The following is a 62,672-nucleotide window of genomic DNA, read 5'->3' as shown; positions in this document are numbered from 1 at the left end:
GTGCCTCCTATCAGGGCCGGCCCAAGGCATACGCAAACTAAGCAGCCACTTAGGGCCCCAGGGCCAACAAGAGGCCCCCTCAGTAGAGCTGATTTTTATTTTATTTTTTAAATTAATTAATTCTTTTAGTAACGATTTCTATGTCATTATAATAACAAAAAACACACAATTCCACCATGAAGTGATTTGTTTTTACAATAATATTTGATGATGTGTGTAGAAATAATTTATGGACAAAAAAAAAAAAAAAGCCCTTAGGTAGGTATCGCACGCTTTGCCAGTAATTTGAGCAACGTGCAATGTGCAGTGAACATCCGGACATCCAAAACTCCGGTAGAAGATAAGTTAGCAAAACAATGTCTCAAAAACGACTTATCCTTCAGGGAGGAAAGAAAAGAGGAAGAATAGAAAAAAGCCAAGATAAAGGTAAGTTTTAATATGTCTTTGTAATGTAATGTTTATAAAAACAATTTGTGAAGCTGCTAATAGAAAATTAGCTTGATAGCGACCCTGAATGGTTCAGTTCCACAGTCAAACATTTCTGCTAGCGTCTTTGTGTGAAGCTGAGTTTTAACTTGAAATTAGTTGATTCTCCTGCTGGGCTTTATATTTCTGAGGTTTTTTTTGGCTTCAAAATGGCGTTTGATAACATTTGATAACAGTAATTAAAACTTCTCAATGTTTGACATTGTCTAGCAAAATGTTTTACAACAGGCTAAATAGCAACTGCATCAATGTATCAATGAGCTGCTCTAAGCTGTAGTTGGTGATATGTTGTTTGCTGCTGATCATTTATGTGGCTAAAACAGACAATATTTTTTACATCAACTTCTAAGTTATGTGAAACTTCAGTTAAAATCATTTGAAGGCTCAGAATCAACCCTCCTATTAATTCGTGATAAATAGAAAAGACGACTACTTACCAGAATTTGTGCAGAAAAAGGAAATTTGACTTGCTCTATGTATATCAGTTCATCGACTTTGCTCTCTTTAGAGATATTTAAATATAAATATATGAAAAAGATAAAATAATCTCCCCCTCTCCTTTCCTCTCTGCGTCTCTCCCTCCCTCCCTCCAGTTACTCTATTTATCAATTAGGGCACCCTGTTAACCAGAATTTATTTATGGGTTTCAGGATGAAGGGGATACTTATGCACAGCATGAACCTGGCGTGACCTATATGTAAAAATAATATGTGGTTGACCAAAATGACCAGATTGATTTAATTTTATAGTTTTAGGTAAACCTTAAATTCTAATATTGCATAGTAGAAAGAGAATATTAAATTCGTCTTGCACATCCGATGTGGCGGAACATAACAGTTTTATTAAACCTGCTCCGCCACAGATGCTAATTTCACAGATTATTTCCCCTCTGTGGATAATGAGGCGCTAATTACAGAGTTCAAATCAGATGCTACAATGTTTGCTTTGGAGGAAAAGGAGGCATGTGTTTATCCTTTATTTTATCCTCTTCACATTAATGAGAACACTAGAAGCTTTTTAAGCATGTTCACGCACACACACACACGCACACACATTGAAATTTAAATGCCCCACTGATTACCAATTTGTACCAATTACAGATGTGCCGATTACCCACTGTCAAGGCGCACAGTGATGATTTATTATCAGCTTCAGCAGCTAATATTGATGCCGTGCCCCCATAATTTGACTTTAATTGTCTATAATTTTTCTCTTTGTTTCTATTTCCCACCACCACTCCCTCGTTCAGCTCACTTTTCTTGGATCTTTCCATCATAAATATCCTTCAATGGTCTGATGGATAGAAAGGACCAAAAAATGAATACTTGTCATCTCCTTCATTTGCATATCAATAATCCTTCATTCCTAATTAGCATCCCCAAATTTATTTCTCCATACCTTTCTTCTGTCTTAGTTAACTATACTGTACTTTGCAATATATATATATATATATATATATTTCAGATAATCTTTGAATCATCAGATGTTGACAAAAACTGCAAGCAGAACTTGAACTTAAAATCTTAAGGAAGAAGAATATTTCATTTTGCCACACTGTATAAATTTAGATACTAATAAAATACTGGGTGTAATAAAATGGAAATGTGAACTGAATGGACAGTAATGGAGTATTTTCTATATCGACCACCAGGGAGCAGTAAGAACTAGGACTAAAGAGCTCGTTTTGTATTGGCTGACTTCAGAGTAAGATACAAAAACAGAGAGATATCTGGATCTGGCAGAAACATCAACAGAGTAGTTTCTGGTTAAAGGAAGAAAAGAAGGAAAGAAGTCTCCTAAAGATAGTAAAATAACTATACAACCCCAGAAAAAGTAAAAGGATTTAATTTCCATCCATCTTCTTCCGCTTATCCGGGGTCGGGTCGCGGGGGTAGCATCTTCAGAAGGGAGGTCCAGCTCTTCCGGGGGAATCCCGAGGCGTTCCCAGGCCAGCCGAGAGACATAGTCCCTCCAGCGTGTCCTGGGTCTTCCCCGGGGCCTCCTCCCGGTGGGACGTGCCCGGAACACCTCACCAGGGAGGCGTCCAGGAGGCATCCTGACCAGATGCCCGAGCCACCTGAACTGGCTCCTCTCGATGTGAAGGAGCAGCGGCTCTACTCTGAGTCCCTCCCGGATGACTGAGCTTCTCACCCTATCTCTAAGGGAGAGCCCAGCCACGCTACGGAGAAAACCCATTTCGGCCGCTTGTATCCGCGATCTCGTTCTTTCGGTCATGACCCAAAGCTCATGACCATAGATGAGGGTGGGAATGTAGATCGACCGGTAAATCGAGAGCTTCGCTTTTTGGCTCAGCTCTCTCTTCACCACGACGGACCGGTACAGCACCCGCTTGACAGCAGACGCTGCGCCAATCCGCCTGTCGATCTCCCGCTCCCTTCTTCCCCCATTCGTGAACAAGATCCCGAGATACTTGAACTCCTCCACTTGGGGCAGGACACCCCCCCTGACCCGGAGAAGGCACTCTACCCTTTTCCGGCTCAAGACCATGGCCTCGGATTTGGAGGCACTGATCCTCATCCCGGCCGCTTCACACAGGATTTAATTTATAAAACCTTTTTTGCAGAATGTGCTTGGATGCTTTGATATATGCTCTTGAACAGAAAAAAGTGTTAGTTCCCACACCGAGCCTTCACCTGAGGGCTGTCAACATTTATCTGTGAATATTTACTGGATGGACGGACAGATGGACGGATGGATGGATGGATGGATGGATGGATGGATGTTGTAATCAGTCACAAAGAAAGAGGGTTGGATTTTATTCTGGTTTATTCTTTCTACACTGCAAAAACACAAAATCTTCCCAAGTAATTTTGGTTTGGTTTCTAGTGCAGATATCTTACTACACTTGAAATAAGACAAAACTAACTTATAAGTAACTTTTCAGTAAAATATAGGAGCTTGTTTTAAAGCAATAATTCCTTAATATTGATGAAAAAGTTGGCAGATTATTTCACTTATAACAAGACATTTTCCCATGCTTCCTATGTCTTTTTCGGCTTCTTTGGTGTAATTGTGACTGTCCACAGAGTGTGTTTACAACTCATCCAGTTGAGGAACACCATGTATTTGACGTCAACATATGCAGTTTGTGGTATTCTTGCAGGGTTTTGATTTGGTGTCACTTGTTGCTCCAGTAATCTGTGAGTTAGGGAGATGAAAGCAAAAAACAAAAAAAACAAAAAACAGAAACTAAAGGTTAGAACCCCACCCAGTGTCCCCAACGACATTATTGAAAAAAAAGTCTTATATGATAAGTAATTCAGAGCTACAAAGGGATAGTTTAGATTACATTTATTTGTTAGAATGGTCTGATAAACATAAAGATGTTTATGCAAGACTTGGGAAAAAAAGACTGAAAGCTATTTTGCAAAGAAAAACTGTCAGTCACAAAGAAACAAGCCTGTAGATGTGCAAAGCTGGTAGACATGCAGCTGTATTTCCAGTGGTAGGTGGTTCTGTAAAAGTATTGACTCTGTGGGACTGAATACAAATATAGGCCATACTTTTCATATTTACTTTGGAAAACCATGTATCATTTTACTTCCACATGTTTGTTTTGCCACACAAACTCCCATTTAAAAGAGTTTTGTTGTTAAATAGTGAAAAGGTTCAAGGTAAAAGGTCCATATTTTTGAACATAATTCATGTGTGAATGTCCAAACCTTTGCAACTGATTGATGAAAATCTATATAACTTGTTAGAGGGAGTTGACAATGGTTTTGTGGTGGGAATCTTTTAAGTGACAGCTCACTGACCTTCCAGTTGTCCTCCTTCTTAGGCGAGCTGCTTGCTTTACTGTAACATGATGCATGCACTTGCTGATTATGGACCAGCTTTAAATTCTGCTGTCTGATGAAAAATGTTGGGAATAAATGAATGTGTGGTTTCTAAAAATATAAAACAGCAGTGGTCTCCTCTGTCAACTGGATTGTGTTTTCTGTCCACCCACCTATTCATTCTAAAATGGTGCCCACACTTTCTGCTTCCCCTCGTTCCCTCGCCACCTTTAAACTCCCCACTCCTTCCTTTGAATCCTGAACACATCACATAAATGGATGATGGATTAAATCTGAAGTCTTTCCACCCTGCTGGTATTCAGGAAATTGTCCTCCCCGCGGGAAGTGGATGCAGATGGAGGGATGAATTGATGTAAATGGAGGGATAAAAATGGGAGCCAGAGAAGGTTGGTCTGAGAGATGGGAGGTGTTTAGAAGATGGATGGATTGCTGGTGAACATGAGAGAGACAGAGAAGGGAAGAGATGGAAAACAGGACGGAGCGCGAGAGGAGATGAGTGAGCTGTCGGTTTGGAGATAAATCAGGGAGGCAACGCGCTGAGGGGGGTACATGTCCACGAACGCACGTACAAACAGATGTGTGTTTTGCGATCACGCTTGAACTCACACAAGTGCAAACACAAACACGCACACTTACTCACTCGAGCACACTCTGCCCCACGGCAAAGTGGTAAAAGGCCACGGCTGATTGGGCGCTGCAGGCCAATTTCGCCCCGAGTGGCAGAGCGGTGCATGTTGGGATGTTGGGATACAAATGCAGTTATCCATGAAGGCATGAGGTAGGTCACCTCTTTTCGCTCCGTCTCTCTCATCCCTCACGTCCTTCTCAACCTTTTCTTCCGTACATCCTCTTCCCTTCTTATTTGTCTTATTTTATTTTATGCCTGCAGGGCTTTTTACCTCTATACCTCCAGAGCTCCCTTTACCTCCATTCCTATCAATCCATCTTTCATATAGAGAGCATATTCTTCGCAGATGAAAACAGCAGCTCTTAGTTCCCCTCTGTTTCTGGCTCAGTTCATTTCCATCTGTCATCCATTCCTCTAAAATCTTTCTTTTCCAGCTTTATTCGCCCTGAGTCTTTTCCCCGGCAAGCCCTCTCTTATGCTAACACACACAAATGCCCAACGCAACAACACAGACGCACACACTTTGGATCCCTGCAGTGTAGTGTGCTAACAGAATAATTAGTCCCGCTTGATGTCTCTGACAGCTCTAATCCTTCTAAATGGCCACCACATGCCTTCCCCCATCAGCCCATGGCTAGACACACAAACTGTACACGTTCAAACTTGACTGTGCACAACATACTTACAACTCTGGTGAAAAAATATGGTGGATACGTGTCTTTACAATAGTTTTGGACAATTGCATTAAGTGGTGCTTAATAAATAAATTGATTTGAGTCGCTTAATCGCCATGTAGGATACGACATAAAAACAGCATAGGATTCCCATGGCATGATAACCTTGAATTAAGATGCAGAGTCATGTAACAAAATTAGGACACCTCATTCAGTTGGTAAGTTTGGAAAATTTTCTAAACTGGAATTTATAAAAACAAAATAATAATACAGTGATTCACTTTTTAAAGGAATTTACCACTTTTATTGTTCTGCTTAGTGACATGAAATGAGAGTCTGTGGCAAATTACCGTCCATCCATCCTCCATAATTTTTTAACCATTTTCCTAGCAAAAAGTTTGAGTCAAGTACCAAGACAGGTGTACTGTGTCCTGAAAAAGTACATTTTATGTCATGCTCACATGTAACAGTTCATTAAACAGATCTTAATATGAATCAAAGATAGCCAGAGTAAATATAAAAAAAACTGTTTTCCAAAAAACAGTTGGATTCATCAATTGAAAAGACCAATTGAGTAAAAAAAAAAAAAGCCCAATAAACCTTTAAAATACATATTTGTATTTTTGGCAGCAACATCAAGTTGCTTTTTGAAATCCTTTAGATCCATTTTTGTATTGTAAAACACGCACCATTTAAATGATTTCATGGCCTGGCAGTAACTAGGCTTGAAAGTGGCTTGTAAAATTAATGCACTTTCTTCATGATTTAACAAGGAGGTAATTACTTTTTCATACAGGGCTATGTTGATTTAGATAGCTTTTTTTATACCGTACCATACCTTACTGTACCATTATTTTATTTCAAAAGCACTCTCACAACAACTTAGCTGCTGACTAAGTAAGGCTACATAAGTAGTCCTTCAGGCTTACTTATATAGCCTGAAGGGCTATATAAGTCAGGGCAATTGTCCAGAGTGGTAATAGAAAGAGGGGTGCAGAAGGACCAGACAAAACTATACCTGTCAGTTATTCCCTGAAGACTATTCTATGCTATGACACATGTGCTGTCAGTGGGGGAGTTGGCAGCTCATGTGCTTCTGTTAGGAATGGGGAGATGTTCTTTGTGTGGACCTTAACCCCATTTTAGCCTGGCCCAGAATCTCAGATTATTTCCTGCACTCTTATTGGTGGGGTGGGATGTGGAAGTAAGGGCTCACTGCGGACACCTCTCATGTGAGAACTATTCATAAAGGTTTGTGTATATAAATTGGTTTATCTGTGTACGCCTGAATTCAGTGTATGCCTGTATGAGTACACTTATTTGTCCCGGTGGGACATGACAGCATCATTACAGCCCTGAAAAGAATCACTTTCAAATGAATACAAATTGAGAGCTACGCCTGTTCTCTCTTTTTTTCTCTATTAAACACGTACACTAAAGTGTGTGTTGTAATAATACCACTGCATGCTTGCACAACTGTTTGGTGTGTCCTTTCATCATACAGTAAATCCTGGATGCGTGTGATAGGAAACGGAGACAGAGCCGTGGGAGGTGTGCAGCTTTGTGTTGTTCCTGTGGGAGATTTCCCTCGAGAAATGGCTATCAGCACAAGAGAAGCACCATGAGAACCAAGCAGGGGTGAAAGAGAGACTGGGACTGAGCAATGCCTCAGGAGATAGACAGGAAGGAAAAGAATGACTGCAACAAGGAGCACGGCAAGAAGCTCGTAAGAGAGAGAAAAAGACAGACGATGCATTAACTAAGGATAAGTGAAAAGAAAAAGTTGAAGTGCAGACAGCTCTGAGAGAAAGTTGGCAGACTGCACTGTTTGAGTCAAGCGTCTGTGTTTAACTCAAAATAACATTTCTCTGATTTAGTTTTTAGCTAGAAATGTTTTTTCATCTTCTTTACTGTACTTTGAACAAGTAATTTTGGAAGCATTGTTGAACTATTGTTAAATTTTAAACAAAATTTAAATAGGTAACTCCGTTAATGTTTGACAACCCAAATTGATTTATTTTTGTCAAAGCATATATGACTGATGTGAACCGAGACATAACTGCGGCATTAAGGTTTTAGGGACACTGGAGGAGTTTGCTACTAGATTTTATTTGAAAATGCTCTGTGTTTGAGTATTTAAAACAAGGTTTCCAGGGATTTTGGAAGATAGTTTGGGCCATAGAAAGCGCTATGATTCATGGAGAGCATCCAAAAGGTATCAAACATATATCTTTTTTGAGGGCAAAATAACTCTCAAGGCATTGGATGCATCATGGAACACAGCAAAGACAGTCTTCCTCAATTGGGGAAGATATGGTCCCTTCAAAACCATTGAAAAGACAAGAAAAAAACTGGTGAAGGACGCTGCCATTAGGACAGCAATAGTAGAGGAGTTGCAAGATTTTCTGGCAAATGCTGATTGTGACTAGACTATGGGGTACTGTGAAGAAATGAAAGCACAGCTGTGTTTGTAAAGCACTTTTCCAGTTCCCTAAATGCATTTGAGAAAAATGTGTAATGGTCTGTTGAATCAAGGTTGAATTTTCCGTCAATAACTCCCAAAAGGTAAATTTGGCACAAAACAAGATTGCACTACTCTAAAAAACCTAAAAGAACACTTTAGAGAATTTTTTTATAAAAGTACTACTGATTAAACATTATCTTTAATAACATAAAGCTACATAATTTTTAAAGTTTAATCAGTAGTACGTTTATAACAGATATATGTCAGATCATGATTTCTTGGTTAATGTCAAGTTGTCATAACGAAGACATTTTGAATAATGTCAACTTTGTATTAAAAGTACATGATTTACCGAATGACACTTTATGACAACAGTCATAAATATTAGTGAAGACTTACTCATGTTCATGACAGGTGTTATGTCATGTACATAACACCTGACGGTATCATGACAGTCTTATTCACAACCCGCCAAACAAAGTGTTACCAAAATACTATTGTTTGTGATAGAACATACATGTTGCCATGTTTTTGCTTTTCTTTGACTTAACCCTTTCGACTGTTTCAGTAAGTTAAAATGGATGAGATAAGTACAGCTTGACCATTTGGATATGCCACAGAGTTTTACTTTGACTCCATCTGTGTTTTTATTTCATCACCAATGCTGCAGGCGGACTGTTCTTAGACTGGTGCTTTTGCTTTTGCTTGAACATGCGTCTTCACTTTGCAGTGGCCCCTTGTTTTCCGCCCCCTCCTGTGCGTGGGTGACCGTTAACCCATCACATGTGGGAAGTGAATGTGTGACCACACACACCATGAGTCCGTCTGAGTCCCAGAGAGCTCACCGAGATCAAACGTTGGTGTCGTCATATGGTCCGAATTAGGTACAGGCTTCATGTTTCGTCATAAAACTTCAATAAGGAAAGACTCGTGCAACACACACAAACATTCACTTGATCGTAGACTCTCACCTCCTTGGGGTGTTTGGTTTATGGGAAAAAAGTTTATTATGATGTATGTCACACATTCATGATGTGTTTTTCTACCTCTTGTGTGTGTTTTTGTGTATGTGGTTTGTTGCGATTGTGTGGTAGTGTGTGTTGTGGTTTGCTTGAGTGTGTCTGTGTATGGATGTGATTTGGAACATTTTTTCTTTCCCAAACCACTGACCCATACGCTATGAAAGGTTGTAGGCTAATGCGCCCACCCACAATCAGGAAACAAACACACACACACTCACCCCTACCCCCCCCCCACACACACAGACAGACCTGCATTAACACACACATCTGAAAATACTTACACAAGTAGATATTGTTATTTTTATACCAGTGATTGGTTCTGAGTTTGAACATTTTTCATTTGCAGCTTCTTTGCAGGATACACATGGACTCCTTCACCACATGAAACTGATCTTTATTAGCTCTACCCAATAAAGAAAAAAAAACACCCATTTATGGTGTCTTGAAAATGTTTATAGGCTTCCTGAACTTTTCTAGGTTTGGTTGCAGTACGATCACAAACTTCAATGTATTTATAAAGATTTTATGTTGGTTAGCCAACACAAACTCTGAAGTGGAAGGAAAGTGTTCTGTGGTTTTAACCAGTAGAAATCTGAATAGTGTGGCGTGTAACTGTATTCATCACCATTTACTCTGATATCCCTAATCCAGGTTGTAATCCTTTATAAATACAGATTTTCTGTTATGTTGCCATATGTTTGTTGGAAAACACTGGTGAACCAAGAGTCCTATAAAGACCAATTAACCCAGCAGAAAGGTCGGGGATAAAGACTTGGAGAAATTAAAGCACCGTTCAATCCATCAAATGAAAAATGGAAATTGCTGTGTGGAGAAGAACTAAAAATGAACATCTGTCTGAACATACCATTTCCACTGTAAAATATGATGGGAGCAGCATATAATGCTTCAGGGAGTCAAAGCCAATGGCAAGACTTGAAACTTAAACGTCAAGTCTTACTAACTTTTACTAAGCCCTGTAAATGTCCAAAGCTAGTAGAAACATATCCTAAAGGTTTGTCAGCTTTAATTGCAGTGAAAGTTTAGAAACAGATTTTAGTTTTTTGTATTTTAGCTTGGAAAAAAAAAGAAAACCATGTGTCATTTTCTTTCTCACAGCAGGGTCATTATAACACATAATGTAGAGGTCTGATTTTTTTATTTATTTATTTTATTATTTAACTCAAAATAAAAGTCTTGAAGCTTTCTTTCCAATCTTGTGTGTAGGCGCTTTGTTCATATGAGTCCATGAAAGTGTGAAAAAATAAAAAACAAGGAGCCATTAGCACATTGTTAAGCTAGCCCAGAGCGTTGGACTGCAGCCCCTGCGGATTTTATTGGTTTCTTTAATGCATTAGCAAACTTTAATGCCAGTCTCCCTGCCACTGTTCTTCTTTGTTCCCAACATGTAAAATCTGCTTTTAACTAACCACATCAGCAATTTTTTTCATCCTTTTTGTTTCGCACATAAATTTACAATCACACAAGGACGTTGCAACAATCTACCGTTTTATTTGAGACTGCTTGAATCCCTTTCTCATCCTTATGAGAAATGCTTGTTTTATGTTTGCTCCACTTGGCACATTAAGGGATATTCTTCAAATTATTATATCATTGAACATTGCAGTAACTCATTCACTCTAAACAAGTTTGAGAGGAACTTTATAATACAAGTCACATTATTTCTTCTTTTCTGCTCTTTTAGTTACCATGAAATGGTGACATTGGGGCTATTTGTCACTACAGTTTCTGCATAAAGCTGCATTATGCACAGCACATGTGCAAAATGAAACCACATGGGCCTCTGATACATGTCTCACTTTCTTTACTCTATATGATAACAAGCAAAGTTGTAAATTGAATCTAGGGACAATACCTCAGAGAGCTCTGACATAACACTGAACAGCTGTTTGCCTCCGACTTCGTAGAATAATGATTGTGTTTATTGTAACTGAAAAGCTAGTATCTGATGCATTGGATGATTTCTATTCTTCTTTGACCATGGAAACTAAATCATAAACACTGAAGAGGCAAAAAAGAATAAATAGAACCATCAGCAACCTATCTGGATCAGCATATTGACCAAGATAGCTTTTGAAGGCTTGTGAGAGAAAACTCCTAATGAAAAAAAAATGCTGTTTTGATTGATATGAACTTTGAGCTTGTTTTTGATAAATATGAAGTGGCACAGCTCCTGAATCTTCTGGTCTTGAGATGAATTCCTGCACTCCTTAGCACATCTAATCTGACAAATTGCTGTATCCAGTAAAGTTTGGTCACACTCAATGACTCACGTTATTGTAAGCCTGAGCTGACTGCTTCAGCCAGCCACTATGAAGTGTGACAGTTTTACAAATTTGGCCTTGGTAACCTCATGCTTCATGGAGTTTTACAGTACATGAAAAATTAGGTTTAATGCATTTTCAGTACATGAAAAATTCAATTTAATGCATTTAAGAGAACAGTTTAAGTATTTCAGCGTTCAAATTTCAGCAAGTCTAAATCTCTCTGCTTATGCTGCATCCAATGCAGATGGTAAGCTGCAATTTGATTGAATATTAGCACACAAAAAATCTCTTCGTTGCTTTATGTCACACACTCAAAAATACTAATACAACTCAAGTAGAGTAGCAGTAAACAATCAGAATAAACACAAAAAAGCAGGTTTTAGGTGGACTTGTTGGCTTTTCTAAACACTGAACAAGTGACTCAGTGTAAAAGCATTTTCATAGAGTTTGGGTTGAATTCATCAGCAGATTCCACTCAAATAGATAAGAATACGACAGAAGGATCAGATTGAGGGGAAATTGCTGCTGGAAGGAGCATCGTATTATTTCTGTATTTGAGAAATAATATGATTTGGACAATCCTCAAGCCATAATTTATGGAATGAATAGTGAAGCAAAAGCAAACGGTGACAGAGATAATGATTGCTTCCATACACTGTCTCACTATTGTACATTTTATATTATCGGCTTTGTTTTCCAATAAAACAAAGCCAACAAACAAATTGCTTTGTGTTATTGGAAAACAAAACCATTTGACTCTACTACACAAGTTGATCACCAGATCACCATCCTTGAAAATATTTATTTGAACATATAAAAGATTCCCTCTTACATGCCATATATATGTCATACATATCTCAGTGATCACTTAGTAATATTGCTTAATCTCATGTTACACTATGCAGACGCCTCACTTAACATGACATGACAGATTCCTGTAACCTTTCTGATTAAAACCAATAATTATCTGACCACTCGAAGGCCTACGGTTTTACTGTCAGACAGTGAGTTGTTCCTTTAAGATGAAAAAACAAACAAATACTACATGTACATGTAGTACATGTAGTACTACATGTACATGTAGTGTATATGTACACTAGTGATGTCCTATGTCCTGATGCACAGATTTCCACACACTTTAACCCAGCGTCAATGCACTAGGAGCACAGAACCGGGGCACATTAGAAGCAACACATACGTCACTGCATGACATGACTTGAAGTCTGACTTATTCTCGCTGGTTTAAATGCCAATGACAGACCATTTTCAATTTATTTGAACCAGTTTTTTTCTAGTATGAATCCATTTATGAGGTTTTGCTTTTAATTAATTTCTTTACTCACTACTTGTAAATACTGTGATCTCTTGATACTGGTTCTGTTATTGTTAACATTAGCAGCAGTGATACAAGCAACATATCAATCCAAAATAACGTACATCAAGCAATCTATAAAGCTGATATAGAAAGTAGAGGAATTAATTTGTGACTTTTGCATCCGACAGGCTGCATTCATTATAAAGAACCATTCTCTTGTTGTACTTACTGCAGCTTAGATCATATTTATGTTCAAACTTGGTGGGGCTAACTGCTTCAACTGGGCCACGCTCAGTCAATATTAACCATTCTTGGTAGTTGTAGCACATAGTAATTTAGTTCTGCAGGGCCTGGCAGGATACACAGTTAATTTTTAAAAATCACAGTGGTCCACTTCAATTTTTAAAAATCACTTCACACACTGTTTCCATGTTTTTGTTGCCAGAATATTTTGAAACGTAGCTGGTGTTGCCGCATACAGTTCAGGGGTTTTGAAAATACCAGTCGTTCAATTTATTCATATTTGAAGCACACACAGAATAAAAACAATAAAATAATAATAAAAGAAATGAATAAAAACATTGTTATACTTATATAATAAATTGTTATACTTTACAGGAATCCAACTAATTTGAATATATATTTTTGTGCAGACATGTGATGCTATGTCAGGGTGTTAAAATGCTCTATTCGAACATTGCACATCCAAATGACCTTTGGCCTAAGCTTTCCCCTCAGTCATCAGTGTGACAACATGCTCACATTTGCCACCTGACAGGAATGTCATTAGTTTTGCATTTCATTTACTGCTGAACAAATCATCATTTTTACCTGATGATGGAACTGAAAAGGTTAGACTGCATGCCGAGAAAGCCACAAATGTTATTGCTGAATGTCACAGTCATTAAGCTAATATAATGGACCGTGTTTATGGTGGAAAAGCCCCATAGCATCAAATGAAGCCAAAACACTCCTATAGGACACTTCTCCATATCACTTAGTGAGAAGGAGTATTGGTTATTAGCTAATTACAGCAGATTTACAGAGCAAATAATAATAATTGTAACAGTACTGTCACTTTATATTTGCAATAGAGTCTCTCAAATATTGGAGTTTTTATTGTTTGGATTTTAATTGAGCCCCATGGTTAAACAAAATCTTGTCAGAAGTATCCAATAGTTTCAAATCTACCAGATAAATATGCTGAATATATCAAATTTTATTAATTGTTCTTTCTGGCATGGCACTTTAATGTTGTAAAACAGCACACCATAAACTGGCCAAAAACTTTAACCAACTTTAACTCAGTATGTTGTATTCAAAAACATATTCTAGAAGTATCCATGCCTATACTTACCCAAGCAAGAAGTGAAAGCAAAACTAACAGTAAATAAATTTGCTAATTCAGATCTCTGGATTGAAGGACTTTTGTCTCCCCAACACTCGTCTCTTTGATGGAGCAAAGCCACTTCCATGGTTTAGCTCCAGATTATCTAACAACTGTAATCTGAATAAGGGGATTAAAGAAATTATGATTTTTTTAAAATCCATAACTATTTAACAGTGCTTTCTCTAATAGTCACCTTTTGTCTGTTTCAGTATTACTATGGATATTCTTTAAGATTATATGTATTGTTGCAGATATATTAGCACTGCATAAAGCAGAGAATAATGCTAAGCAGCACAAGTCAATGATTAAATAACTTTGTATGAAAAAACAGCAAAATAGAAAAACTTAAGGCTCAGAACAACACCTTCGCTATAGGCTTACAAAACTACTCCAACAATGAAAATGGTAGGGGTAAATTCATTAGAAATTCAATTTCTGTCCCCCAAAACAGAAATGTGCTGTTAGTTAGCCAGTTAAAAAAATGTAGCCTGTTGTTTTCCATTTAAAACCACGAAGCAGCTGAAGTCTCCTCTTCTTTCCTAGCAATCCCCTCAGTTCTTCTCATCCCCTTCCATCTCCAAATCATCCACATTAAAGAGTGCTAATTCAAAAAAGATGTGATTTTTGCTTTTAAGTCCCACGGCTCAACATCTCAATATCCTGTTCCGGGATAACCAAAACGCACGAGTGTGTTTGGATGAGTGAGTGTCATCAGTCTGAAACGGAGTTTCAACACATATTTTATAAAAACATATTGAAAAAGCAGTTGACCTCTAACCTGCATGTGATGTTTACAGTCCAGTCGGATTCAGTCGTCTCACATTTGCTCTCGTTGATTTTGTAATACGAACTCCAAGACTTGACCTTATGGCTACTTTGGTTTTAATGACGGCTTTCATTTCTGGTCGTAGTTGGTCTATAGCCAATATTGGCATTCCCAGCAGCTTGTACTTACACCTGGGATCCCCCGCTGACACAGGGATAGCCATTACAAATTGCCGTAATGCTAATCTCCTCTAGTAGATTAAGCATTGATCTGTGAAGCTGTAAAGCGGTGAGAGAGGTTCACAAAAGGTCAAGCACATATTAGGGAATGAAGGATGCTTCTGGTAACATGCGTTTTCAGTAAAAATATTTGTTTTTTTCTACCAAACACATTTTTTTGTTCTTTCTTATTTTCAATTATTAGATGTGATGTTTTTTTTGTCTGTTTTTCTTCTATTTTTAAGTTAGTTTTTATGATAGTTAGGCTCAGTCAGTTCTCATCTGTTTATGTGTCACCTCTGCTCTTCAAAACAAAGTCACAGCGTGCTAATTCTAAAATACTGCATTTCTTTGGCAATGCTACTTCAAATGTGGTCATTTTGTTGTGCTTATTCACAGAAAATGCTGGTGCTGCGGTCACAACTGTGGTAGCCCACAATTGTTGAATCCTCACAAAATGGCAGTGTTGTGTTCAAGACCACCTAACCCGAGACCAAGACAAGACCAAGACCAGAGTGTATCGAGACCGAGACAAGACCAAGACTTTTAGGGTCCGATACCAAGTCAAGACCAAGACCGAGGGAAGTCAAGACCGAGTCAAGACCAAGACCAGCGCCAGTATGTGACAATAAAATGTGAAACATGATCAAAATCACTAAAATTGATCTAAAAGACCCACATTCACGTAAAAACACCTAGATATTTTACACAGAGAACTGGAATAAACATAAACATCTTTATTTAGTACTTCTATGTTGTAATCACAGAATTTCAAACAATCAAAGTCGATCAAAATAGTATTTTCTCTGCCTTTCATGAACAGTACATACATTTATGTTGTTTTTAAATGTGCTATTTCAAAACCATGTGCAAATATGTAAAACTGAAAAAATGCCAATCATTTCTCTCTCGTATACAGATTATAGCTACATTATATAACTTTTCTTAAATAAATCTATATCTATCACTAAGTTGTGACAATATGTTATGAGACAGATAATTTGTTGAAAAAAAGATTGATCTCCTTCACTTCCTCCCTGAGCGACTACTGCCATCTGCAGAAATACAAACCCCATTGAAATACGTGCACAAAAACATGACTGACTTTTATCAGTTCTAAGACCCTTTTGCTGGATCAGATGGTTTGTTTTTGACCAAGCAGTGTATTTCTCCAGTTAGCACTGGGAACATGGAGAAAAGGCAGAGGAGCTCAATATTTTCACAGCTTGTCGGTCTCATAACATACTGACACAACATAGTGACATAAATATATAAAAAAAACTATATAACTTTTACAAAGATATTTTTTTGTTTTAACAAAGTTACATACTGCATCTTTAACTCTGCTGTTGAATGGATGTAGCAACTTATACATAACATACATAATAAAGAAATCTGACATTTAGAGGCCCAACTGCATGCGTTTCAAAAATAAAATTATACAACTGGAAGCAGTTTCATAATACGCCAAAGCTTTAGAAAACGTCAATGGCAAAACTCGAGAACAAGGATAACCATGTAGTTGAACAGTGGTTGAAATAAAGTAGGTGATACATAAAATTAGTTTAAAGTAAGGTTTCATTGCACTTCAGAAAGATTAGAGACTGCAGCATTTTTGCACCTAAACGTGCACGATGGGGTCTCATTACAATGCCTCCTCGACTAAAAACCCTTTCCACTGGTGCAGAGGAGGCAGGGACGGATAGCACTTTCAAAGCCAAATTGTGCAGTTGAGGATATTTGGACTGGTTTTCTCCCCAGAAGGCAAGAGCATTGTCACTGTCACAGTCTCTTATATCATTAAAGTATCTGTTTAATTGTGTTGCAATACTTGAATTCTGGACAGAGGAGCTGTGCTTCTTATGTGCCTTGTAGCGTGACAGAAGTCGAGGGCATTTGGCTGGTGGCGAATGACTGGTTGGATCCACATTCATGGCTTCTGAGCACTTGTCATCTGTACTCTCCATGTTCTCCACCCCAAAGATCAATGTGTCTGAAAAACACAAACACAATGACTGTGTTAGTTTTCAAGAACTTTGAGTGTACAAAATAATGTTTATGACAAAAGTAAACTGATGAAAAGAAGACTATAAATTCCACTTTATGATTTAAGGCTTTATGTGCTACGAATTTAAGACATTTTAAGATTTATAATTTTGCAAATAAGACTTTTTTTTCAGCAAAGAAAAATGCATACCAACCTGTCAGTGTCTTCTTAAGTTCATCTCTGAACTTCTTCACCGATGCTGCATTACCTCCGTTGGTAACATCTAAATCCACCCAGCTTAAGCCAAACTGTGGATCCAGCATGGCAGCAAAGAAGTACACATCATGGTTAAAAGGTTCCTCTCTTCCACTGTCTTTGGCCATGTTTGTTTTTGTAAAGATTCCAGAAAATCTTTTCACCAGAGACTGCTGGAGGGCTCTGACCAACGGCCGGCACTGCATTCGGGTCTCCTCCATCTTGAGGAGGTGTGTGTTCAAGTCCAGTACAGTTGGAACCACCATACTAATAGTCACTGATCTTTCCCCTTGGGTCAGCTCTGTTGCTTCAGCAAATGGAGAAAGAACTATACATAGCTCCTTTAGCTGGTTCCACTCCCGCGCACTGAACACGACATCCTCATAGTCTTTGTTGCACATTTCACTGAGTGATTTGTGTTCTAGAGTTGTAAGGGCCTGTACTTGTTTAAATGTACTGTTCCAACGAGTTGTATTTGCAGCTGGAACACTTTTATTGGTGCCAAATGCAGCCTCAAACTTATCTTTAAATTGTGAGCTGCTATGTAAAAGGGTTGCGAACTTTGACGTTTTTGCTATGGTGCGAGAAATGGTCTTGACCTCCTTCATACCATCATGCACAACTAACTGGAGAGAGTGTGCAAAGCAGGAAAGACGTTCACCAGATGACCATGGTAAGTCAATGTCTTCCTCTGAATTAATGTCCTCCCACAAGTGCTCGTCATCTAAATTATCCTCTTCACTCTCACTGTCATCAGATTGCTGCTGGGGCATGTGTACTTTGAAAGCACATTTCATATTGGGTGCATTGTCTGTTATGATATAGCTAATTTTGTCACGAATACCATATTCCTCAGTGATCTCCTCAAAGGCAGACGCAATGTGCTCTCCAGTATGCCTCCCTGTAAAACGCCTACAGTCCAGCAGGTAGGATTCAAGTGCATAGCAATCTTTAGATTTGTAGCACACATGGGCAGTCACCCCAAGAAAGGAGCGTAGCCTGCGATCAGACCAAAGGTCAGTTGTTAATGACACAGACGACTGGGTCTTCAGTTTCTCCAAGACAGTTTCCTTGACTTTTCTGACCAATTCTGGAATTCGTCTCTCAGAAACTGTTTTTCTAGAGATTGGTGTGTATTTACTGTCCAGGACTTCAAGAAAGTGTTTAAAGTGTCCATTTTCCACGAGGGAGAGGGGCAGACAACATCCAATGATCAAATCTTGAACAATGGCTTCACTGATGGCTTGCTGCCTTGGCGATTGTGGGCTGTAGAGCTGCACTTTCTGTGTAAATAACGATATTGTTGGCTGTGTGACATCACTCTGTTGCCCTGCCTTGTATTCCAGGAACCTAATAAATAGGACATAGAAATCAGTTTATCTGATCATATGAACATCAATTACATAAGAAAACAACCTTAAAAATAAGTAGGAACTTTACAAATACATGTCAAATATGTGTAATGTAATGTTACTAGAAACGCATGTAGATAAACAAAATGCAAATCAATGGTATTTTGGCCATCACATTTTTGAAATGGATAAACAAGTAAGTTAAATGACTGATATGGTATGAACCATAGAGAGTGAACTGGTAAAAAGTTACTTATTGACCTGAAATTGTAAATGGCAACATAACAATGTGGTTTCTAAAAGTAATTTGCCTATATCCATACAAAGCAACTAATTTATTAATTTTTCATAAGGTGAGGCATATTAGTCTCTTCACTCTCTGCTTATATCTATAGACTAGTTCCCACAGCCAAACAACAGAGCATCACCTCCACGTCTTATCTTCAATGTCAGGAGCTATATCCAGCTCCTAAGGTCAATGTAACTTACATTGACCTTAGTTCATAATTATGAGACAGTGAATGAATTCATTCACTGTCTCATAATTGTTTTTCATGAGAAAGAAAAAATCTAACTTAGGAACAGGATGTTATTATATGTCCAGTCGACTCAGTCTCTCAAGGTTAACTGCATTTGCTTACTTCCCTTAATAATGTTAATTGTAGGACCAATGCAAGAAAATACAACTTATTTAAGGTTAAGCATATCAGGTTTGGCACATTAATAAATTATATATGATGGCTTTGGAGACATTGGGGTTACCCACCAGCACAAGCCAGCACATGCTGACAGAACCATTACGTTCTGTCATGGTTACGTTACAGAACGTAACCATTACGAACCATTAGGTTCTGTCATGGTTACTTATTGACAGAACCATTACGTTCTGTCATGGTTACGTTACAGAACGTAACCATTACGAACCATTACGTTCTGTCATGGTTACTTATTGACAGAACCATTACGTTCTGTCATGGTTACGTTACAGAACGTAACCATTACGAACCATTACGTTCTGTCATGGTTACTTATTGACAGAACCATTACGTTCTGTCATGGTGACTTATTGACAGAACCATTACGAACCATTGTTCTGTCATGGTGACTTATTGACAGAACCATTACGAACCATTGTTCTGTCATGGTGACTTATTGACAGAACCATTACGAACCATTGTTCTGTCATGGTTACGTACGTCACCTTATTATGGTTATTAAACATAGGTAGAGACTTCCACATCAGTCTTCTCCTTCATGAGAAGTATTGAACAAGAACCAAAATATATTACGATTATCTATTCAGACTTTTATTTTTGCTCTGCTTCCACCTATGTGCTGCAATCCACTCATGAAGCCGACAGAAATACGGAGACATGTTCAGGAAAGCTGTAATTGAAACAGCGTTGTCCATGCACAACACGAATCAACACTTCTTTAAATTAAATCAGTAATGTCCGACATGTTTTCACAAACACTACTAGGTGACAACTTGTGCATCAAGCTAGGTGGCAAATAGCGGATAAGAAAGGAGAACATTCACCCTAAAAGATAAAGCACACATATATAACTTTAGCTAACTTAATATGTGTAGCTAATATTGAAATAAGAACTGTGTGATGGCCGGGTAGAATAATTTTGATACCGAGGAAATTGCTTACGTTAACTTGCTAGCTTTCCTAATATCACTTTTACACACAGCTTACCTTTCTTTGTGCTTTCTTTCAAGGTGTCGTCGATAAAAGTTGGACGTAGTCCCCACCGTCTCTGATAGTGAAGCACTGCAGAACTTACATTGCGCTGTATGCTTTTTTCTCAATGTTGCTTTACAAATGTATTGTTTGTGATTTAAATAGCCAAATTTTATAACCGATGATTTGGCCGACATCTTATCCCCTTCTCAGACAACCACTTGTAACTTTCAATCGAAGTGCTGCAGTCCGCGCTCAAGGTGAAAGGGGGTGGGGCGACAGCAGTTAAAAAAACAACAACATGCATTTACCAATGAGACGGGTTATTGCTTGGATTTGAATCAGGAGTGCATCCAATAAAAAGAAGGATCTTAAAGAAATTGATACTGATGATTTAGCGTTATTTTCACAGTTGTGGTCTTGACCGGTCTTGAAATAAAATACCGAGTCCTCAATGTCCGAGACCGAGACAAGACCGAGACCAAATGTGGTCGAGTCCGAGACAAGACCGAGACTATCAAAAAATGGTCTTAAGACCGGTCTCGAGACCAAGACCGTTTTCGAGTACTACAACACTGCAAAATGGCTTCAGGTTTTCTGAAAACATGGTAATTATATTTCAAAAATGTGAACTTACATTAAATGCAGAAAACAAAATTCCATCCACACTTCCTCTGACATTAATCACTTTTGATGACATTCACCAATGATACACATCTTTCAAAAAACAACTTTGTGTCAGTAGGAGTTAGCTTTTAAGACTGTTTACTGATTCATTGCAGACATCTTTGGGTGATAACAACAATCATATTGTTTTAACCGTTACATCGTTAATAAAAATCTGCTGCAAGCTTAAGCATCACATTTAAATGTTATAATATATTATAAAAACTATTATAATTTCCAATTGAAAAGCTCACATACCAAAGTTCACACCGCCATAGCACCATGGGCTGACCAGGTGTTGGCTCTCAAGTTTCAAACTGAAAACGGAGAGAAACGTTTCTACGTGAAACAGATCTATGTGGGGAGCCAGCCAATCAGGACTGGAGCTCTGGTCAACATGGTGACATGTTACCTCTTAGCCAATAAGCTGAAGAGTCTCTAAATCGGAGCTCCTCCACCCTGACATTGGATAACCTCAAAGATGCCACATCAGGGGGAAAAAGTCATTTTTAACTTAAGAATTGTCTGCTAAGTGTTTGCACACTGTAGTGAGCTAAACAGACTGTGACATTTTGTTTTAAAATATGGTGGACTATATGTTACATGACTGATTAATTTTCAGAGTCATGCAATATATGACTCTGAAAATATGCTACATAGTTTCAGCTGAAGCATTTTTAGTCCAATCTTATTTTACAGTGAACGTCTTATATGGGCCGTTCTGGCTTAGTGGCCTGGCTTGGTTGGGAGAAATGTGAACTACATAGACGTTTAAGTCAAAAGGCGTGTGTTTGTGTGTGTGTTACCTCCTGGATTTGCCTTAATAGGATCAGAGCGAATCAGACTGAACTCAAAACTGGCCCCTGGACTTTATTTTGTGTGTCTAAGTCAATGAGAGGAACTCACACATACACACACAGGCTTGATAATCTAAACAAGGGTATAGTCAGATTATGACAGATCATGTTTCTTATGTTTTTATACTGGTGTGTGTATGTGTGTCGCGGTGGGTGTGCGGGCGTGTGTGGGTGTGTGTGTAGCTGACAAAAATACAGGCAGCATAAGCCTCTTTAACATCATAACTCAGTTACAGTAAATCTTCTTAGTCACCCATCACTCTACCCTACAGAAACCATCCCTCAATTTCTACCACTTCATCGTCTCATCATTGTCTTCCACGCTTTTCCCATCACACTTTGCAACTCTTCAATTGTGCGTTTTTTTTCAAGATCGAAATAAAAAAGCACATGCTGGAATATCACGGGATTCATTTTAATTATCGGAATCTCACTGGCCGCAGATTATGCTCTGGATGAGAGGATTCTGGTTTTAACTTAGCATGAGCCCACTGAAGGGGATTAGCTGATATTAAAGGAAAGACATGCTGCTTTAAATTGGCATTTTAGCAGAGAAGAGGATAGTTTGTTTTTTTCTGGCCTTTTCTCTGGGGAGACATTTACTTGTTCATGTAATGGGTGGCGCCTAAATTTAGAATTTTATTTGCAAGCAAATAAAAATTAAGATCGAGTGGACCATCATCATATTCTTATAGCATTAAAATTTAGATCATAAAGGTAATTGTTTTACAGTACTAAAATTGTATTAAATAAACACAAAACTGCTCAAATGTTACATGTTGAATATAGCCAAAATAACAAAAAAATACACAGATAAATAAGTAAGATAAATAAATTTAAAAATGCTTAATTTTTAAAATGATTTTGGCTGTATTTACACACAGTCGCCGTTCCATGGCTGAAGAGAGAAATGATGCCACTTACAAGGCATCATTGGCTCATCACGAGGCCACGTACACACAGCAGATCTTGATGCACAATTCTGAATTTTTACAGAAATCCAAATGTTTTTTTGGTTTTTTTAAGAAGTTGTTCATGCTACTAATTAAATGCAGCCTCAATCGGATTTCTTTGTGAATGAACCCCAAAGTGACCCACATAAAGAAGCACAGAAGCCACAGAGCAGCTGTTTACGGACATAATAATGGACGCCCCCATCTATGGATCGATTTGAAGATGTTCAGCAATGAGAGCCAACAGTACAGTCACAAAATGATGAAGGAAGCTAATAAAAAGAAACCACAACTAACAGCAACAGCCTTTTGTGGAGCATTAATTTCTGTAGATGTCTGTTTGGGTATGAAGTCAGACTAGGAGTGGTCTGATATGATGTGCGTCAGTCTGGCACAGACTTCTTTAATAAGTTCAGAAATTTATAATCACAATTTTCAGCCCACTGTTTACATCCAGATTTATCACGCCTGGCTTCTACTGGTGCAGAATTATGAGACTACAGATGCTTTGAAAACGTCTGCAGTCTTTAATATGTATCTGCAGATACGTGTCTGATTTTATACCATCTATAGAAGTGGCACAAATCGGATTTTTTCAGAGGTGAAAAAATTGGATTTGGGCTGATAGGTTGCATTTTAGGAGAAAAGTGGATTTGGGTTGCATTCACCTGCGTGAAAATAACCAAAGTTGCAGGAGAAGCAACTCTTCAGGACTGGACTTGGGCACCACTGACTTACTGGCTTGAAATTATGCTCTAGATGAGCAAGAGTGAAGGGTGATGCTTGTTGAGTTACCACATCATTACTGTGGGTATCACATGCCTGGAAAAGCTTCCAAACAGTCATTCTTCTGACCAAGGTGACGTCTAGGAGCTTTCTTTCTTCTGACTGGCAGTGTGCAGCTAATCTCTGCTCCATACGAAACCCTGAGTAACTTTCTGTGGGTTCTCATTAAAAAGAGCTTAAGAAGGATTTAACAGAACATTTTAGCATTTTTGAAACTAACTTTTTTAAAACCTCAGCCTATTAATATCAGCAACTGTCCTATGCCTGCTCTTATGTAACCTGCTGGGATTTCCAGTTTTCCTCAAGGACACATAAACAGAGGTCATGAGGTCTAAAACCGTATTTTGTGCTCCACTTAACCTGACTTTGACGCAGACATCTTCAACCTAAACATGTTTGACATCACTTCTTCTAAACCGGAGTGGCACGTTTTACTAAATATGCAGATCAAGTAAGGATGTGCGTTTTTTTTTGCTGTGCATATGTGTGTGTTTGTTTGTGTGAGTTAGAGCTCAAACATGTCTTCTATCTTTATCTGCTCTCTCGGTGTGTGTAAGAGCTCAGTTGTGGTTTAACAGTATTAGTGCTTGCTTAAAGGGTCGTAGGAGTTTCAGTGTCTAAGCCTGTCTCCTGGATTAGCTCAACAGTCAAGGAGAGCGTGCACGTGGTGGTCGGACACACACACACACACACACACGCCCGCACGCCCACACTCAACACACATATTTGCATTTATTCACACATAGAGATCATTGTCATACAAACAATGTGCAAATTATTGAAACAGGAACATTTTTAACGACATACTAATCCATAGAAAGATGCGTCTCGACACACCTTGGTTTACACACACATTCAGCTCTATGGTACACATATACACAGATTACTATTTGCATTCTTATGACCATAACAAGCCTTTGATTATCACTCGTGGTGGGTGCTCTCCCCAAGCCTGTTTGCATGGCTGTTAAGCAAACTGGGTGTTGGTGCGTCCAGAGATGGATCTTTGTTCCCCTTTATTCTGTTTTTTAAACAATAGGTTCTAGAAAAGCTCACACAGAGCGATTGGTGGCTGTTAGCGCTTCTCCAATGAAGTAAAACACACACGCTATGACCATGAATGCTCTCCTGTCACCTCCTTCCTGACACACACCCTCAAGTGTAGCCTGGCAAGCAAAATAAACAAATTCTGTGGGCAACAGACGCAGAGGTCATGAATAAAACATAATGCACAAGTGCATGAACAGGCCAGTGCAGGCGCTCGGCAACAAAGAGAATGCATTTAAACTGCTGATATTGTCTGCAAAGTCAGAGACTCCAGAAGTAGATCGCCTTCATCTCTCTTGCGGCGCTCGACATAAAAGGAGTTTTTGTAGAGTCTACAATTCTGCTCTCTGTTTTATCCATGTTAAAGTGAGGAGTGAAAAAAAACTGAGGCAGAGGAGTTCAAAGAGAATAGACAGATCAAAACACATGAATCAAAAAGACTGATCGAAAAACACCCCGCTGGTGTAAAGTTTGACTATCTTCTTTAGACTCTGAACATTTGTAGCTGCTGTAAAATCATATGGAATATCATTAAGTGAACATAGATGTGCAAAACCCTTCAAAGCAGCTATGGAGTACTTCCAAGACATAAAATAGAGCTTTGTATCATCTTGTACACAGGAGAGCAACAGGTGAAGGCTTTTACCATGAGCATATGAAACAATAATTGATGTGCAGATTTCACTTATGGGATTCTGTGCGATTATCCAACCTGTAAGGTCTTTGATTTGCCAGCTTTATAGCTGTATGTCATATTATTTTCCTATTTACTTGAAATCAGATATTTAGACACACTGTGTAAAAAGACATATAACATGTTTGTCTTATTTTCTGACATTAAATCAGGTTTAGTTCAGTTGGGATTAGCAAAATCATTTTTTATCGTTTTCACTTTCTTCAAATTGAGAAGTTCGCACATATTTCCTGAATATTTACTATTTATCAACCAGCTTCGACCGGCATCTTCACAAGGTCTTTTGCTTTTGTTCTGGGGTTGATTAACATAAACTTCTCTCTCTCTCTCTCTCTCTCTGTCTCTCTCTCTCTCTCAGATTTTTCTGGCATTTAGCAAATTGAAATAATCATAACTGTCCTAAAAACATTTTCATTCAAGCATCAAAAATCTCAGGGATGGAAAAAACTGCTGTGAACTCAAACAGGTGTTTGACAAAAGGGCACACCTTTCCTCCTCCTCCCCTGACAGGCCACTGTGGTTCACTAAATGTGTCAAATGTCATAATGCCTTTCAGTTAGAAAACCCTGCAGGTTTTTTCTTTATCTTGGCAGGAGTACACGCTCAGCATACGAGCATTATTAAATCATCAACATAAATTGGGAACATTCCATTCAGTATTAGTTAGTTGTCATGGCCCACATAATTACAAGCTTCTTGTTTCAATAAGCCTCCCTCTTCTTTCAGCAATATTTTAAGTGATTTGTCAAGAAATGTTAACAGCTGTGACCTGTGGTAGTGTTATGTGCGACATGATTTCTTGCTTTAACGATCCGTGCTAAAGTGATTATTTATGTTTTATTCATCGTGATGTAAACCATAAGCCGCACTTTTTCCGCATAGGCCTCTACGAAACTCTTTGAACTTGTGAGCATGCTGATCTGGACTACGTACAATTTTGCGAAACCGTCTGATGTAGATCACTGCTCCGGCTGCTGCTACACAGGTCAGGTCAAAGAAACCTCAGAAACATTTCAAAGAAACATCCACACAGTTGTCAACCTTTTGTTTTCCCCTGACTCTATCTACTTCTGTAAAGTTTGTTATTTTTGTGATCAGAGACACAGACGGACGTCCTGGTGGCTTGAAGCCAAGGTACACATCGCACACTGAGTTTGAACCGGCTCATTGCTTTTGTTGTAACGTTTGGGTCTCCCCCTGTTGTTCATATCTAATTTCACTAATAAATTACAACCAAAAAAAAAAAAAAAAAAGCCATAGCAGAGGATTAAAGATCCTGATAGATGCTGTAGCAATATACTGGGAAATAAAGCCAGATAAAACAGGAGAAACTAGTCTGCCTGATAGACTGAAGCCCATCTGGGTTTGATCTGCTCACGCAGAAACACAGCTTCGGTCCTCTTTCTGCCTGTGATTCGACTCTTCTCACAGCTGGACTGAATCATATTGGAGGTTTTGCGGCTGTGTTGGTTTGCTGCGTGTCTGTGTGCACGCATTACTGTCTCAATCTGCATATCTCTTTATATGTTTGCAGGTCTTATGTGTGCGTATGTGCCACTTCCACATAGCCTCCCACACACACACAAGCACATGCACGCATCTGCACACTCTGCTTCAGATGTTTTCCATTTAGGTTTTTAATCCCCCCCCCCTTTTTCCCCTTTTCCTTTAGTCTGTTTAAACAGCCGGCAAGAGGCCTGTAAAAGTCCCGATCTGTTTACACGATAGGCTGCCTGGTGCTGGGCTGTTTAACTCAGAGTCGTAAATTATACAGGATCTCAGCACACTGGGGGTGAACACCACACCGCAGGTTCATATTGCCAAAAACCTGTTTCACATCGCTTCAATCTGGGACACCCTTGAGCTACAGAGGGAAGATTCGCAGCAACTGGAAATGAAGTCCTAAAAGTCAAAGTTATATCATCAAATTCAATCATTTTTTTCTGTATTATGTGCAGAAAATAGGCACAATCTGATGAAATTTCAAATTATTCAGTTGCTCACGTTTCAAAGTGTTATTAAACTTCTGAGTTTCAGAAAGTATTGAACAGAGGTTTAATGAAATCTTAAACCTCTTACACCGCATGAACCAAGCCTATTTCTTGGTTCATGCTCAGACGGTCATCAGCGATTCATTTCTTCACCAGTCAAATTTGGCTTTATAACAGGTGATAAAGTGATACCTGGGGTGCATTTTGAGACCTTGGCAACAATTGAATGAATTTGGCCCATCAGCACATCTGATGCAGCAAAACATCTTTTATTTTACTGTTTTATGATGCGGTTTTCTATGGCTAACCAAGACCAAAAATATCCAGCAACCTTTTTTTTCAAAAGCAGACAAATTATTAAACTTACAGCGAAGGTTTTTGAAAACAGATAAAACCCTAAACAGTTCTTGATGCAGATCCACAATAAATTTTTTTAGACCAAAATAGAAAACAGTGGACCCAAAAAATAAGATACAGAATGTGCTTCTTTAAACAAGTGCAGAAACCTTTTTATGTACTTTCCAGATCTACAATGATTTACAAAACATTTTCTACAAAAGCCAGGGTACTTTTCACTTTTTCATTAAAAAAAAACATTCAACATTTTACTTGCTTTATTTTTGAGCGAGTAAAAAAAGAATAAAAATCACAGCATTTTTATTAATGAGTTCTTTCTGGGTCATGAGCACTTTCACCTTGGACACCACAGCTGCAACAGCTTGCAGCCACATATTCCAGTGATAAAGCAGTCTGCAGATAAAACCTGTACATCGGGCAATAAAAACATAAAAGAACAGCAGGGATTTAAATACGACAGAAAAGTTTTTGAAGGTGTGATCAGATTCTTTAGTTGCACAAAATACAAGTTTCCACATGTTGGGGGAATTTATAGCTTTGTTAAATTTCACTTGTTAGGAGCTGAACTGATCTTGAATAAGAGGGACAGGGAGAAGAGATGTATGTATGTATGTATGTATGTATGTATGTATGTATGTATGTATGTATGTATGTATGTATGTATGTATGTATGTATGTATGTATGTATGTATGTATGTATGTATGGATGTATGGATGGATGGATGGATGGATGGATGGATGGATTTAAAACTAAAAGTGCTTTGAAAATAATTTTGGTTTCATTGCTACAATTATGCTCTTTGTGCTTAGGCCTGCCAATACAAACAATAAGTCAATTAATCGCATGATAAATTAAAAGAAACTGAACAATCTTAATTTGCTTAATTTATCGTTTTTCCTCTTTTTTCTTTCCTCTCTCTTTTTACCAGAAACTGAGTGATAAGATCTTCAGTCTGGTGCTCTGGTCTCAACTATCTCTTTTTTTGAAAGATAATTTTGTTTACACAGACTTCAAAATTAACTTTATGTGTTGTTTCTTTTGTTTTCTTTACTTGGCATTTTCATATTACTTGAAAAATGGTCTCAAAACAACAATATTATTGTTTATCGCAATAAGTTCTGGGACAATTTATCATCCAGCAAAATGTATTATTGTGACAGGCCTATTGCTGATATTTCATTGCCAATATATCACACATTATCCTAGTAAAATACATTAAAGCTTCTAGATGCAACATGCCAAAATGGAAAAAATCAATTTCAATATTAAATTGGTGTCTTTTACCCTGCATATAATGCATACTAAATTAATAGAAACTAGTAGAAATACCCTTCAGTTTGAATAATATGAACACCTGTGGCTTTGAGTTTTCTCATCACTCATGTGAAAACTACACATTGCACAAGTTGCTACATCACATGCCATGTGTGCACATCCACACCTTCAGTTAAAAAGTAAATACAATGTGTTTCACAGTGGATATCTGAGCATACAAAAAGGACTAAACAAATAATTTATGAGCTTATTCCAGTAAAGGTTTCCAGTAAAATTTGATAAAGAGAGCAAACAAAGTAAGGTAACTTCTGTTTGCGTCATGCATCTTCTTTGGTTCCAGTTGATATTGGCACCACAGATGACAAACATACCTTGTGTGATTTTCATCTTTATATTGATCTGAACAAATACTGAAATGGGACCTGATCTCCCTTTTCTTCCGTCTTCTATTTTCTAAGAAACCTTTTGGTCCTTCTTCCAGATTTAAAGGTGGTCATCCTCCCAAGCATGCAAAAGTTATTCTTTTCTCTCTCATGTAAAATACAGAGAGAGTGGCACTGAAGCCGGGTCAGTGGTATTCAAAGGACATCCTTGGCTCTCCATTAAAAACAGAACATTCAAAAAACAACAAAAGAGCTCCAGGGGACAAGTTTGCCAAAAACCCTCACGCAAATCATCGGCTGTTGACACACACACCACCTCCTGATCATGAATGCACTCTTTAACACCATCCTCCTGACACACATAGGCACCACCACCACACACACACACACGGATACAAAACAAACTAAGCAAATGTGCATACACACACATTCAAATAGCCCACAACCCAACAAAATGCACATTTGCATATAGGATCAAACACACACATACATAGCAGCCGAAAAGCTCTTCTTGTGTTAAGTAGAACGAGAGTGGGATCACTCTATTTGCCGTCCCACACAAAGCTGCTTGTTCAGCCATTATCTGGAAGAGCCTCTTCTCTCCTCTACAGACAAGATGACCAGGTCACAGCTAAAACAGCCTCTTCTCTCCCCTGGCCTCCCCCTCGTCTCCCCCTCTCCCTCTATAAACAAAGCACAGCCATTTGTTTTAGCCTCTAAAATCAGAAAGAAATTGGACATTTGCAAACCAAATGAGGCTCGTATGGCAGGTTCTTGTACCCCCATCCATGGCAGAGGCTAATTGTGTGACTGGCCACTCTAAACAAATGACTGGGAGAGGGGGGTGAGGCGGAGTGGGGGATGAATAAGGGGATGGACATTTGTTAAGGAAATCAGGAGGCCAGTGAGCTCATGTGGCCTGCCTCACCGTCTGATTACTGGAGCGAAACACAGAAAGTATGGCTAAGTGTATTCAGCAAGTTTGAAAAGGCAGAAAACTTTGAGGATTTAAAAACATGCCTGGCGCAAAGTGTAAGATCACTAACTTTGAAATCTCAACTCCTGAAGGACACAAATGTAGCCGTAGAATGTTCCACGCTGATACTATTAATTATTTCATTCACCTTGATAAAAACTAGTTCCTCCTGCAGAACGGCAGACAAAAAGCAAGATGCTTCCACCACCATGTTTTGTTTGTCTTTAGGAAATGTGGCCAAATGTTCAGTTTAGGTTAATCAGACTGAAGCTTGTTGTTTTTCTAGTTTTGGAGGGATTTTAGCCAATCCTGAAAATGTCTCTGTCTTTGAATCTTATCGATTGAGCTGTTTTTTTGAATACAAGATGCTGCTGTCACGTCAAAAACACAACCATTAGTAACCTGAAGTCTATGCAGCTACACCTTTGTGATTGTCAGGTTGTTGGCAGCCTCCATCATTTGTTTCAGTCTTGTTTTTTATGAGTTATGGGGAAGTGTTAACTTTTAGCAATGTTACTGACTCTCAATATCATCTCCTGCCGTTGATGACGCTGTTTGCTGTGCCATGATGGAACATATGTGGTGTCTCCTCCTGACTGGTACCTTTCTGCAATTAAATCATTTTGATCCTTTGCAAGCTTTAAGCAAAACTATACAATAAACAATATCAAGGAATTCCCAATAAAACATCTTACCTTTATCAAACTGTTAATCAGACTCTCTATAAATGATGACCTAAGAGGAATGCTGTAAATTAGTTTTTTATAGCTTATTTTACAGTTCAATGCTGCATGCACATGTCACATTAAAGGTGCAAAAAGTTCAACAAGTCTTTCTAAAAACCGTAGATATGTAGAGATTTTACATCCACCTAATAGTAAAAACTATACAAGACTGCAGTGAGTAGTCTGTCTCACTGACAGTGAAAAGAAATATTCTGTAAACATAATAAAGTGCTCAAAGTTCATGTTGCGGAGCATCTAAAATTCAAAGTTCATTCCACAGTGGAGCTACGACGTCACCTATCAGTGTTATAAATGCAGGTATTTATCTGTGATAAAACGGGATCAGCTCACACATGTACACGCAAATCAATGCATAGTTTCACATTAAACCCCTCCACACACCAAAGCAACCCACTCAAAAGCACCTGCAAGTTCATGCACGACTGTGAGGTCTGGAAAAAAGCTATCGGTTGGTCACAGTCAGGAGTCTCTCATATGGACTGGATCAGCCGTTGCAGGTGTCAGAGGTTACAGGGTCAGGGGTTGAGCTCCTTAAGCCAATCAGAGGTCAGTATGTGGCTCAGGGGGGGTTTCCTTGTGAAGTGAGGGGTGCAGGATCCAGTTCCAGCCAGATACTTCCCAGTCACTTTATCACGTCTGTTGTTCGTCAGACACGTCTTTATGAAACCAGTTGGATTTGCCAGATCACCTACGATAAAAAGAAATTTGAATGCAGCTGCGATCGCCTCGTGTGTGATTGAATCTCAGATGAAATAAATTTGGACAACTGTGAATCCATCTTTTAAATTTAAAGGAAGATGTTAAGGACTCTCTGTGCACCAGCCCATAGATAATACATCTGCTTTGCATTTGTTTGACATGAGAGAAAAGAAAATTATACCAGAAGTTAAAATAAGAACAAGCATAGGATCAGATAGTATTGAGATGAAAAAAAAAAAAAACATGAAAAAAATGTATGGTTTCTTTCACAACTTATATAATTACTTATCCTGGTTAGTATTTTCATCTTTTTCACTTTAAAAATAACAAATGGATAAAACTTTATAGAAAAATCCACATTTTTCCCCCATCCATTTTATCTTACCTTTTCTGTGAGCAGCTCTGACATTTTGGTTATATTCCGTTTATGTGTGTCTATGCAGCTTGTCTGAGCCTTTGTTTGTGTTCTGGGGATGATATTTGCATTTAGACCAAGATGTATTTAAGAGATAATGAGGTCAACTTCTCAATGAACTCAGTCTTTTCGTTTATTTTTGTCGATAAAAAGCTGATGCAAAGTGATCCGTTTCTACAACTTACTGCAGCATACAACAACTTGCATAAACTTGCGACAGATGAGCAGCATAATTTGATTTTTTTCTTTATTCAACAGAAGAGTCCATGGAATCTGAGTGATAATTGACTGTAAATTGAGTTAAAACCTCATGTAGACAAGGTAGGAAATAATCCAAAAAGATATGCAGCTCCCTTAACATGACATAGGAAAGAATTGCCTTTGTTATCCTCTTATAGTTCTTTTTTCTTTATCTATTCTGTCTTACTTGGATGAGAAATTCACCTGAATAAATACAAAATACAGTTTTCAAATGATGGGTGCAAAATTTATGGCAATGGCTTTATAGCTGTTGTTTTGGCTGTACATTTTCTCACAGGGCCAGATTGCTTTGGTTTGCAGTTCTTTTTCTTCTACAAATGAAGTAACATTTTGATTGTTGCATAACTAAACCAGTTAACAGAAAGAAAACCAACTGGGCTTATAAATGGCTGAGACTGCTATCCCACTATTGAAATATTTACCAAACTGCATACATTTAAATTTGAAGCCAATACTGCACTGATAATTTACAAGGCACACAATAATCTCCCCTTGGAATGAACCTTTTACTAAAAAAAATATGTGGACTAGACTTGATAAGGCCAATCTTAATTTCAAAGTAATTTTTAGTATTACTCATCTTTACTACATCTTTACTAAGACTGTATTGTCTTTTGGCCAATTCTGTTACACTGGTCCTTAAAGTTTGCAGGCAGGATAACCTTGGGCAATGATTCATCTCTTTGCTGGTGAACTTTCTGGTTATTTACATGTGTTTTGCAAATGTTAATTCTGACCCCAAATCAGTAGGATGACTTTTACAGTCCATAGACATAGCTACCAGATAAAGAGGTGAGAAAGGGACGACTTTTATGAATTGCCATAATACTATTGGTAAGGTTTACAGCCGCTAAAAGAACAATATTTGTGGTTTGTGTTTGGATTGATTTGCCTGTGCGTGTTTACGTACATGCGTATGTTCCCTCTCCTCCCGCTGAGCCCCCACGTTACTTTGATTGACAGCTGATACTCGCCTCTACACCAGCGCTCTAACCCGCCCCGCCGCTTCCAGAAATGGCAGCTTCTAGAGGGCTCTGATTGGCCGTCACTGGCGTAGCTCCGCGAGGTCAACGGACCCGAGGAGATTTGCGTTGCGGCTATTGGTTACTTCTGAAACCAGGTCCTTATCCCCACGTGGAGCGGCAGCTCTGATTGGTCAGGAGTCATCTTGTGGGCGGGGCTATAGTTTCGGTTAGTCTGGGAGCGTGAAACCGCGTGAGAAAGTTGCCATTGAGGTAAAGCGCTGCTTTGACATAGGAGCATTCGCACCACTGTGGGGATTTTCGCTATCAAAACTAACAATATATTTCCTTCTTTTTTCGTAAAATCCAAACGGACTCCATTTTCCACGGAAACCCGTTGAGGAAATACATATTCCAGTTGTTTTGACTGTTTAACCGCCAAGTAGCGACCGCGGCGAGTCAAGTGGGAACTCTTCACAGCAATTAACTTGTGTGGATATGTTTCTGATGCTCTCGCTGAGAACCGACAGTTTGCGGCTCTGTGGCTTTGTTATCCTTTTGATTTGATTGAGTTGGTGGGCTCTTTGTACCTGGAATAATCCGGCTAAACCTGAAGACAAACGCCGGAGTGCCTGAGGTGGATTCGAGGTTTCTCCTTTCTTTCTCACCTGGTTCGTACCCTTTTGTCTAATGAGACGTTTGCCGTGCATACACGGTTGATTTGCGGCCGCTGGAGCGCACCGAGAGGCAAGGACCAAGAGACGGCGAGGAAACGGTCTGTAAATTAATTCAGATCAGCAAGCAGGGGGTCGGGGTGGCGGTCGGTGTCTCTGAGAAATAAACGATTGTTGGCCATCATAAACAAGGCGGATGGATTTGTTTCCTTGATCCGGAGCTTTCTAAACATACCCCTGTTCTTTGATTCCTCCTTGGCGGGGTTTGAAGCGCTCCTTCCCCCGGAGAGAGAAGATGTTTCCCCAGGGGCGACACCCGGTAAGTTACTTCCCTCCAGCAATGCTTCACCTGGCAGTAAGCGACTGTTTACGCCTCCTCGTGCACCTCATCGTTAGATTTTCTTGTGCGAATACCATCCCATATTTGTTCAGAGGAACAGAGTGGATTGACGGCCAATATAACTTAAAAGTTGTGGGATATTTTAAATGTGCGCCTGCTAACAGGGGCGCCAGCAGAAAGGTTTGTAAGGGATCATCAAATGGAAGGCCCCTTGGAGTAACACTGAGGTTGGCTGATAAACTTCCAATTTTATCATCATGTTGTCTTTTTATATTTCAATTACAATAAAAGTGACAGTAATAAAAGGGCATCATTAAACAAGTCTGTTGAAGTCACTAAAAATTAAACATACTATCAAGCAGATTTACATACTAGATGCAATCAGTTGTATTTAAAGCATTAAAAATCATTCAACACTACAAAAATAGTTCAAGCACTTAAAGTAAATTCCCTCATTACATTATTTTGTGAGTTTAAGTGTGTTGTAATGGTAAAACATTATAATTCTGTAAGTTTCTGCTTAAATTCATTTTCAAGTAGCTTTGAACCTAATAACTACCTTGTATAAGCTAATTTGTGATATTGGATGGGTGGACGGTTAATTTTCCCAATGGGCCACGTGAGTGTCAATGATTCCAGTTGAGGATCACTGGATGAAAAATTGTTTCTATGAGTCAGTCATCATAACTGAATGTGGGGGGAAAAAACTGCAACACGTCAAGCTGAAAACAAGAGCTACACATATCGCATGGCAAACTGTATCAATGTGTGAAACCGTGCAGTCCCGTGGCTTGGATGCTGTATTTGTTAGGATATTTGATAGACATTGTTGGATAGACGTGATTGTCTACACATGATGTTTTTAGTGGCTGAGATGCTGAATCTCACAAAGAGTTCTGGGAACATTGTGGAGAAGGTATAGAGTTTGGAGTCAATGCAGTTATATTGAAATCATAGATTTTCCTAATTATCTGGAGTCTTACTGAAACATGATATTCTAAAGAATTAAGTTTAGAAAAAATTACTCACAAAAGAAAATCAAAGTTGTTGTATTTGTATGTTTATTCTCATAATCTTATTCAAGCAGACATCTCTATAACAGCAGTCTGTTCTCCACAATAAAAACCACTTGTGACTTTTTAAAATAAATACTTCACAGCAGGGCAATCAAGTTGTTCTTACTGTGCTTACTATATGACCTTTTAGTGCCCATGCCAGGTTGTGGGCATCTACTGCAGCGAGACTCTTAATAGGGTAAATGTCTTCTCAATGTATTGCTAAGAACACATTTGGCTTTAAAAAAAAAAAAAATATATATATTTTTCCCTTTTCTAAAACATAAGCAAGGCATCTGGATCTGCTTGCAAAAGTAACACACATTCATGCAGTGTTTTCTATTGACAGCACCTGTGTGGAACATCTAGCCAGATGTGGGCAGCGGACCATTAAATATCTGGATCTGTGTTAGAAAATGCTTGTTTTAGTACCTAAACACTTAGTCTGAGATGGTTAAAACACCATTTTTTTTCTTTTTTAGCTAAACAGGTGATCCTGTTATTGTTTAAGGATAGTAACAGGAGTGAGTGACAAACATTTAAAAAGGGAGACTAAAGAAAACTCCAAAGAAAACGTATGAATATATAAATGATATGTTGCAAGTTATCCGACCTGGTCCTTTCTTCTCTTAAATTCCTGAATATAAATATTGTTCCTATAAGATTCTTAAGGCATTGCCCTTTGAGCAGCGATAGGCTATAATGATGTTGTTGATGATTCTGTTTGTTGTTGTGTTAGACGCCGCATCAGGCTCCAGGTCAGCCCTTCAAGTTCACCATTCCAGAGTCACTGGACCGGATAAAGGAGGAGTTCCAGTTTCTCCAAGCACAATATCACAGGTATGTTTTCTACAATAGCTATAAAGATTATAATTATTATTATTAGCTGGATAATGCAGCTCAATTCAGGTTACTTATATTGTGCCAATTCACAACTACTGCTGCCTTCTGAAGGCATTTTACCATACAAGCAGGTTAATATCCATGCCAGTCTGACTTTATAGGCAGATTCAACTACATACAGAATGATCAGAGTTATAATCTAATGCAGGCAAATCCAATTGCTCACATAATGCCAGATTCAGCAAACCGCATTGAGTCACTGAATTTGTAGGAAGCCTTCATCCTGAGTATGCGTGTGGTGATGGTAGAAAGGAAAGACTAGTGTTGGTTGTAAAAAAAAAATGTTCAGCAGAACCAGACATGGTGTCAGCAGATATTTGCTGTGACCAAATGGGTATTTTGAGGACAGAAAGCTGGTAGAAAAACCCCAGAGACAATCCAGGTAATTGCAGCAATTTTTTCAAACGGTACATAAAAAGATTGTTCTAGGAGAAAGTGGAAAAGTGAAGAAGGGGATTAGTATGTTCCCACCGTCTAATCCTACAGCAACAAAGCAGCAGTGATAGCTCTGGAAACCTTAAGGCAATCTGACTACAAGCTTTATCCAAAATGAAGGTTTTACACCAAGCCTCTAAAGCAGACAATCACAGAGTTCAGCTGTCTTTACAGAGAAATCCCTCCACATTGTCCTTTACTTTTTAACTATGAATCTCACCCTACCCACAGTCATTTCCCTCTTACCACAAAGAAAACAGCAATTCTGGTTTCAGCCTAACCCATAAACCTGGATTAGGTTCACATACATGAACATGAAAGCACACACATTTGCAGCAGGCATCAGTGTTGGTTCTTAGACTGCGGTAGGTCTAAGCCTTAGTGATGGGTGAGAGCCAAAGGGTGGCGTGTGGGCTCAGTTTCATAAATCACCCCTGATTTTTTTCCTTGTGTGTGTGTGTGTGTAGTAGTAGTTGTGCACTATAGGCCAGGGCTGTTTGTGTGCATTTATCTTCCCTTATGGTGGTTGTGTGTGCACAGGCATTTGTTTGTGTTTTTGGTGTGGGTTGGCAGCGTACCACATTGTGTTTTTAACTTCACATCTTGATAAAGCAGAGTTGAGGCAAACCTCCCACATCCAACACTTTGATTTTCAACATTTGACAGCAGAAATACATGTTTGCTTTGGTGACTAAATGGAGGCTCAAGTAGAGATGGTTGCTTTTGACAAGATGTGTGAATGTACAACTCATGACTCACTCTTTTTTTTCCTACAGTCTTAAGCTGGAGTGTGAGAAGCTGGCCAGCGAAAAAACAGAGATGCAGAGACACTATGTCATGGTGAGATCCCAGCTTTCACTTTATTGGCCCTGCAATGTTCCACATGACGAACTGAAACAGGGCTGCATAAGTGTCCTTGGGGTAGATCATGTTGTTCCCTACCCAGATGTAAAAGTGAACTTTAATCTTTTCAAAGAAAGGGAAATGACTAATGTGGATACTTTATTACCTAAATGAAGAAGGCTTGTATAAAAACCACAGCAACCTGAAGTACCTCTTGTTTTAATTATGTGCAAATGTTTGTCTTATCCTTACTGAGGCATGCCTGTAAATTGTTAGTATATAACATCAGCTTAAAAATAATAAACATTGCAATGGTATACAAAAACACAACGGTAAAATCAACTCTTAAGAAAATGTACATACATCTCAGTATAACAGCAAAAGCCAACATTTTAAATATGACTTCATTGTTTACCTGTTTATTTTTTGTCCATTAGGACATGACTGCTGTAGATCCTTATTTGACACAGGTGTTTCCACATGTGTGTTCAGCTAACCAATCTCCTGCATTTATTACTGTTTGTTAGTTGAAAAGTTTAGACTTCTGACTCATTTATTTCTAAAAGTCATGATGAAAGGAATGCTTTTATCTCTGTACGTCTGACATTGCTTACCCATGCAGTCAATAATCTACAATAAACAGGTTTACAATTCTGCACTTCTGATTTTATACAGAAAACAAAATCCTCTTTATCTGTGTAAAATCATCATTCAAAGTCACACCTCGATGAGCATTGCCAGGAATGACACAGGCTTTGGGTGCTGATTTAGGGACTGAACAACCAGGCAGCTCATATTTAAAATGACTAGTGCTTAGTTTAGGTCACACAGCATAGAAGATTTCAAACAAACAGATGGAACTGCCTGAGAGATTCTCTAAAAGACAGCAGTCACCAAGTCCTTACAGACAAGGGTAAATTTCAGTACTCTTTTTGCCTAAACACTCTAAACTTTGTCCTTAAGGTTTTTGTTTACTTGTTACTCATATCCAAATAGAATATTTTGATGATGCATGGGAATGTTTAGCTTACTCATTTGAATGTTACTCAGCACAGCATTTCAAACAAGTTGTGTTAGGGGATGACTGCTGTCTCAGTTGAGCTCTAGCAGTTTTTCTAGTGTGCATACAGCCACCTTTCAGTCATTAAATCAAACTTTCTGGTTGAATTATGGGAAACAACGTAAATAAAAAACAGACTTGATATGTTTAAGTGATAAGATGCTGTAGTGCTGAACATTCATCTGTAAAGTTGGGTTTACGCTTTAATGTTTTATTGTGACAGTTGATGCTAACCCTCTGACTCTCTGTTCTCCTCAGTACTATGAGATGTCATACGGCCTCAACATTGAAATGCATAAGCAGGTATGGCTGCCTATCTGTCTGCTCACTATATCTTCTTGTGTCTCTTCCCTACGTTCTCTCTTCCACTTCCTCGTGGCGGGGTTTTGATGTATTTAGTGTGTGCGCCTATTGATGTGTCCTTGTGTGTGTCTGCGTGCAAATGTGTTTTTGTGTTAATGGTTCGTGTTTATGTGTGCTACACTGTATCTCTGCCCATGTGTGGATGTGTGTTTATTTGTGATCGATGGGGCTCTGTCTCCATTTCCCCAGTTAGGGCCGGCCGGCTGAGCCCGGAGGCAGAATGAATGGCTCTGTAGATTGATTGGTGCTGTCTAGGGGAGCGGCCTGCTTTATTACATTAGATGGGCAGGGCTGGGGAGGGCAGAGGAATCGATCAACGGGAGGCCAACCGAGGAGATACAGTGTAGCTTGCTCCTCTATTTTTTAAATTTATTTATTTATTTTGATGAGCTGGGAGCTTAAAGTCAATTCAAACCTCGAATGCAATGCAGTAAAGAATGTTTAATATACACACTGGTACTTGCTGGAGGGGACTTCTGTCTCTAAACTTTGTATAATGAATTCAAATGAGAATAATTTAATGTGGTTTAGAAAATGTATTTAATCATGAACGCAGACATGTTTACAGAAGAGTTCACACAAACATCCGCACATTTCCAACTTCTAAGAAATATGGTTGACGAGGGAACGCGCTCACCTTTTACACACGCAAACCAACATTTCCCACAGGAGTGTTGCAGAGCTGAGAGCGTTTGCCAGTAATTACCACAGCTATCGACCAGTCAGACCAGAGGAAATTGGAGGTGGATTGGCTTGGCTACTTCACTGAAAAAAGGGAATTTTTTCCGTATTTTTCACATTCTTTCTCTTTAATGTTTTTTTCCCCTCACATTCTCCATCTCCTCTGTTGCCTTTCTTTTTATACTCCAATTTTCTTCCTTTTTCTCATCACTTCCTTACTCTCCAATAACTGGTATGGGATCTCTTTCTTCTTTCACCCGGACCCCCACCATCCATCGCCTTTCTTCACCCTGTCTCTATTCACTCTGTTCCTCTTTCATTTTATATCCACGTAAAGCTGGCGTTCACTCTTTGTGAGGGAGATGCATCTTCTCCTATTGTTCAAACACGTAAACACAAACGCAGACACCCCCACATGCACACTAAAACTCCAGGGGAGGTCATTAGCTTGGGGCTGCAGTTGTCAGAGCAACAGGCTTCTGTGGGCGGGTGGTACGGGGATACAGACTAACAACCCACCTCCTGCTGGGGATGTACAGGGGGATGGGGGTTGTGTGGTAGTAATGCTCCAATTATACGTGTAATGGAAAGTCTGTTCTTTTTGAACTCGTTCTGTGTTCATGTGGGAATCAAAACTTTTCTCTATCCTCAACTTAGTTTAACCCCCCTGTCTCAATTAGAAGGCTGCCATGTATTGTTAAAATTAAGCTTTCCAAAAAACACATTGTTGTAAAAAAGTATTACAGATTACTTTTGATTGTTTTTGCTGTTTTGTCATACTTAAGAGTTTTCAAATCAAACAAATTTAATTTCCAACATGTCTTGAGTAAATCTAGTGTTGGAGCATTCAGTATTTTACATTAGATGTGGTTTTGCTGGTGGCATGCTTTAAATCATGGTCCTGCTACTTTTAAATCTTAGACATAGTTCTCATGTGACGTCACACTTGCACATACTCTGTAACTGACAACCATCTTGGTAGGCAGTTGCTATGGAATTGTTTTAACAACAATAACCAAGCTACAAACCTAGAACTAGCTCTCTCCTCATTCCTGTCTAACTTGTAAACAATAAGTTTGTTACAAATATTACTCGATTTCAATTTTTGAGTACTCTACCCATCTCCGTGTAATACTAAAATAAATATCAGATCACATTTACTGCAGTACTTGGTATTGAACTAGCAAAATTAGCTTAGCTAATGTAGTTTTTATCTGCATGCTAAGACGAACATGTAGCCTACTTGTATGTCACTACATGTGCTCACTCTGCCAGTCATCAGAATCTTGTTATTCACATGAAGAGTTTGTATGTCCTTTACAAAGCCATTGAAACACTGACTGTGTGCGTCCATGGAGTTCAGGCTGCGAAGCTCCTCCATGGCTCAGACGCGCGTATTCAATTCAATTCAAAAATCAAATCTTCAAAGAGCTGTTGTAGATGGTAGGATTAAAGACACTGTTGTTGTGTAGCAGTCTGATGAAGAGGATGTACAGGATTGTCTATATTCTTAATTTTTTGATGCCTTCTTTCCACCTTCTTTATCACCCTGTTTAGCCTTTTCCACTGGCTATGATTTTGCTTGCCCAAAAAAACTGAGCCCACAAACTGAGGGCAGAAGGTAGTTTTCATGATTGCCTGTCCTTCAGATCCAGCAAAGCATCCTCACACCGTCACACTACTACTAGGTTCAATTGTAGAAATGAGTGTCTACTTCTAAAATGTTATTTAACATTACAAGTGTTGCAACATGACTCAAACATTCAAGATGTTAGTTTTTGAGGTCTTTTAGTTTGCCTCATGTTGTCAGACAGGTTCTATTTAAGAAATCTATTGTTTTCTGGCAGAAATCTGATAATGTCAATTTCTTATTAAATGAGTTTATAATTTGAAAACTATTTTGTGTATTTTCTATACTGCTTTTGGCTCAAATGACATTTTTTGTTGATATGAAACTTTAAAGTGTGACAAGAAGCAAAAGAAACAAAATCTACAGGGTGACATATACTTAGTGATCAATATCAGTAGACTTGCTATGTTCATTTTTCGTTATTTTTAAAAGACAAAAGCCACAGATGTCTGTTGCAACTTTGATTAATCGTGATTTTGTTTAGTGGGTTAGATTAGCTGGGATAACCTGATAGTAGCTTTGCTCAAGCTATTCTACCTGCCTAATCACTTAACCTTTTCTACAAAGCTAATTATAGGCTTACGACAAGATTCTGTAAATGGATGAACACATGTAGTCTGCCTGAAATAGATCTGTATTTAAAGCTCGTTAAGCATTGTTGGCTGGCTTGACATTGAGTCTTTGTAGAATGAAGGTGAGGCCGTTTAAATGACTAAGGTGTGTTTTCGCCTTAGAAAGTCTTACAGTTTACTGTGAGAAAAGGGATACACAAAGTTACCAGTGATGAGTTTGGACATGAGTATCGGTTTAGACTAATTTTCATCTTTCTAGATGACAACATTTTCTGATTAAAACATTGCAGAAAGTTGACATTTTGGACATAAATGATGTAACGCGGATCGTTCTACAGATTATTCTTTTTAGTTGCAGGTGATTTACAGAGTTTCTTACTATAGTGTACCATTTGTTTCACAACACAGAACAGGCAAAAGACAGCTTTCTACCTGCAGCATAACACATACTCTGCAGTAGGCAGATAAGGTACAAAGTTGCATACTGTGTGTAACACAAATAGAATCACCTTTGATCTACTGTTGTTTCATCGCAGATAAACACACTATTGATTATATTTCAAATACATACGCTTACTGATCTCATGTCAAGAGCAGCTCCACACTGACTTCGGTTTGCGCTGTTTTGAAAATAAATGCTGTATTTGCTGCAGTATGTAACCCAATGATATGTCAGTTTACAGGATGAGTTAAATAGTAGCTTTCATCTTTAAAAAGAATTTGTCAAAATTAGAATGTGTCTACTCAAGTATTTGAGATAAATTTGATTACATCTGTATAAACTGTCCTAATCTCCATTATCCAGAATAAAAACAATGTAATGAAACAGCCGATTTCAGATCGTAAACCTCACACTGATGAATAAATTCTACTGTCACATTATAAAAGTCAGCTTGGTGAGGTCACAAGACTTGTGTGCTTTCAGAGTTTAAAGTTGGGATTAAGGAACCAAATGCGTGTGGCTAACGAGTCGCAGCAGTCACCTGAGCAATATGTAAAACATGTGGATGGGTTGTTACTGTTCTGTGGTGTATTAATGACATAATATTTGGGTGGAGTTGACTTCAACTCCACATTCTATGTGAAAACCATTCAGTTGATTGGAAGGAGCGAACAACATGTAGCTTTTTAATTGAAACAATGATCTTAAAAGGCTTCTGCTGCAGAATTCTCCTCAGTTCATTTTCTATTGCATAACTAAACTAGTTGCTAATTATTTAACTTTGGCATTAAAATGTAGAGGAAGACGTATTGTCTGCTATCTCCGACTTTACTGTCACGACAGCCTGACTTCATGGGTATTTGAACTTATATTTGTTGATGAATTTTCCGTTCATTGTCTGAGTTTTCAGACTTCTCTTTTAATTTAACCTTCGTTTCAAGTTGTACTGTAAACTCCAGCGTTAGATTATCCTCGTTGACATTGAGTGTTGTGTAACTGTGGTCATAGGGATGTTGAAGCTGAAACATTGTTATGTAGACCAAATAATGAGTTAACTCTGTTTGTTAGCTTAGTCTCAGTTTACTTTGACCTTATTTACATTTGTCTGGGTTGTATTATTATATATCTTGCCAGTTGTTATCTTTTCATACTTTTTGCATATAGTCATATAGGTTAAGGAGTTGCTTGTTTGGTTTGGGATTCATTGAGAATGCTCTGGTTCCTGCTTAAGCTCATTCTAGCACATAATTGGCTGAACTGTGGCAGGGTTTGTAGTTTGGTGAGTTGCCAAGTATGTGTGTGTTGGAGCTTTCCAATTAGAGCAAGTATATTTAAGCTTAAATGGAAATTGCTTCCTCATTTTCAAAGGAATCCACTCTTTAAACCAGTAAATACTTGTGGTTCAAGGGGTGACAAATATCTCAGCAACTTTTATTGAAATAATCCATGTCTTAATTACAATTCATGCTGACGTGTAGTGGTTAGTGTAAGTTTTTTGATGTCTCAGCAACATTTCCATGAAGTTTTGGATTTAAATTAATTTCAAAGTTTATTTTCAGGAGCTCAACTGATGAGATCACTTTTCCCACATGTTTGCTGTGAAATAAAAAAAATACAACAGTGATTGTAGCTTGAGGAAATGTGAATACGTTCAAAGCATATGAACAGTTGTGGGCGATATATTTCCATGCGCCATGTTCTTCAGCTTCTATTTATGTTGGGTGGGACGTTTTCTCTGTTGAGCCATTACAGCTGATATTTGATGGCTCCTCCGATTCTCTCCTCACGCTGGACGTTGTAGTATCTGTTTGATTGGATGATGTATAAAATGGGACACTTTATCTGATTTGGAGCTACTGAGGGGGGGTATCTGGTTTCAGCCAGTTGTAGCCACCTCCGGGGGGTTTCGGGGCAGGCGGATGTGTTGGCATGGATACAGGGGGAAGGAAAACTAAGTTAAGAGGTGATTTGATTATGTTGAAGTGCTGATGGGAAAGAAGGACAAGAACACAGAGGATAGAGACTGAGCTAAAAGACATGAAGAATAAATTTACAGTGAAACTTGACATCCCCAGTTGTAATTAGAAGAAAATGTTATTGTTCTGATCTGAACAATAAGAACTCGGAGCAATCAGAACCAATATCTGACATGAATTTGAGTGCAGATAAAAGTTGTGTTTGTGTTGCTTCATATTCAGATGAGGCTTTCTGTCTGTGCATGGATTTGTTCTTAAAATTCATGAGTCTGTATGTGTGTTTTGCACTTGTATTGGTTTATTGGTGTAACTGAACAGCTGTCATTTCTAAATGGATGCAATTATGTTATTAACAATCGAGTCTCTTTTTATCTCCATGTGCCTCCTCCGTCATCAGACTGAGATTGCCAAGAGACTAAACACCATCTGTGCGCAAGTCATTCCCTTCCTGTCACAGGAGGTAAGTATGTGTGTGACTTTCCACAACAGACTGTGTTTTGTTTGACGTTTATACACCTTTTTTTATTTTAGTTATACAAGCTGCCTCTCAGACATAAGCATTGTTCTGTCTGTCTGCGTGTGTTACAGCATCAGCAGCAGGTGGTTCAAGCTGTGGAGCGGGCCAAACAGGTGACCATGGCAGAGCTTAACGCAGTCATCGGGGTACGTGGACTGCCAGGTCTTCCACCTACAGTGTGTATTCCTCTAATTTCTCTTCACTTACACAAATCCCATGTTTTTATGTCCTTAAAAATGCATTTTATTTTGAAGATGTGGTAAAAGCATAAGCCTACGTATAAGAAAGATCCTTGGAGAGAAAAGGGGTCTTTTTTTGTTTCCTGTATGTGGTTTCAATAGTCTGTGTGGTTTGTGTTGTGTGTAGTGTGGTTGTAACAGGTTTATATACACACCTTTCAACTTCATTTGATTAAAAATTCCTTTAAATAGCCATTATACAAATGCAGTTCTGATTTAAATGTAACTGCACTCTTAGATTAGATGTATTATTTACCTGAAGTAAACCACTTGAAGTTAGAGCTGCACCAGTCAATCTACCAGAGATTGAAGAAGAGGCCAACCTAATAACACACAATTTGCTTATCACGTAACACATTGATAAATTTTGATGAAGTTTTTTTGTTTATCAAAAATGAAATAAGAAATTAGGCACAACTTTGTAGATGCAAAAAAATTAGTATTTCAGAAATTTCTTCATTTTCTGTTGGATTAAAAACTATTACCTACATTTAATTACTTGAAGAACATTGCTCATTTTTTGTTTTTGCCTTTAGACTTAAAAAATTGAGTTGATCAAAATTAGACTTTGCTGGCCAAACCTTTAAAGAAAATTCAAACGTTTGGTGTTGGCAGAAAAAGCCTGATGGATGAATCTTTGATGTCGATTTGTCACATAAATTTCCATTCTTTGTTTGTCAGCAGTTAACGCCTGTGTGTGTATTTCATAGGCTCTTTTATAACTACGGTAGCTATATATGCAGGTCACTGATGGTTCATTTGCTGGTAGGTGTTTACAGGAATGAAATGGGAAACTTGGATAGTATTCAAAAGAAAAATGAAAGATTTAAATATTAGTCAATATCACAAGCTGTATTATTAAGTGTCTTTGTTACAGAAATGCAGAAATCACAGCAGGGACGAACAGCAATGTTGTGTTTTTTTTTTTTTGTTTTGTTTTTTTTACTACAGTGCTTTCAAAATGTTTCTATCTTGTATGTCACTCTGATACCATTTCATTTATTCATATTGGGTTCCCAAAGGGCAGCCACACAAACTATTATAAGATGGTGGACACTTGGTGCTAATTTACAGCACGTTATCCAAACACAATCACATTATTTCAGGAGGAGTCATTCATTAAACCTCCGCCAATAATACATTTGACCTAATCAATGAACTTTCATTGTTCTTTATACCAACACCTGATTTAGATCTTAATGATCAGAGAGCTCATGGAGAACAGTGGCAGCGTTGCTGTAATAGAAAAGAAACAATTGTGAGGAAAGTATTGTTGTTGCAATATTCAACAATTTTCTAGCAATGTAGAGTTGTAGAGTGAGGGAGCTCTACAACTCCTGTAGAGTTGTTCAAAAACATAGTTTTTTTAATATGCTCTATACTGTACAAAGGAGCTGCAATTATATTTTCTGCCATTTTGATTGTTAGTCAATTTGAGTAGAAGAGACCTTCTGTATTATATTGCACAGTTGCTAAGTCATATACCATAAAACTTTATTACTTTTCTAAACTTCAATCTATGTGATCAGCAATTTGTAGAAGTATGGAAAAAGGTTTGGGTTGCACCCAGACTCTGTATCAGCAGATACACTCACTTAAATCACTGAATGACGCTGAAGGTACTCGCTAGACTCCAGTAGTGGAATATTTATTTATTTTTGGTAATAAATTAGATGTATTTAATTAAATGTATTTAATATTTTGTAGATGAAGAAGTATAAAGGACATTGATGAGATGATTGATGGAGAACGCTCAGCTCCAGAATGAAACAAAGTTTCTGCCCACTTGGAGAATGAGATGATCTTCAAGTAGGAATTTAAAAAAAATCGGAACCTTTGTAGCCACAGGGCTGGAGGGGGAGGATTAGAAGTCTGAGTTTAGGGAATTGTGGGAAAAAAGGGGGGTGTATGTAGCTTTTGTTTTTGCAAAGAGTGGGCAGGGGGGATCAGAGGGTTTGATCCCACTGGGTTTGGTTAAATGTGGGGAGGGCTTGTTAGCTGGCGTGGACTGATGGGGGGCTTCTGTTTTTTGTGTGATGGGGTGAGAGGTGGATTTGGCAGTTGCTTTTTGAGTCTTAATTGCAGGATTTTAGTGTTTGTAAAGGAGGTGAAGGCGGGGGGGTCACAACGTTGTCCTTACACCCCCCCCACCACCACCACCACCCCACCACCCCTTCTCGTCTCCCACGCCGGTCTGTCATTCACCCTGTTTGTGAGTTAAATGAGTGTAATGAAGCATGCTGCCCCTGCCTCCACTCACACACACACCTCAAATATATTTGTACACACCCACTCACACTAACATCCCATGACAAACTGGGCTCCCCTTGCCTGCACCAATATTTCCCCTCCATTTACTCCCATCAGGGTGCTTCTTGTGTATCTGTGTGTGAATGTTTGCGAATCTTCTTGTGTGTGTGAAGTGTAGCAGAGCATACATTTCTGTTATGCTCAGAAAACAACAGGCAGCAGTAGGATGGTTGAGTGAAGGTGTTTGTGCCTGCCTTGTTTATTTAGTGTTATACGTGTCTGCATGATCATGTGTGACATGTTTTTCTCCGTTTTTTGTTTTTTTGTTTGTTTTTTGTTTTGTTTTTTTGGAGGGGAGGGGGGGTGAATGCAAGCCAGCTCTGGAAATTGAGCGTCAGGCAAGCCATGTGGCCAAGAAAACGTTTAGTAGTTTTACTTTCACTCATTATGGGTTGGTGGCGGACAGCGAAGGACGGATGGAGAGGAAGAGAGAAGGTGGAAGCTCAGAGGGTGGGGTGGGTTAGTCAATTAGGTGAGATAAAAGTCGGTTTGACCTTCAGCACTCCTCCCACCCCTGCTGAGTCGCCTCCTGTGCCCCCTCGTCTCTCCTCCCCTCCTAGCGGCGAATCAGTGAGCTCGGATTCCCGCGGCTGCTGTCTGAGGAGGCAATAATGATGTTTGGGAACACAAAGACATTTCACGCTCAGACGAGCGCCTGATTTGGTGTGAAAGAGAGCAGGGCTGCCAGCCAAACTTGCCCTCCCTTTCTGTTTTTGACCCTCTTGTCTCCTTCTCTTCTCTCCTGTCCTCCCCTCTCCTCTCAGCCGCCTCGCTCCCTCACCAGATCTGACAGTGCAAGCAGCAGCTGGGACTCTCCTTCCTTTCCTCCTTCGTCATTCCTCCTTTTCCTCCCGGCCTCACTCCCCCTCCTTTCCTCATCCACATCCTTAGGCTTTGGGCTGTGATCCCAGCTGTCAGTATTGTTCAGTGTTTGACCTCAGAAAGAGGAGTGAGGGGGTGTTTGTGTGTGTGTGATGGTGTGTGTGTGAGGCACTATATAGGGGGTGATGATGTGTTCACCCTCTTGAAGAAAGCAGCAGCTTGTTGAGCTGATGTAAACCCCAGACACCAAGGATCCCATTCCATCTGTTGAAGACTTTAATTGGGCCACAGTGTTGATTGATAAGGTTACAAAGTACTATTGATTTTTTTTTTTTTTTTTGCATGTGTACACATTAGAGGTCTATGTTTTATTTATTGAGGCGTTTGAGTTGTAGGTGTCAATGGTTTTCACATTTTTGGCAGCTGATGAGTTGTAGTTCAGGCAACAACTAGAGAGCTTTTTTTGCTCATTTAATTGTCAGCATTATGTCATTGGTGTGGTTTAGATTTTAGCGTTTCAAACACAATTATTTTTTTGCTCGTTCATGAGTTTGCGTTAGTAGTCTCTTCCTAAATTGGATTTGGCCTTTCAATGCCAAATGCAGAAATATGACAATCAAGGCTAACTGGAATTTTTTTGCCTAAATATTAGGATTTTATTTGTCCATGTACGTCCCTGTAAAATTTAAACTTCTTCAGCAATATATCAGTCTAAAGTTTGTTTAATTACTAATCTTTTTACTGCTAAAAAGATTAGCAACAGGCCTACTGCTGGATGTTTAAAATCTGTTGTAATATGTAAATTCATAGTTTTCTTCTCTCTTTAAAAAGTTCATCTTTTTGGAACTTGCTGCAAGAAACCTTCAAATTGAATGAATTCATTTCGTTTAGCATTTTTAGATCTAAACTAAAAGTTCTGGAGGCCGATCCTATGACATATACCTGTTTATATATATATATATATATATCCATCCATCCATCCATCCATTTTCTGTTCACCCTTGTCCCTAATGGGGTCGGGAGGGTTGCTGGTGCCTATCTCCAGCTACGTTCCGGGCGAGAGGCGGGGTACACCCCGGACAGGTCGCCAGTCTGTCGCAGGGCAACACAGAGACATACAGGACAAACAACCATGCACACACACACTCACACCTAGGGAGAATTTAGAGAAACCAATTGACCTGACAGTCATGTTTTTGGACTATGGGAGGAAGCCGGAGTACCCGGAGAGAACCCACGCATGCACAGGGAGAACATGCAAACTCCATGCAGAAAGACCCCGGCCGGGAATCGAACCCAGGACCTTCTTGCTGCAAGGCAACAGTGCTACCAACTGCGCCACTGTGCAGCCCTATATATATATATATATATATATATATATATATATATATATATAATTTGACATCTTTTAACTGTTTTTGTGTTGTATTTGTTACTGCCAACTGGCCAGGACTCCACTGAAAAAGGGGTTTTTAATCTCAGTGGATTTTTATCCTGGTAAAATTAAGTTTAAATAAAAAATAAGCTGCAATTGGTATCTGGAAAAGTATGGATTACTTATTTAACTGCAGAATTCCCCCACCTTCGAACCCTAATCTCCAGCTTTGTCTTGCAGCTGAGCAGTGCCCTGTCTCATCTCCCAGCTAATCATCTGTTCCTTTTCTCTCTTGTGCTTGGCTTTACCTTCAGCAGCAACATCTATCCCATAACCATGGCGGCGCTCCGGTTCCCCTCACCCCTCATCCCGCCGGCCTGCATCCTTCTCAGCTAGGTGGTTCAGCAAGTCTCCTGGCGCTGTCAGGAGCACTTGGTGCTATTCCTCCCCATCTGGCAGGAAAGGAAGGAAGTGAGAAGAAGCCTCACCTTGGTGGGCCGGATTCTCACGCTGGAGGACCTGATCACCTCAGGGGTAAGAAGACTTTTCTACCACCGAAAAGCCAGATGATATGAGATCAGTTGAGAAATTGGTTATGTTTCCACTAAAAATGTTTGAATCAGCTAATCACGACCAACAAGGTTTATTAAAATTAAAATTTAAATTGCTATCTAGAAAGATGCACTCAATGTATTCTCTTTTGTTTTCCGCTTCGGTGAACACCCGACCCCGTGACCTCAACCACGTGCTTGCTTTTTCCAATGGCAACAGAGCGAGAACCTGGCACAGTAAGTTCTTCTGGTTTCTGCTCCAGCGCTTTCTGTTCCAGCACCATGCTTTCTGCTTTTCTTTGTCTTTAAGGGAGAGTTTGGTTTGGGGGAATTGGAGATGTTGTATGAGAAAGATTAGCGTTTCTCAGCTGGGTTGATTCAGTAAACGTCACTTTACGTCAGCCAGAAACAAGTTTAAACAGTCAGCTCTAAGTAAATAGATTTTACACTACATGGGGAAGTTTGTCTTGGAGGTGCTTTCAAGTGGGATGATACATTCTGATTACATCACTTCACAAAATGCAGTATAAATGTATAATTTTCAAGATATTGACAAGCTTATCTATGAATTGAGGACAAGACTGGGATTAAGTTTTGAAGTAAAGTATTTTACAAAACTTTCAATAAGTATGGCAAAAAATGTACAAAAAATGTGTGTATTTTCAAGTTTTTATTTATCTGTCCATCTTTCTGTTCATCTGTCCATCTATCCTTTATCAGTCTGTCCAGTATTAAGTTTTTTTTGTTTTTGTTTTTTTTTTTTACCTCTGTTTCACCTTACAGATTCCACTATGAATAAATGTACCTTGTTTGTTTCACACTGAAGTGACTTTCATCCTGCACTAGTCTGTTTTTATTTTTGTTTTTGAATGTGTTTGGGGATCTGCTTTGGAAGAGGTTTGGCCTGCTTGTTTAGTTTTTCCCCAGAACTGCTGTGAACTGTTAGATTTCCTTTTCTACTCCAAATGAGCTTTTTAGCACGCTCACACACACAAAAGTATGCGCACGCACATACAACACACACACTTTTCTCTCCTAGTCTGCATTGTTGTGCCTATTTAACACCTCAGTGAGCAGATTACCCCCTTCCCTTCCCCTCCTCTTGCATCCCCTGATCCTGCGCTTAAAGACCCTCATTGTGTTTAATATCAGCACCGCTGAGAGGGGAGGGCTTGGGAAAGGGTGGGATTGAGGGAGCAGCAGTCATATGACACTAAGCTTGTGTGTGAGTGAGAGACACCATGCTAAAAGCAAACGGGGGGAAAAGACCATGGTGGAGTGGGAATCGCTTGCGTTTTGCGGGTCAGTGCATCTGGGCTCGGCTCACTAAAACCTTTCAATAAAAGGGAGGAGGAGAAGAGGGAGGGGCAGCTGGAGGAGGAGGACTTTGGCAGTATGCAACCCCCTCTCACTCTCTTCCTCATCAACCTTTCTTTTCCTCCACACCCTCCCATCTTTTCTTTTCTAGTCTCATCTCCCCCTTTTCCCATTTTTTTTTCGCCACCCCCTCCCCTCCCGATCCTCCTTCATTTACCCTTTCCCCCTCAAAGTGCTGCTCGCTCCCTCGCTGGATGCGTGCATGCGCTTGTGTTTGTTGGATGCACATTTCATTGACAGACTGAGACTATAATGGACTCAACATGAACCTTTAATCCATTAACAATAGGATCCGTTGGTCAGGAGGCCAGGGGGGGAGACTGCTCTGTCTTTGTGTGTGTGTTTGGTCTTGGGACTCTAGAATATTATGCAACTAACACACACTGACAGCCTGTTACACTCTTGATTCTACACACGGGCTTTCACAGTCAATTACACAGTGCGCGCACGCACACACACACACACACACACACACACACACACACGCACATGCTGCAGCCAGTGCAGCTTGTCAGAGCCAGGAGAAGGAGTACTGATAGATTTCGAGAGCCACTTAATGTAATCATCAGCTTCAGAAGCATGTGTTTGTATTTGGCTCTGACTGGCTTTGGTCAAGTGAAAAAAGAGGTTGCTGTTAAAGTGTTAGCGCTGCTTAATTCATGATTTTGCCAAACGTTAATCTATTCCTGAGCAAGAGTCAGTTTTTCTAACCTGCTCTACACACAGCTGGGAAGCACTTGTAATTAGCGACTGCGTTTAGCAGGTTCATCCAGAATGCACACACAGCAAAGCAAAACCTAAACTGTTCAGTTTATGTTTGTCTTCCACTTTCTTCTATCTTTCTCTCCAATCTCTTTTTCTATTATTTTCTGCTCTTCCTGTCCTCTACCTACAGAGCAACTCTTTGCTTCCAGAAAGTTTGAGAAACTCAGATAAGCGCCGCAACGGTCCTGACTTTCCTAATGACACCAAGAAACGCAAAGTGGAGGATAAGGATTCCAGCCATTATGTGAGAAGTTCTTCTGATTTTCTGTCTCTTTTTGTCTAAAGTAAGGCCTTGATGATTGATTATATGATGAACTCCATTAGGATAGCGATGGAGAGAAAAGTGATGACAACTTGGTCGTGGATGTGTCCAATGAGGTCAGTGTGTTTTTATTTTTTTGTTGGGTAAAACTATTTATACTCCTTGACTTTTTTCACATTTTGTCATATTACAACTTGAAACCTTACTGTATTTTATAGAGATTTTATGTGATGGAGCAATACAAGGTTGCCCATTTTCCAATGAAGCTTTACCAAATTTCCTGATTCCAGTGCAAGAATAGCATACACACAGCATGGTGGAGCCACCTCCGTGTTTTACCATGCAGATTGTGTATTCACGTTAATGTGTGCTGTGAGATTTCTGTCACACATAGTGTTCTAATTTTGCTCCCCTTTGACCAAAGCATCTTCCACATGTTTGCTGCTTCATCGACACGACTTGTAACAAAGTTCAAACTGGGCGTCTTCTTGCTTTCATTCAATAATGACTTTCATCTTGCCACTCTTTTATTAAGTGGTGAGGTGTCTTTTTCAAAATAAAATCCATTTGTTCCGAGGAGAAATTACTTAGTCAAATTACACACTTTGTAATGCTTGTGGTATCTTGGAGGGTTACGTTATTCACAAGATTAATCTTGACTCTTTGCTCGGTTTTCTGATAAACAGGAAAATCTCTACATCACTGCTGTGGAGAAGCTTTATTCTCATGTACTTCACTGTTTGTTTTTCCATCAGGATGCAGCTTCTCCTCGCGGCACACCGCTTCCGTCCCCCAGAGAAAATGGCTTGGATAAGGCACGTCTTCTCAAAAAAGATCCTTGTAGTCCAGCCTCGACCGCTTCATCGGCCAGCTCCTCTTCTCTCAAGTCCAAAGAGATGGCAATGGTACAGTTGTCTATCTGCGTTGCAGAAAAACACAGTAAATAACTGAATATATTGTCTTTATATTCTTTGATTTGTTTCCTTTTGGCAGCGAGACAAGGCTGGGACCCCTGGTTTAAAGTCTAGCACTCCAACACCCAGAGGCGACTCTACACCTGGTCCGAGCTCCACTCCTGGGGTCAGACCAAGCCTATCAAAGCCACCATCGATGGAGATACCCCATCCACCAAGTAGGTCATGCACAAACATATGTTTTAATCAAAGTTGAGTCAATTCAAATGTCCTTATTCTGAGTGAAGAGAATGAAAACATGCAAGACTTTACCCTTCTCAAATGGATAAAAGGAATTTCTTTAATTTCTCTAAAACATCCTGTTGAATTTAATAGAAGAGCTCAGTCATTTATTTTTATGGCACACATGTACTCTCTAAATGCCCCGGTAATGTTACTTCTTTTAGCTAAATTTGTTTCTGGAAGTTTACGTTTTTTTCTCCTGATTTCTCTTTGCATCCTGGACAAAAACTGAGTTTTCATCAAGGATTTTATTAAACAAGAGGGCAGACCTCACTCTCTTTGTTGCATTTCTCCAGCTGCAGGTCTGCGGACTCCTCTGGCGGTACCAGGCCCATACCCTGGTGCCTTTGGGATGCTCCCCCACACAGCAGGAATGAATGGAGAGTTAGCGGGTGCAGCTAGTGCTGCTGCTTATGCTGCAGGCCTGCACAACATGTCACCTCAGATGAGTGTGGCTGCTGCAGCCGCCGTAGCGGCGTACGGTCGTTCACCGATGGTGAGTAGAAAATTAAGCAATTTATGGAACATGCTAACAAAATAATTTTTTTTTCTTCATCAATATTAAAAATAAGAAGACAAACCATACCAAATTAAACTTACAACTTAAGTATAACTTAAAAATTTGAATTAAAACTGTATTTTTTTAAATTCATTTGTATAGTTTTAATCTCCAAATGTGGGACTGGAAAAATTTAGAAACTTACCTTGAAAATGCCTAAAAAGGTGCACGAGTGGAATTAGAATGAAATATTCTCAAATCAAAGAAAAACACAATATTAGTTAATTTTATATCTCCCCAGTGTGGGTATTAGTAGGGTGTAGATTAATAGGGACTTGAGTACTAATACTTCATTGGGTTCTGTAGTGGTTGCTTATTTTCTTCTTTGATTTTCTGTAAAATCTCAACTGGGCCTAAAGCTGCAGTTGGGTCTAAGCTCCTTTTTAATTTACTATCTTAATATTTGTTATGAGTTGCAACTTTGAGGCAGTATTCTTGATGTTTTGGTACCCAGAAGGTTTATGACTCCAACATCTGTGTAGCTCAGTTGATGTTGGTTTGCCTAGTGTAGGTTTTGACAGTAGATCAAACATTTGCACTTTCAGATATAAAGATCAAATTCACTTGTCACGCCTTAATCAAACATGGATGCCATCAATTTCTGTATTTAGGGAGTTCATTTTGTTGTTTTACTTTCTGTGTTGTATTTGTAGTTTTACTTGAACAAATTTACTTTGAAGTTGAGCGTTATTCCAACAAGTAGAGGAAGAAATACTATTGGCTTCTCTGACTGCCTGAGCGTTTTATTTTCCAAGCTGTGTGAAAGGTTGACAAATGCTGAGCATCATTCCACTGGTCTTTGTGAACAATCAGCTCATCACTTCTGGGTGTATTTGCTCAGTGTTCATTACACAGTTTAAATAGGTTTAGGAGACACAGCTGTGTCTGGGCAACACTTGACTCAGAGTTGTGTACTTAGCAGCTACATGAGTTTGTGTGTGTTGGATCAATGTGGGGAGGAAAGCAGTAAAATCATGTTTGTCTTGTGATCATGAGGGTTTGTGATCTCTGTAGGTTAATATTGAGAATCTGCTTGTGTGTGTAATGTCTTTTTGGTGTCTACCCATGGGACATATATGTGAACTGTCCTTCTAAAATGTGTCTCGTCTTTTCAAGGTTGGGTTTGATCCTCACCCTCACATGCGAGTTCCTGGAATGCCCCCGAGTCTTACAGGGATTCCTGGCGGAAAGCCGTAAGTATGATTTTGCTGCCTCGGATGCAGCAAAGTAGGGGGGGAGTATAATTCCTAAGAAGCCATGTTTTGTCATTGTATAGTATATTCCTTTCATGTTGTCTGCTATGTTTTGCTCTCATAATTTTCTGCAATTAATTTTCTCTCCTCCTTTGTGCATTCAGTGCATACTCCTTTCACGTTGCAGCAGACGGACAGATGCAGCCAGTTCCTTTTCCCCCAGATGCTTTGGTGGGACCTGGAATCCCTCGTCACGCCCGCCAGATCAACACGCTGAACCACGGAGAGGTGGTGTGCGCCGTCACCATCAGTAACCCCACCCGCCATGTTTACACAGGGGGAAAGGGATGCGTCAAGGTCTGGGACATCAGTCACCCTGGAAATAAAAGCCCCGTCTCACAACTCGATTGCTTGGTGAGTAAAGTTTGAAGTTGTCTTGATTTTTTTTTTCTTTTTGTTTGTTTGTTTGTTTTTTATAGGATGGTTGGAAGAAAGCGACACATTGTGTCATTTGGGTGAAAAAGCAATTGTGGGGTTCCTCAGGAATCCATTATTGGGCCACTTTAATTCAACATTTATCTTTAATTATAGAGTACTACAATGTGACTCACTAAATGTATGCTTACAAAACAACCTTATTCCTGTGTGTCACCACAGCCCACAAGAATCAGTGAGTCCAAATATCAATGGATTGATGGGACAGAAAGATTCCCTTCTGCTAACCACAGTCAGAAAAATGGGTCATTCTAGACAAATTCTTAAATCACTGCACTGGCTTCCTGTTTGACATGAAAGACTTTAAAGTTTTCTTGTTGGTCTGAAAGGAATTTAAGAAAAAACATTTCTAAGTTACTTCTCAGTAATTTACCACGTACCCCCCCTCAGGTTTTCAGAGAACAAGTAGAGGCGTTTAAGTACTACGCTCATCAGCTCTGGAATAAAACCCCTGAAAAATTGGGATGTTTTTCAGGGACATCCCAGTTGTTATTAGTCCTAACATTTTTAGGACTAATAATGTTTGTTTTACTGCAGCTTGGGTCCTAAGAGTCTCACTCATAAACTACTCTCCCAATTATTGAGAAATTAAAGCTTGAGATTGAAGACAGACAGCATGACTCTTCCAGAGCAAAGCGGCAGCTTTTCCTTAGCTATTCATTTGCTATAAAATTGCATTTAAATTTTTTTTTATTTCTGTGTGTGATTTTAAGTCTTCAACATGTATTTCCTTTTATCCTACATCATCAGAACCGAGACAACTACATCCGCTCCTGCCGTCTCCTCCCTGACGGTCGAACACTCATCGTGGGCGGTGAGGCGAGCACGCTGTCCATCTGGGATTTGGCCACGCCCACTCCCAGGATTAAAGCAGAGCTGACATCATCAGCACCTGCATGTTACGCTCTGGCCATCAGCCCTGACTCCAAAGTGTGCTTCTCCTGCTGCAGTGACGGCAACATTGCAGTCTGGGATTTACACAACCAGACACTTGTTAGGTAAGAGACGAGATGCTTTGATTCCGCAACTAGAACTGATGATGTGGCAAGTTTTCTGTCATAACTTTAAACACCTCCGAAATCAGCGATTCTTTTTGAATTCCCTCTGGAGTGATGTTGCGTCTTGGTTCTTTGTTTAACCATGACCTTGTATGTGTACTCTGCAGGCAGTTTCAGGGTCACACAGATGGAGCCAGCTGCATCGACATCTCCAACGATGGCACCAAGCTGTGGACAGGAGGTCTGGATAATACTGTTCGCTCCTGGGATCTCAGGGAGGGACGGCAACTGCAGCAACATGACTTTACTTCTCAGGTGACTCAGATCAGAAAATCAACTATAATACAATTTCTAAAATTAATAAAAGTTGCTTAGCATATAACATATCAAGTAATGGTTAATAAAGTCCAAGTGAAACAACGCTACATTTTCCCACCTAGTTATAAACTCAAAGCTGATGCCGTTTCTGCCTTTTCTGTCCAGATCTTCTCTCTTGGCTACTGTCCGACGGGAGAATGGCTCGCTGTTGGAATGGAGAGTAGCAACGTGGAGGTCCTTCATGTCACCAAGCCTGACAAATACCAGCTTCACCTACATGAGAGCTGCGTTCTGTCCCTGCAGTTTGCTTACTGTGGTAGGAAACTCTGTCACACATTCAGGAATGTTTATTTATCTTCGGTTGTTGACAATGTGATTGTTTTTGTGTTTCACACAGGAAAATGGTTTGTGAGTACAGGGAAGGACAACCTGCTGAATGCATGGAGAACACCCTATGGAGCCAGTATTTTCCAGGTTGGTTGAAGGAGTTAAAACATTATCTGATTAAATATGTAAAACTGTAACCTTCAATTTAGCATCCAACTTTGACATCCCGTTACTCTTTCTCTACTTTGAACATGACTCCATTTCAATATTTCCATGTCAGGGTACTAAAATATCAGCATATTGTCCACGTTTTACCAGCTGCTTCAGTGTGCTTTGACTTTATGTGTCAGAATGCTGATCCTTCTGAATATTTGTCAGTTTATGGGCATTTCCACATTGAGGTCCAGAACTGTGACTTTTATGTGAATCATAACTACTGCAGATGTAACACATTTCCCATCTCTTATGATTAGAGTGGAAAACCTTTTTGTTTCCTTCCCAACATTCAAACTCTGTCATTAGTTCAGTTTTAGTGATCTATGGAGGAGCATCACCATCCACAAAAGTTCAAAATGCAAAAATAAATCAGTGAAAAAAGTCCAACACTGCATTCATCCAAGTAAATTTTATTATAATATGTATAAAATGTTCTAACATTGTTACTTTCTCTGCCTCCACTGATGCTGAAAGTGGAAGTCCACTTTTCATTTAATGTTTTCAACAAGGCCAGCAGATTCATTGCTGTATTACTGAATATAAGCCATTTAAAGCATTGTAATATACAATATGAGAAACGGGTTTATATGTCATTTACTAACAAAAATATAGATTACAAAGTGCATTGAACATGTAACCACAACATACCCATTAGTTCAGACTACATACCAAAAATGCAACCTTCCTACTCCAGTTGTTTGCCATCAGTGTTGCAGTTTTATAAAGGATGTTGTGATAATTGCTCTATTACATTGGAGAGGGAGCACCAGACACGATTCATAAAGTCTTTTGGTTTCACTAGAAGCTTTTGTTTCTTACTTCTTCCTTTTCCCTGCTTGTTTTTTTTTCTCAGTCTAAAGAATCCTCCTCGGTGCTAAGCTGCGACATATCTGTGGACGACAAGTACATCGTTACCGGATCAGGAGACAAGAAGGCCACTGTTTACGAAGTCATCTACTGAAAATATAACAAAACCCACAAACATTTACAGAATTCTGATAATGTTCACCTCCACTCATGAAAAAGGGGCGTGCACATTTTTCTTTTCCATCTACTGAAAAGACACAGATATTTGATCTGCAGATATTTATTGTGCCTGTGAACATGCCTCCGTAACCACTGGGAACCTTTGTGGAGCGGTATGTTGCTGGTTGAGGACGAGGAACCGTATAGTTGTTGGCAGTTTCTGCTTTCTGAGATGGACCAGCTGCTGGTTGGTGACCAATGGGGGAACTCTGTCAGACCGGACCCCAGTCTGCTGATGAACACTAAACTCACTGTAACAACCAGAGGGAGATGCGGAAAAGAGAAATGAGCAGGACAGGCGAAAGAAAACCAACAGATGGACGTTTTACAGTGTGTACAATATAAGCTGTTCTGTGTTTTACTTCAGAGATCAGTCTGTTGAACTTCCAGCATTGACATTGATGACTTTTGACCCCGGCTGGCGTTCCTGACACACCTACCATCTAAGATGTCTTAACAGTAACTCATGTTTTTTACTAACTGTACTGTAGCAGTAGCGGTCCACCCATGCACTGTACTTTTTATCGATAAAATGACTCAAATGGGATGTTTTGATTTATTTAACACAACGATACCACAAACGAGCCGCAATGACATAATTCACACAAGTTTCAGACATGGAAAAATGTAAAAGGTGTCCATTGTCTGAAGAATTTTAAGTGTTACAAAGGGACCTAATGGGGTTTATAAATGGGGGGATATTTCTTCTCTAATCCTGTTTTGAAAGAACAATTGGTGAAAATCTGGAGTAAGAGTTTAAGGAATTTGATTTAATCCTCAAATTCCATTAATGCCCTTTTCATAATTTGCCCTTTTAGCATCTAATTTCTACCTTACATTTTCTCTCTTAACTCACTGTTTTCTCCAGGGTATTTACTAAAGTTTAAAGCTGTTTCAGTGAAAAGGTGTTGAGCAGTCTTACTGTGATTTACCTTTTATTTCCCAGAACTTACTCTATTTGAGCTTAAGAGTCCACAGACTTGTTCCGTTAAACGTTCATTCCCATCAAGCCTCTGCAAAACACTCAATGTCTTATTGTTTGAATAGTTTACGCTTTGTAAGCTGGAACCAACTATGATTATTCTGTCAGCTGGGTTAATCTTCCTGAGTTAGCTGGTATTTTTGGTTTTAAGAAAAGACCATAAATAGTAAACAAATGATGCAATGTCTGTCAGATAGTGTCACTTGTTCTAACATGTTGAGATAAAATACTACCATGGTGGGTGGGGGGGGTCTCTCTTTGCGAAGCATATATTAACAGTAGAAGATTAAATTATTGAAGTCATACTTCAGGTTAAGGAGGAATTTGTCATTTTTACAAAACTCATACCTTGTCTCTTTTTTTTGGTCTGTAAAAATGTATATATATTTTTTTTCTTTCCTACCAGACATGCTGTAGAAATGACAAATTGTTTTTGTACATGTTTTACATTTAATCAGGAATAATTCTAAATGGTTTTGAAGTAGCCAAATGATCGATTCGTCTCAATAAATGTGAGTTTTTTTAATTATGTATATTTACTTTCTTTTTCTTTTTTTCTTTTTTTTACCCCTCCAGGGGGTCTTTTGCGGGCTCCAGCGTAGGTTACACGAAAGTAAGCTGACAGAAAAGGGGGAAGGAGAGGGGGAAGACGTGTGGCAAACATCGTCGGGTCCGGGAATCGAACCCGCGACGGCCGCGTCGAGGACTCAAGGCCTCCAAACATGGGTCACGCCATTCCCTACGCCACCACGGCACGCCCATATATTGACTGTTTTACTTTCCGATTTGGTCAAACACACAGGGGCCGCTATAGACACACATTTTGATCTAATCGAGGCATCCAGCATTGCAAAGGGAATAACTTTTAGAACTGAACATCCATATAAAACATTTTAGACTCCTGTATTTTCAAATGATGATCATAAAAGTTATATTACTTCGCAGCTATCATCGTTGTCCCCCTCTGCATCTTGCTTAATTTAAAGCAAGCTGAGCAAAAGCTGCAAGAGGATTAAGTGATCAGAGAAAAAAACATCTTATCAAGCAGCATCAAGGTTTTGCTGCTGCTGCTGCCACGGCTGAACAAGACACCAAGACTGATTCCCGACTGGAAAAAACTAGCCTAAGCTTTTCCATATCTCAGTCTTAAAGCCAATAAACACCATGCAAAAACAGGTTTGTTCTGGCTAGAACATTTCATACTTTCTAACAACTAGAGTACAGGACTCCTAAATAATCTTCATAGATTGCTACAACTGCTGTACATCATCACAAAAGGTTCTGCCCAGAATATGCGTCAAAAACAATATGCAAGAACAGAATTTAGGCATTTAGTTCAGACTTTAGGCCTTTAAAGAAGCTTTACACTTGTCTGTGAAATACTCCGGTGCTTGATGAAAACTCAAACAGAATCACATTGTCCGTATCCTGTTAATGGAAACCTCAAACGGGATCTTTCACAGTGAAACTCTGGTGGAGTCGAACCTGCATTGGATGAAAGCTTGGCTTTGTGGTGAGGAGGTGGGCAAAGCTCTTCTGGTTATAAAGAGAAAGAATGTTTCTAATCCTCCACTGAGCATCACAAACACCTTGCAGATCGCTGACAGAAGCCTTCTACAGAGCCACAAAAAACACGACCCTCTCTGCAATTCTGTGCGATTTACAAACCTGGTCCACTTCACAGAGATTTCATTTAAGTCAATCCAAACCTAAAATTTATTAAAGGGTTTTAATAAAGCTGTCTGCCCACTGTATGTATGCCCAGATTATATAGCTAATGTTTGCTCAAGGATCATTTTGCATAAATTACTACATCAGAGGTGATCAGTGTTTGTAAATTAGAAGTGGTTCTGAAACTGTTAACGTGGGTAAAGGTTAAATAAAAACAAACAAAAAACATTAGCAGGGTCAACTATGAAGTGCTCTAAAATTTGTTAGTAGATGTCGTTGTTACAATCCTCCATTTTGTCATTTACAACCGTTCTTATGAGTGTTGGACTGATGGGTAATTTGTATGATGAGCTCAGCAGACGTGCAGTTCCACTGGGTGTTTACTAATTGATGCTGCCGCTAGTCTGGAGGAGCTGAGTGGGAAGGTGGAGCTTTATGAAAGTAAGCGTTTAGTCACCCCTGAAAGGCCTCCAGCGGAGATAAAATAATTCCTCTAGCATGCATAAAAGAATCAAAGCAACACTGAAATTATATTTTTGATGAGTAAAGAACATTGCATCATGATGAGTTCAAAAAAGTTGATTCTATCATTTCCCTCCTCCAAATAATGCTGTTTCTTATCCCTTTTATTTTTTAACTAAGACACAAACAGAGACTAAAACAGTACATTCTTGTTTCCTTCTTCGACAGGTTGCATTAGACATGCTGATAAAAATGAAAAGTTTGGGCAGTCTGCTGAGCCAATCCGAAGGGGAGAGACGTGAGCGCTGTGTAGAGCTGTGATTTCACACAGGGTTTTATTTTTATGGAGATATTGTGCAGTGAGCTTCAAAACAGAGCAGCTGTTCAAATCAACTGTGTGTTAAATAAGTGAATCCAATCCCCTGCTTAATACTAACTCCAACAACAAACAATCTGTGTCTTTCCCCTGATGTAAACTGTAAATCAGATTAATTACTGTGAATGTATAATTCTGTCTATCCCTGGCGCTCATACACACAACATCTCAAACACACAAACACACACACACACACACACACACACTGTTGTACAGAATGAGGTGATTATGTGGCAATTACAAC

At 39.1% G+C, this 62,672-nt stretch overlaps 2 protein-coding genes across 5 annotated transcripts; one reads left to right on the top strand and one right to left on the bottom strand.

The window, feature by feature from the left end:
* Nucleotides 1–15,964: 15,964 nt before the first annotated feature.
* Nucleotides 15,965–19,523, bottom strand: LOC114153967 (uncharacterized). Its single transcript, XM_028032666.1, has 2 exons — nucleotides 17,268–19,523; nucleotides 15,965–17,059 (listed from the first exon to the last, which is right to left on the bottom strand). The coding sequence occupies exons 1-2, from the start codon at nucleotides 18,103–18,105 to the stop codon at nucleotides 16,632–16,634; spliced, it is 1,266 nt and encodes a 421-aa protein (XP_027888467.1). The 5' UTR covers nucleotides 18,106–19,523; the 3' UTR covers nucleotides 15,965–16,631.
* Nucleotides 19,524–33,637: 14,114 nt separating this feature from the next.
* Nucleotides 33,638–60,445, top strand: LOC114154857 (transducin-like enhancer protein 1). 4 transcript variants are annotated; one of them, XM_028034300.1, is made up of 20 exons: nucleotides 33,638–34,410; nucleotides 36,226–36,326; nucleotides 37,601–37,664; nucleotides 38,986–39,030; nucleotides 44,789–44,851; nucleotides 44,980–45,054; nucleotides 49,972–50,188; nucleotides 50,426–50,442; nucleotides 52,478–52,591; nucleotides 52,672–52,725; nucleotides 53,365–53,514; nucleotides 53,603–53,741; nucleotides 54,102–54,301; nucleotides 55,481–55,557; nucleotides 55,722–55,971; nucleotides 56,803–57,050; nucleotides 57,218–57,365; nucleotides 57,534–57,684; nucleotides 57,766–57,842; nucleotides 58,765–60,445. In XM_028034300.1, exons 1-20 carry the CDS (start codon nucleotides 34,387–34,389, stop codon nucleotides 58,870–58,872), a joined length of 2,322 nt encoding a protein of 773 aa, XP_027890101.1. In that variant the 5' UTR covers nucleotides 33,638–34,386; the 3' UTR covers nucleotides 58,873–60,445. The 4 variants fall into 4 exon arrangements, with proteins under 4 accessions (XP_027890101.1, XP_027890100.1, XP_027890099.1 ...); XM_028034299.1 differs by having other exon boundaries at nucleotides 49,969–50,188; XM_028034298.1 differs by having other exon boundaries at nucleotides 33,639–34,410; nucleotides 44,980–45,084.
* The last annotated feature ends 2,227 nt before the right edge of the window (nucleotides 60,446–62,672 follow it).

This window comes from Xiphophorus couchianus, chromosome 12 (genome assembly GCF_001444195.1).
Source record: "Xiphophorus couchianus chromosome 12, X_couchianus-1.0, whole genome shotgun sequence".
In the NCBI taxonomy this organism is placed as follows: Eukaryota; Metazoa; Chordata; class Actinopteri; order Cyprinodontiformes; family Poeciliidae; genus Xiphophorus; species Xiphophorus couchianus.
The sequence above is the reverse complement of the archived record's forward strand: the minus strand, read 5'-3'. Positions and strand labels throughout refer to the sequence as shown.

Excerpts from the sequence above, each read along its gene's own strand:
- LOC114153967 (XM_028032666.1), bottom strand. The coding sequence starts at position 18,105 with ATGAAATGTGCTTTCAAAGTACACATGCCCCAGCAGCAATCTGATGAC. Across the intron at positions 17,060-17,267 it reads ACTTAAGAAGACACTGACAG|ACACATTGATCTTTGGGGTG; the intron begins GTTGGTATGCAT and ends TGTGTTTTTCAG.
- LOC114154857 (XM_028034297.1), top strand. The coding sequence starts at position 34,387 with ATGTTTCCCCAGGGGCGACACCCG. Across the intron at positions 53,742-54,101 it reads GGAGATACCCCATCCACCAA|CTGCAGGTCTGCGGACTCCT; the intron begins GTAGGTCATGCA and ends GCATTTCTCCAG. Across the intron at positions 57,685-57,765 it reads CCTGCAGTTTGCTTACTGTG|GAAAATGGTTTGTGAGTACA; the intron begins GTAGGAAACTCT and ends TGTTTCACACAG.